The following is a 72,089-nucleotide window of genomic DNA, read 5'->3' as shown; positions in this document are numbered from 1 at the left end:
AGTTAACTGTAGCTCAATCTGATGATTCCGTCAAATTATGCGGCAACAAACTTTGACGGATAGATTTTGTACTTTTTTATTTTCTATGCACTAAACAAGCAAAATCTACGACTGAGCGCTGTTTGGAAAAAATTTATTTAAATGCTGGCGTATCCGGATCTTCAATCAATCATTGATGAAACATGTTGTAGAACACTGGCACTACACTATCGGCGAAAAAGGGACTAGAACTCAATCTGAGAATATCTTCAAATTTTGCGATAGTAAATGCTAATCCTGTTTCAACGATAGCTTCAGTAAACGTTTTCTTATCTAGGATACCTATTCACTGTGTCAGTAGATAAACAGCCAGTAACGCTGCCAGGTTAGTAATCAATAGTACAATTTGTACTGTTTTTAATGTATGTGGATGATTTTGTGCTGTCATATTTGTTATGCACGAAGCAAGCAACATTTGCGACTGGGCACCGTTTAGAAGGAATCTATAGGTTTGATGAACCTGTGTCAAAAATTACACTAAATGCTTGCGGAGGATCACTTATAATAAATAGAGTAATTTGTTAATGGTTAAGGCATTGTTTCAGTGTCATATATGAATGGTAAATGCTTTACTTCCAACGCAACGTCAATTGCCGTGGATAATTTTGTACTGTCATATTTGTTATGCATTTAACATGCAATATTTGCGACTGGGTACTGTTTACGATGAACCTGTGTTAAAAAAATTATATTAAATGCTTGCGGAGGATTAGCAACAATTGTACTTACATTTTATTTAGCATCCAGGCAATTTCTATAATGGTTTATGTTTTGTTTCATTTATTTTTTATATAACATAAGCATATCGCATTAGCAACTGTAGTCTAGGAAACCCATGGATCGTTCTCGAACAAACAAGTAGGCAGCGTAAATAATAACAAAAAACACACTCTAGAAATATCAATAACAAAAAATACTGAATTCATTCGAGAATATAATTTTTATGTGTCAATAATGAAACTAAATTTTGCATAGTTAAGAGTATTTCATTACTTTATAAAATTTAAAAATTATAAATTAAAATACATCTGTGTATTCTGTTTTTGCTTAAGACAATGTGGTTGAGATAAATCGCGATTGAGATAAAAGGAAAAGACTGGTTTTCAAGCAATTCTTGATGAAACATATTCTAGAATACAGCCACTTCATTATGGATGGGAAGTGAACTGTAGCTCAATCTGAAGATTCCGTCAAATTTGCGGCAACAAATTTCGACGGAGAGATTTTGTACTAATATATTTGTATGCACTAAACATGCAAAATCTGCGACTGAGCACTGCTCGGAAAATAAAATTAAATGCTGGCGGGTTCCGGTTCTTCAATCAATCCTTGACGAAACATGTTATGGAACACTGGCACTACTCTATCGGTGAAAAAGGAACTATAACTCAATTTGGGAATACCTTCAAATTTTGCGACAGCAAATGCTAATCCTGTTTCAACCATAGCTTCAGTAAACGTTTTCTTATCTAGGATACCTATTCACTGTGTCAGTAGATAAACAGCCAGTAACGCTGCCAGGTTAGTAATCAATAGTACAATTTGTACTGTTTTTAATGTATGTGGATGATTTTGTGTTGTGATATTTGTATGCACGAAGCAAGCAACATTTGCGACTGGGCACTGTTTGGAAGGAATCCATAGGTTTGATGGACCTGTGTCAAAAATTACACTAAATTCTTGCGGAGGATTACCAATACTTACACATACATAATACTAAGCATCTAGGTAATTTGATCATGGTTCAGGCATTGTTTCAGTGTCATATCTGAAAGGTAACTGCTCTACTTCCAACCCAACGTCTTGCAATTGCCTACCAACAATTTGAATTTCATGTAATACAATGTCGCATGAGATTTCGATTACATTATTTATGCTATTGAAGATATTATAATTTTCTAGAATAACAGTTTAGAACCTTTATAGCTTAACATAACTAGCATAGTTGAGAGGATTGCAGTGCTTGTTGAAAATGGACGATAACGATGCAAAAAGTTTTATATTTTAGAAGATAAATAGAATGTTTTTAAAGTACTGGGAAGAGACCAGTTTTTGTATAATGATGATACATTTATAATATTGTTGCAATAAATTGTTTTTATAATTAATTACCTTCCTTATATTTTTAACATAATAATACTAATGCAATTTTGATATATACTCTATACTATATATATATATATATATATATATATATATATATATCCTACTCTAATCATTTTTTTTGTTCTTAACAACTGATATATTCATTCTTCTTTTCTTCTAAATCTGATCTTTTCCTTTTCATTCCTTTTTATAATTTTTATTCAAAATATATCAAATTACCTATTTACAATTTCCACTTTTTGTAATTCTACGCAATTTTAAATGAACAATTCAAATTCTGTTCAATTTTAACTTATTTAAAATTTTATATTATTGCCGCGTATGAGTGGGACGCAATTGACTGAGCAATTCTCGCCACTTTTTAAAGCAAAAAACCATTATATATATTTTTTAATGTTAAATACAATTTTATTAAATTGTTCTTTAGTATAATTTTTGTATGAATCAAAAAAGTATTACTTGGTTAACATATGATAATACTAATTGTGTTTAAAATATTATTGTGTTCCTATTTAATGTATTTTGGAAGTAACACTTGTGCACTCGACTTTTCCTATTAGTGTTAATCGTATGGTTGAAAAAGATCATTCGAAAAATTAACACTGATAAATACTTACTTCTAAATTATTAGATAAATAGATAAATAAAGAAAGTTTTAGAATTTTGGACAGATTGTTTCTATAGCAAACGGCATTTGTTAATAGAGTTGTCACAAAGTAATACAATGTAATATATTCATATAATCATTCGATCATTACAATTGCAATCATGTGAAGGATATCGAACTGATTTGCTTGTCTTTTCTGAAAAATACGATAATTTGTAAAGATATAAAGATTTGGTCGGAAATGAATGTTGGAGACCTCAAATTGGATAAAAAATCATGTAATTTAAATTAATAAATATGTTTATTTCAGTACTTTAAATTGGTAAAAAAAATATTTTTATAACAGCAAACAGTGATATTTTATTGTATGTTATCATATTACTTTTAGTTCTGTTAGAAGGCAATCAGGCAATCTAAGAAGTATTTTCCATTCTTTTTGAGATGGGGTTAATATAAAATTTCGTTTTTGAAGGAACGGAGTATCCGGTTTGAATGATCCAAAGAACATTTAATTAGTAATGATTGGGAGAAGTGGTAGTTGGTTTTTCGCAAAGGCAGGTCCAGCCATTTGGTAGATATGGAGCTAAATGTGCAAAAAATAGCAGGTTTTGAGAGAACTAAGCATCCGATGTGAATGATTCAAAGAACTTTCTTCTTGTGTTGACATAACAATTGCTTTCAAAAAAAAAATGTTTTTGTATATCAAACATAATTCAGATTTTAATTTTATTCTGGATAAATTCTAAAGCTCACTTATATACTTTAAATAAATAATTTTAACTTTGCGATTCAGTTTATATAATTCTTATAAATGTTACAGTATTCATAATAATCTATTTGAAAACATTTAATATTCCTCGAACATTTTGTTATGGTACGGAAAGTTCCACCAATTTGCCTTAAGGCACGATGTCATACACCACTAGTTATAGTCATACTTTAACAAAGTTAGTAAAGAATTTTCAAAATTTAATTATGTTTGAAAATATTAACTTCCTGTAGGGTAAGTTATTGTAATCGTCCAAAAATCGAAATTGAAAATGTTTACATTTCTTCACGTTTTGAAGGTTTCTGAACATTTTGGCATACCTCATAAAAAATGGATGTGTGTGTGTGTATGTATATGTATGTATGGTAATTTTTCGTTAACATTTTCGGACGCACGGATCAACCGATTTGAATGGTTCAAAATACATTCGATTTTTATTGATAGGGAAATGTGCTGATTAGTTTTTGGCAAAGGCAGGTCTGGCCATTTCGGTGGTACGGAGCAAAGAGTGCAGAAAATAAAAATAGAGTTTTTGAGAGAACGGAGCATCCGATCTGAATGATCTACAAACATTCAATTTGTAATCACGGGGAGAAGTGGTGATTAGATTTTAGCAAAGGCAGGTCTAGCTGTTTCGGAGATACCGAGCTAAATGTGCAAAAAATGGCAGTTTTTGAAAGCATCTGATTTGAATGATTCAAAAAACTTTGTTTGTTTTGACAAAAAATTATTTCAATTTTTTTTCAACAATTTTTTTTCCAAATTTTTTTTTCTCAAAAAATTTTATTTTTTGTATATCGAAAATAATAGAGATTTTAATTTTAATTCTGGCTAAAGTTTTAAAGCTTACTTGTATATATCTTAAATAAATAATTTTAACTTTGTAATTCAGTTTATATAACTCTTATAAATATTAGACAATGTTACACTATTTATAATAATCTATTTGAAAACATTTAATATTTTTTTAACCTTTTGTTACTGTACCGGAAGTTCCAGCAGTTTGTCTTAAGGCACGATGCCATACACCACTAAATTTTCATGATTTTCACACGTTGATAGACATCGAGGATGGGTTGTCTAAATAATTTTCGACGTTGTGTTTGTCCCTTACATACATTAATCTAACGGGCATTAAAAGTATCTATATGCATTTTTTATTGTCTGCCGGCGGTGGCGAAGTATTTGTGTGACTAAATTTTTCGCCGCGACAGAATTTGCACGCACACCGTCTTGCAAGCCCATTCGTGTGTTGATTGACCGCGATCACGGCTGTCTGGCCTCTGACGATGACGATCTTTCAAATCGCATACATAACATCCCGATAACACACTTTTGCTACAAATTGATGAGTTTTTATGTGTAAAACTCACCTTATTTGCATGAGACAGTTTTAAAAGACAAGATATCAGGGCCGGTCCTGGGATCCTCAGCGCCCGCATTTTTTTCAAGCGCCCCCCACCTCCAATAATTTTAACTGTTTTATCAATAAACTTATATGAATATTCACGTACATTTTTTCATTAATTTTTAATCATTCTGGATTTAGTACACAACAATTAGATGTAATCTAAAAGCGTATAAAATACATTGTTTTTAACCCTATCGACTCGGATGCCGCCGCGTACAAATTCCGTAATTCGCGAGTGGAAAGGGTTAAACTTATTTAGAAAATCAAAGCAATTCACGGGTTGCTCATAATCGAATATTTTTGAATTTTCAATTATTTCTAACGTATGTGTAATGTTAATATTTCGGTTTTGAAACGGTTATTCTATTAAGCAAATCATGTCAAAAGAGCAAAAAAAAAATTTCATTTTTAAACATAACACTTGTATTTCATGTTGGATTTTTAAACTTTTAATTCAATTTATTTTTTCATTATTTACAATAATGAAAATATAACATCCAAAATTGAATCGTAAACTTCATATTATTGATACCAAGATCACAGATCAGTAAAAGATGCAAAGAAATTACATATTTCTTGAACAATATTGGAAAAAAACTAATTATATTTGTATCTGTATTATTTATGCGTAATTAATAATTAAATTTAGAGTTTGCGCACCACTAGGTATAAAAAAAAGCTCAACGATTTTTGTTCCAAAGTAAATTTTGCTTTCATTTTTCATATTTGCTCCATTTCCGTATATATAAATTCAAAGTTCATCAAATGGTTACAATTTAATTTCTCGGAATAAATAAGCCATTTTCTGAACACTGACTCTCCATTTTTTCATTTTTCTTTCTTATAATTTGTAGTTCCGTTTCAACTGAATCAACTCGCAATTTTTCGTCAATAATGCCCAATAATTAATTTAATCTTTTGCAGGTTTGCGCTTATGTGATGGAACACTAGATAATTTCTTATTTAATCTTAATTAATTTTCTGGGGGGTAAGTTATTGATATTCATTACTTTGACAAAAAAATGGACTTAATTTTTATTTAAAGACCATGTGTACGTTTGAATACACACTTAAGCCTAAATTCTTGAGATTATTTGTAAGCTGATGTGGCTAGTTCAAGAAGTTCCATTTGCATCAATTAGGGTAGAGCAGGGCTTAATGGTTTGCTGGTAGAAAGGTCCACTACCAATATCCCAAAAACAAGTGAATGTTAGTATTTTTCTAACAATATTTGAAAGTAAAGAGTAAAAAAAGTATAACCAACCATCACTTTAATTCTTACGACCGTGCTATTAGGAGATATATGGCTAATTGGCTATGCTTGAAAATCTAACACAAAAGTAATTTCTTTCGTTGTTAGTTTTGTTGGTTGTTCAGTCGTTTGTTCAGTTTACGAGAATTTAATATAATTTTTAAGTATACGTTATTTAATTGTTTTATAAAATGTGTTGTTACTCTTAAGTGAAATTAAACAAATGATTGTGTATAACCTCTATAATCGCTGACATGTAAAAAGACTAACTATAGGTCGATAGTTATTTGTTTGATACAAGTTATGTGTCGTGTGTCGTTCTTTTGGTTGAAACAGTCTAATTATTGTAAGTCAAATTAAACCTATGTGGCCCATTGTTATAACATTTTTATAATAATTGTTGAAATCATTATTACACTGTTAAGTATAATTAAGTGACATTTCTAAGTAAAATTTATCAGTTAAACAACAATTTATTTTTTTATAATTAGTCAATTACTTTTAACAATACTTTTATGTGGTAAAATTTGCCAAGCAACTGGTTCTCCACTGGTATACCCACTTCGATTATCATGGTATCAAACAGTATTGATATCAGATGTTTGCATGAAATTATAAATTTCAAATGTAATAACACCAAATGAAAATAGTTTTTTGGCGCATTGCTACAATATTGATAAAGTTTTAAGTATATTTGAAATATATAACAACTACTAAGGGCAACTATCGGGTTGCATTCTAAGTTACCAAAACAATTGCTTAATATCTTACTGTAATTACAGACAGTTTAGTTTCAATATTTTTATTGCTAATATTTTTGTTAATTTGCTTTTGATTTACAATATTTTTGCTATTGGTATTGGTTTAGTGTTTGCGAGTTTAAAAATGTGCAAACACAAAATTTAACTTCAATAATATTTAATATTGCTGAATACAGAATATTTATAATTAATGAAATAGAAAATTAAGCGTATGAATAAATTTTCGACCCCTTTCATTTTGCTGGTTTGCATATGTTTCATACGATGGTTTAAGTTTGTCCTTGCACAAATGCACGCCGCTTGCAGTCAAAAGAGCTAATCAAGTCATTCCGCCCCATAAAGTTTACATATATGTAGCTTTGTTTTACTCATTTTGTTTATTTTAAACATTTTCTTCATAAAATCGAAAACGTCAAAACAAAAGTTTAAATACTACTTGTGTAGTAAGATTCGTTATATTTGAAGTGTATTAATTAATAGCTACGTGATTCGCTACGGGTTGTGGAATGAATTCGATTTATCTTCCTAAACAGAATATGTTAACAATCTGATATGAAAAATATTCATAATCAGGTTATTTTAAAGCTGACCAATCTTACCTTACTTTAGCTCACCTTAATCTAATTTTTTTCTCTATAAAGCACTCAAAAATAATTTTAACCAAATAAAAAATAAAATAAATAAAATGCAAAAAAAATATGTACATATAGTTTTTTACAATGTTCATAACATATATTGAATAAAAAATTGTTATGTTTACCAGAAAAGAGCAAAAAAAAGCTGGTTTATTATATTTAGTATATCTCAGAAACGTGAAGGAAATTAAGATATCCATAACTGAACTTATTGCGAATTAACAGGACTTGGGTTATAATAGCTGTAAACGTACATAACCAAACTTGAACACGTGGGTGATCAAAATCAAAATCCTTAAGTCTCGAATATTAGTTATTCAATATAAAAACTAGTGGTGTATGGCATCGTGCCTTAATGCAAATTGGTGCTATCTCTCGTACCGTAAGGAAATGTTCGAGAAATATCAAATGTTTTCAAATAGATTATTATAAATACTGTAAGTTGCAGTCTGTAACATTGTCTAATATTTATAAGAATTGTATAAACTGAATCACAAATTCAAAAATATTTATTTAAAGTATATAAGTGAGCTTTAAAACTTTAGCCAGAATTAAAATTGAAATCTGAATTATTTTTTATACAAAAAATGGAATAAAAATTTTTATTTTCCAAAAGCAATTGTTTTGTCAACACAAGCAGAAAGCTTTTTGAATCATTCAATTCAGATTCTTATTTCTCTCATAAACTGCAATATTTTGTACATTTAGCTCTGTACTTTCAAAATGGCTAAGGACCTGCCTTTGCCAAAAACTAATAAGCACTTCTCCCAATCATTACTAAATGTTTTTTAGATCATTCAAATCGGATGCTCCGTTCTCTCAAAAACTCGATTTATATTTTCTGCACTCTTTGCTCTTTATCCCTGTAACGGCTGGATCTGCCTTTTTTCAAAAACTAATCAGCACATCTCCCTATCAATAGGAATCGAATGTTTGTTGAACCACTCAAATCGGTTAATCCGTGTTCCCGAAATCGTCGTCGAAAATTTGTATCCGCACATACACACACACATACATACACACACACACACATACATTTCTGCGTTCTATGGGAATGGAAAGTACAAAAGAGACTTTCCCCATTTAAAAGATGAGTATAAAATCGAGTTAAGAATTATAACATTCTAGACCCTCCCTCCACAAAATAATGCCTAACGGCGGTTTCCGTAGGGACCACAGGCAAGGGTAAAGCGGAGGTTTTAGTCGATTATATACCAGGGCGGTATTGAGTCCGACATACCCAGACAAAACACCAGTGTGGGATGCATAAAGGCCTTCGCTATACAAATAAAATATCAATTTCTTCTAAGGTATGCCAAAATGTTCTGATGGTTTTGAAATGTAAAGATATATAAAAATTTTCATTTTCGTTTTTTTTTTGCGATTACTATAACTTGCCCTATGAGAAGTTAAAAAATGCTTCAGGAAAAACACTAATTTAACTGTATTAAAATTTGTTGTTGACAAACTACCCTTGGTTTTGAATGCATTTAGTCTCGATTTCGTTCGTGGTGCGATTTTAGAGTTTCTGCGGCAGAAGTAAGGCCTTCGGTACCTGTGAGTTTGCAGTTTCTGGTAGATGAATCTTGATGGACGGATGGGTGTCCCGACCGCAAGTTATATTTATAGTACACTTGTCGTCTTAAAATAGTCCGTAATGCAATGTTGTTTCGTTTTGTACTTGTAAGCAATTGCTCAACACTTTCAATGCGACGTTCCGACTCGAAAATAAGGTTCTACATGATATTTCACATATATTTTGCAAACTATATGTTGTCATCACCTGCAGAATACAGTTTCCTAGCAGATATGCAATATTTCCTTGCAGAAAACGAATAGAAAAAAAAGAAATTAGGAGAAAGTAGCATATTTTTACCTTAAGACAAGTTGCATGAACTTCCCGAAATATGTAATAACTGGCTTAATCATCCCAAATTGAGATTTAAATATTTAGATACAATTTTCAACTGTTTATTTTGAAAATCAAGTTTTCGGTTTCAATTAAATCTAAGCATTACGATCTCCAATTGATATCTGTCAAACACATTTAAATTATATATAATTATATTAAAATTCTAGTGCACAGACTATAACTTGTAACTTATCATTCTAAATTCTACTTAATTTGTATATCTTAAACAATTTTCGTAGAACTGTTAAATGCCATGCTAAATTTTATGACAAACGTCGAGACATTTTTTTAAGAACCTTAATGAATTATTTTGTGAAATAATAAGCATTTGCTATAAGAAAATGCTGGAACGATAACATATATTATGTACGTGGTCCTTTATATTATTCAATAATTTAAATGATTGGTAATATTTTTTACACAATAGAGAAGTTTTGACTGCTCACTTACTTTGTTGCTAATACCTAATTTGTTATTGACTTGATTGACTTATCCCATCATAAAAGCAACTTTTGACACAAATTTTTCTTCAAACTTTATGGCTTTTGGGACCATGATATTTATCAACATGCAAGTTTCATAGAAAAAAAAAATTCAACAGTCAAACACTAAGAAACGGCTCGGCTATTCTTTGTCCAAAAATAATCAGCATGATTTTTAAATAATATCTTTCGTATAGTTTCTGAATTTTTAAAATTGTGGACAGAAAATTTTCACTTTTCTGCTAATTACAAAGAAACGGTTCGGCCAATCGTAGCACAAAACTGAGAAACGATAGTCCTTGTCGAGTTACAGCGAATTCAACAGTTTTTGAGAAAACGTCAATGCAAAGTGTAGTTTGAATAAACATCAAAAAATCTGGTAATTTTCACAAGCTTTGATAATGTTTACTATTGAACGACTTGTCGTAGAGCCTACATAACAAAAGCTCATAGAACATAGATCTGGTTTATGTTGTAAAGTATTAAATCATCCAGAATAGGTAAAATGCGTTTAAATAATAAAATAAAATGATTAACTCACTATGTTTATAGAAATTCATTAAATTTCAAAAGTTAACTTAATAAAAATCATTATTGAAAAATAGAGGAATTATTAAAATATTATGCGACTTATGAATGCAAATGCAAATATCCTGGATTACCGCTATTATGTAAGGTTCAAACATTTAAACTTCAAGTTAATCTCACCATCATCTAAAATTTTTCCAAAAACAATATGCATATTTTTTTGCTTTTTTTTCTCTTACTTACTGGGTCATTTAAACAGCTATGAGTGTGCTCTTTGTGTAATATCTCAAGAGAGAATTCTTATCTTATTAATTAGCAAGAAATTGATTTAAATTTCGCCGCGACCTTCGTGAACGTTGGCTCGATAACAAAAAAATGAATAAATCAAAATAAAATTGCCGTTGCTCGGCCGTAGTCTTCGTTAGAGTCAGAGCTTGGAGAATTATCAGCTGATATAATGAGCGTTTATTGAAATATTTGAATGTGTTCAATGTTTTTGTTTTTTTTTTCTTAGATTTATTTATTTTTATTATTTTAAGATATCGCGCTCGTTGATATTTTGTCGGTGCCATTGTTCATTGTTAGAACAAACAAGAGCCGTTTGTCCTGTTGCCTTAATAAATGATATCATCCACGTTTGCGATCCGTGTTCGCAAAAATATTTGGTTGCAGTGGGTTTGCATAATTTTAGATGCACCTGCAATAAAAAATATGTAATTTTTTTCAATTTCTACAATATTCATAACGTCTTTTACATTTAATTTTTGATGTATAATTTATTCATACTTAAATTCTATGAACTGTTGCGATGATACTTTTAAACTTCGTAGCTTTAGAAAGCTATTCTACGGTTTGCTTTGATATTAAATATATTTATAGAATTTCTCTAATACTGATTTTTAATTTGATGCAGCCATGCTAGAGAAGGGCTATTTTTACAAATATATTTCCATCTATATCATACCGAAGAACGGATATGTAAAATTGATGCATTCACAAAACTGCTTTATTTTTTGTCTTGTTTGTGCGTCCTTTTTATCTCAATATTGTTATTTTTAAAGCTCTTAATGAATGTTATACTTTATCATATGAAATGTATATTCATAAAAATCATTTTATCAGTTTCAGTGAATTGTATTCTAAGTCTTCTATAGTGTACTATGACAACTCGCAAAAAATTCTATTAAAAATTTAAAGCTATAAAAACTTATCGGAATACGATGAACTGTTATTTAATTTATCCAAAATTTTTCCTCTATTTTGTTATTTCAGGTTATCAATATTAGCTAATATAGTAAAATCAGTCAGTTGAATATCGCCGTTTTATTTTTTAATCAATATTTTTGTATTTTTTTTCACGAGGATATATGTTTTGAATACGACAAATATTAGTAGTAAATTTATTTCCCTCTTGATAAATTTGTACTGAGAGCTTTATTATTTTTATTTTATTTTACAATCTAATTGTAAGTTACATTCTTTTAAATACGTTTATTCGGTAAATTTATCAATATTGTGTTAAATCATGTTTGTTCCATTGAATATAATCTAATTGTAATTTAAAATTTTATTACGAAGATTTTACCATATGCACTTCTTTTTTATGTACATCTTCATTAATAAGTAGAATTATATTAGGTGTACAACTTTGCTTCCGCCGTTTTTTTCCAAAATTAAAAGCTTTATTGCAAAAAAGTGCTTACAGATGTATTATTCAAAGTATTGTCCGTCGCTAGCGACAACTTTCTCCCATCTTTCCGGCAATTTTCGGATCCCGGCTTGAAAAAAGGAGTCTTCTTTTGACGCTATCCATGAAGCAATCCATTTTTCCAATTCTTCGAAAGATTGAAGATGTTGATCTGCCAGGCCGTGTGCCATCGAACGGAATAGATGGAAGTCAGAAGGGGCGACATCTGGGGAATACAGCGGGTGGGGCAAGACTTCTCATTTCAGCGTTTACAGGTACTTTTTGACCACTTTTGCGACGTGAGGCCGAGCATTGTCGTGCTGGAGGATGACTTTGTCATGTCGCTCTTGATATTGTGGCCGCTTTTCTTTTAGCTCGCGACTAAGGCGCATCAGTTGCGTTCGGTGGCGATCTCCTGTAATGGTTTCACCCGGTTTTAAGAGCTTGTTGTTCATCTCTGAAGGTTTTTTCTCTTCCACCACCATGTTTGTCTTCGGCATCAAAATCACCATTTTTAAAATGTTGAAACCACTCCCGACACGTTCTTCCACTCAGAGCAGCATTACCGTAAGTTTCTGAGAGCATTCGATGCGCTTCAGCTGCATTTTTTTCGAATTGTAACAGAAAAGTAAAACTTCCCACAAATGGCGAGAATTGGGCACATAAACGGACATTTTCGAGCGTGAATAATACGAAAACCAGAACAACTATCACTGAAACGGAGATGACAATCCGTTAGGCACTGTCCACACTCACTTTAAAGGCATTATTATCTATGTATTTTAACCAGCCTCACCCGGTACAGCCACATATCGAAAAATGCAGCAGCAAAGTTGTACACCTAATACAATATGTATTATACATACATTTGCGTTGTTGTTGGGATCTTGTCATGCTCCACCGCAAAAAATTATTAATAAAAATCGAGTATGTTCGAACGGCGAGTAAAAATCGGCAGTCGAGTAAAAATTTGGTAAATCTTTTCTCATCTTTGTCTACATAAAAACAAACTAAAAACTAATTTATTTAGTAACAAAATATCTGACATTATTATATATTTAGAAAATAGTCTAATGAATGTCGACTTGGGGAGTATGTGGTGCAAGCGGTACACCCTCGTCCTTGTAACTACGAGTTTCGAGGTCAAATCCCGCTTTGCGTACGCAACTTCATATCAAGCAGTATTGATATTCGTTTTTAGTTGATAATATAGATTGTAAATCTGTTTCCAAGTTAAAAAAGCGTGACGTGACGGCGTGACGTGACGGAAAAAACTCAAATAACTTCTTAAATTCTCAATTGCATATAAAAGTCACAGTGGCCTTATTTAAAAATTGGCTTGTTTTAATATCGTTTCCGCGACTGTATGACGTGACGAAAGAAATCATAATCACAACCCGAGCGTCATTGTTACAGTCTTGTCGCAGTAATCAGTATATCGCACCTTCAAAATTTGATTTTGAGAGTGGTTTTCTCATGTTTTCTGGAAACTTATTTATTGTTATTTGAAATTATTTTGATTAAAATCAATGAACTTTCCAGTGCCAATCAACTCACCTACTATCCAGTGCTAGCAATTTCAATTTTATTTCAATAATCGGTGTTTGATGCAATTTTGTTTATTTATTAATTTTTGTTCAATTTTGGACAAAATTACATATTTATATATTGGACCAAATGAAGAATAGGCAAACAAACTATTGCGAATTATTTTTATTCTCATATCTTAACAGCAATCAGAACCTTACGTCCTATAAGCTGTTGGGCTAAAACTTTTCTTTACTTCGTATTTTTATATGGTACGGTAACCATATGGTTAATCCAACCATATTTGATGATTTTATTATTAGAATTTATTTAATAGGGCTGACTTTTTATTGGTGCAGCAATGCCGGGTGAGGGCTATTTTCATTTAGAAACCTCTTTGTATATATATTTCCAAGTGAAAATTGTTGTCACTGCTGCCTGACAACAGGCTGTTCGAAGTGGGTATCGAACCAATTGTGAAATTATACTACATTTTGCAAGCACTACAAGGTTGCAAATGAAATTGAAATTTGTCAAAGGTAGTTGACGTTTAACTTCTACTTTAATTACTTCTGAAAACAGACCAAACCGTGCAAATATGATACTAGCATTTATTGCAAAACTCTGTTTTCATTTCGAGTCATTCGAAGGTTAGTTACGAATACGATGTATGATTTAAGCCATTTAGGCTCATGCGGTATGTGCTGAAGACTCGAAGAGGACTGTCTTCTTAATAATTACTATCCCAGTCGTTACCTTATATCATTTTTTTCCGTTCTTAATGAAAAAAAACTGATTGTTGCAATTAGTTGCATTTTTCTTTAATAAATGTTATTATAGTTCTAACTATAGTAGTCAATGAGAATAATATGAGTAAACACAATTGAGACTGATTTTGATATCATTAAATAAATACTATTAAACATGTTATTTTGTCCGTACTTCCCCTGTCAGGTTGCATTTTAATAAATAAGCTATCAAAATAGTAAGTAAGTAAGTAAGTAGTATGAATAATCTAGACTAGAATCAATCTTTGACTAGATTGTCAAACTCTGATAAAAATAAAACTAGTGGGGTGTATAGCATCGTGCCTTAAGGCAAATTGCTGTAACTTCCCGTACCGTAACGAAATGTTCGAGGAATATTGAATGCTTTCAGATAGATTATTATAAATATTGTAACATTGTCTAATATTTATAGGAATTATATAAACTGAATTGCAAAGTTGAAATTATTTGTTTAAAGTATATTAGAACATTAGCCAGAATTAAAAATAAAATCTGAATTATTTTCGCCAAAAAAAAATTCTGAAAAAAAAATGAAAAAAAAATTGCGACAATTTTTTTTCCAAAATCAATTATTTTGTTAAAACAAGCACAAAGTTTTTTGAATCATTTAAATCGAACGCTTAGTTCCCTCAAAAACTGTTACTTTTGCACATTTAGCTCGCTATTTCCGAAACGGCTGGACCTTTGCGATAAATCAATCACCCCTTCTCCCCGACATTACGAATTGAATGTTTATTAAATCATTCAAATTGGATGCTCTGTTCTCTCAAAAACTTTCTATTTTCTGCACTCCGTATCTCTGAAACGGCTGGAACTTGCATTTGCCAAAAACTAATTAGCACATCTCCCTATCAATGGAAACCAAATGTTTTTTGAACTATTGAAATCGGTTCATTTGTGCGCCTGAAAACGTGGACGAAAATTTGAATTCATACATACATACATTAAATTTTTTTTTGTGTATGCCAAAATGTTCAGAAACCTTCAAAACGTGAAGAAATGTAAAAAATTTCAATTTGGATTTTTAGACTTTACAATAACAGGAACTACAATAACTGGACGGGAAGTTAAATATAAAATAAAGAAAGTCAATTTACACAATCTGTATTAAACTTTGATTTAAAAAATAAATTGAAGTGATCGTGTAGGCAGTTCGGTAGCGGCAATCGTCGCTGTTGATACATGTCTTGATTTACAATAAAACTTTCATTAACCGATGTATCGATGCAAACTGAACCGGCGAATGTATTTCGGGCGCGATATTTGAATGTAATTATCATTCGATTCGAACTTGGTGCCCATACGTGTCACGATTTTTTTATTTTGCTCATAGACTCTTACGTATATATCGCTGTCGGCTTCTGTGTGTCTGTCTGTCGACCTCTCGACGTATGCAACTGGCGCGGGCCATACGAAATACTGACCTATTACAATCCGTAACGTGTACACCGTTGTTGGCCGTCTGAATCGTCGAAACACGCATAACACCGTCTAATGATGTTATTATTAACGTGTCAGACACCGACGGATTTGCTTCCATTCTTTTATTTCATGAACCGACGACCCCACTTCTTGTTAGCACTTTCGGCCGCCCGGACTGACCGCATTCGTCCTTCATAGAGATCACTATCACTTACTACCAGAGATGACGCGTTGCATTGTTTTCGATCCTTATGACTGCCAATGATGTTTTGATCCCGGGTTCATTTTTTCTAGTTAGCATTCGTGTTGTTATTATTTTTTTCTGTTTTTGTTTATTGATTGTCTGCGTTTTAGACAATTCAATTCGTCTCTTCTTATCAATTGCATTTGAGAAAAATTAATAAGTCATTATTATATCTATTTCGAAGAAATACGATTTGGCTGAGGTTATAATATTCAGATAGCGCGCAGGGAATCACATGGAATTCATAACTGTTACAGAAAATTTGAATGGTATTGGTACAATCATAGTAAAACTTGCAACTTTTACAAACCTAAAGTAATTGAATTTATTATCAGATGATGCTAATGATAAGATGGGTTCATCAAATATTGGACACACAGGAATTCAAATCACTTCGTTATCACAGCGTTAATTTGAATTGTTTGTAGAACCATAGAGAGTCTTGAAACTTAAAAAGTATCCGATATCAAATAAGAAATTTATAAAGACAAGAGTAACTATAAAGTCTTGAGTAATTTATTTTCATCAAATATGAAAATTCTATCGTATTTTAATACATACTACACGCATTCATTTCATATGAATGTATAAGGAACGAAAATTTTAAACTGTTTGTAGAACTGAAGAAAGTCTTCAAAACATTTTATAAACTGACTCGATACGAAATGATAAATGATTTCAAGCATATATTTTTTTATCATATATATTTATAATTTTTTAAATTTTTATTAATTGCTTTTTTACCAAAATTGTAATAATAACATTTGTTTAAGGGGGTATTCTGGTCTAGATTGTTAAAAGACCAGAATTCCAAATGCTGGACTAGATATTCCCATAAAATATAAAATTTCCAAAGTTGTTTTTAAATATACTAGTCTAGATTTTGAAAAAATTAACAAAGTAAATGATTAATCACATAGGTAAGAGATTTACCAAGTTTATCCCACACGTTTTGGGCTGGATTTAGAACATAGATTTTTTTTTGTTAGTTTTGCTTTATAATATGAAGTTTGAGAGGTACGGTAGTTTTTATTAAGAGTTTGATATTTATTTGAATATTTAGGTAAAACTCATTTGTTTATATATACAAAAAATATTGAAATTTTATGTTTGTCAGGATATATATGGACTGTTTACTATTGTCCACTTTCCTAAGTTTTACTATTCACATCTTAATGTGAAATATTTCTCCACCGTTCGTAATACTACACAACGTCATATAATAGATTTATATTTGTATAAGATTGTAGCAATTATATTATGAAAAATAATATAACATTTATAGTATTACATATATACATCATAATATACGATTAAATACATCAGAACTTGTCTTGCAGCCATATTCACTCTGACAAGATAAAATTCAACTCTCCAAAAAGACTAAAAAGATATTCTAGTAAGGTGAAGTAATACAGGCTACTTCCGCAAATAATCACTATCAATTATAGCCCAACATTTAACTTACGCTAATAAATTTACAAAATGAATATCGGTACGGACAGATGTAAATCTTCTATGAATCTTGTCAGAGTACCTGCATGATGTAGTAACAAAAAGTAGTCAAAAAATTTTCAGCTAATCTCAATGAACATAGGCATTATAATTGAAATGTCATATAGGATTATGAACAGATTTAAAACTATTTGATTCTTGTAAAAGTTACAACTTTTTATTTTCGCTTTCGCTTTTGCTTTCGCTTCATAATTTTGTTACACAATATATTTTCAGATTATCCAATCATTTTCGATAAAAACTATATTTAGAAATTGCATCTCTAAAAAAATAAAAACTGCAATAACAAATTAGAATTCTGGATCATTTAACTCAATGGCTCGCCCGTAGGTAAGCGGTTAAGAGCGACGTGGCCTGAATCAGAGGTCCCCGGTTCGATACCCACTTCGAGCAGCCTGTTGTCAGGCAGCAGTGACAACGATTTTCACTTGGAAATATAGATAGCAATATGTTTCCAAGTGAAAATAGCCTTCACCCGGAATTGCTGCACCGATAAAAAGTCAGCCCTATTCGAATTCTAATAACAAAAATCATCAAATATGGATGGATTAACCATTGGGTTACCATCTAAATAATACGAAGTAAGGAGAAGTTTCAGCCCAACAGCTCATAGGACGTAAGGTTCTGATTGCTTTTAAAAAATATTCAAAAAAAAAAAAAATAACTCAATGGCAGAGTAATAAATATTGAAGCAAAATTAGTCAAACTGACGACATTCATAAGCACACCTTATGAACAGGATATTGTCTTTGATTGAGCTAAAGGGATAGAAATATCAAATGTTCAGAGTTTTGAGGCTTTTTTAACTTCCCGTAGGGCAAGTTATAGTAATCGCAAAAAAATCAAAAATGAAAATTTTTATATATCTTTACGTTTTAGAGGTTTCTGAACATTTTGGCATACCTTAGAAAAAATGGATGTATGTGTGTGTGTGTGTGTGTGTATGTGTGTGTGTATGTATGTACGTGTGTGTATGTATGTGCGGATACAAATTTTCGTCGACGATTTCGGGAACACGGATCAACCGATTTGAATAATTCAAAAAACATTCGATTCGTATTGATAAGGAGACGTGCTGATTAGTTTTTGGCGAAGGCAGGTCTAGCCGTTCCGAAGATACGGAGCAAAAAGTGCCGAAAACGGTAACTCAGTTTTTAAGAGAACGGAGCGTCCGATTTGAATAATTCAAAAAACATTTCACTTGTATTGACAAGATGAAGAATCGATAAAACTTTCATGAAGGTAGGTCTAGCGGTTTCGGAGATATAGAGGAAAAAGCAAAAAAATGATCCATTTGGCGGTCAAAAATGATCATTAGACATATGCACATCAAATTATCAGATATTTTATAGAGATTTTAACAATAAGTATACATTTTGTTAACATTCCTATGGGTTCCGTACCAATGCTTATGCGTTAGACAGCGACGCGGCGCTTACGCGCTTTATATTTTGTTCCTATGCAGTTAAAGCAGTACGATTGCTTTGAAAAAAAAGTTCAGATCTTCCACAATATGTCAAAATAAAGAAAAAAATTTTTTTTTCTCAAAAAAAAAAAAATCAAAAAAAAATTTTATTTTTGAAAAAAAAATTTTTTTCAAAAAAAAGTAATTTTTTGTCCAATTTATGATTTCTCAAAAATCTTATTTTTTCAAAGTAATTTTTTTTCAAAAATGTTAATCGTTTTTAAAAAAATAATAATTTTCGGTACGGGAAGTTCCAGCAATTTGCCTTAAGGCACGATGCCTCAATTGCCTTAAGACAGAATTCCACTTACAGCTAGTTTTACATTCAGCAAGCGTTATTATATGCAGACGTTGAATATCAGTTGAATTTTTCAGAAATATACATAATTTCTATAAGCTAAACTAATAACTTAAGTAACGTGTTTAAAATAATTTCCAGTAAATTTATTTTGCTAGCTGATCAGGCGTTATAAGGTTTTCTTTAACTTGTCTTGAATTGACTTTAGGTCTTCTGGCTATTTTTTTTGAGTCTTCTAGTCGAGATGTTCTGTACAATATGTTGTATACATGGAATACTATGTTGTACAATCTTTGAATGATACTTATTTCAGAATTTGGTTATGGTTTCGCATACAGTGGTTGTTTACATACCAAGGGGCATTTACAATTGATCTTAACATTTTATTTTATATTCTTTGTATGATTTTAATGATTCGTACTAAAAACCAATATTAAACTTAAAGTGAAAACAAGTGTTAAGTTACACCTTTATTTAATGTTGATTTATTAAAATTGAGTTTGAATTAAGAGACATTAAGGAAGCATTATAAAATAAATGTTCTATCTTGAATGGAGAAGGATGAAACTAATGTTTTAATGTTGAATTATTAATATTTAACCTCCATTTTCATTTCGTGAAACTCCAAAAAAAATATTTATCATAGACTCCTTGCAATTCATTTAATGTTGATCTAAATCACTTTCGGATACACAGCAGCAGTAGTATACCTGCACCTCACGTTGAACACCAATGGTCCATGGACGTTCAATTAGTGTAAGCATGAAATTGTCAGTTACTTTTTCCTGTTGAGTTTATAAGTTGTTCATTATACGTTAAGATTTCAGCGATCTTAATCTGATCTGCAGCCTATGTGATATTAGTGTTTTCTTCATGCAGTTTAATGTTGTGCTTGGAAGTAATCGGCGGTGAGCCATTTAGGATTTGCGTGCGCACGGAACGTTGCCACCGAACGCGGCGCATAAAATGCTTGTAATCGTCATTCGAGCCAATGTACCGTGCCTGATACGACGATTTACATTTATATAGGATACAAATTGACGGCTGTTAATATTTTAAGTGTCTACTAAAATTAACGCACATCGACAACATGCCAACTTGAACCCGAAGTCTCGAATTTGTCTTATATCTTGCAACTATCATTATCACATCAATTTTTAACTTCCCGTAGGGCAAGTTATAGTAATCGCAAAAAAATCGAAAATGAAAATTTTTATATATCTTTACGTTTCAAAGGTTTCTGAACATTTTGGCATACCTTAGAAAAAATGGATGTATGTGTGTGTGTGTGTGTGTGTGTATGTATGTATGTATGTGTGTGTGTGTATGTATGTGCGGATACAAATTTTCGTCGATGATTTCGGGAACACGGATCAACCGATTTGAATAATTCAAAAAACATTCGATTCGTATTGATAAGGAGACGTGCTGATTAGTTTTTGGCGAAGGCAGGTCTAGCCGTTCCGAACATACGGAGCAAAAAGTGCCAAAAACGGTAACTCAGTTTTTAAGAGAACGGAGCGTCCGATTTGAATAATTCAAAAAACATTTCACTTGTATTGACAATAAAGAATCGATAAAATTTTCATGAAGGTAGGTCTAGCGGTTTCGGAGATATGGAGGAAAAAGTAAAAAAATGAGCCATTTGGCGGTCAAAAATGATCATTAGACATATGCACATCAAATTATCAGATATTTTATAGAGATTTTAACAATAAGTATACATTTTGTTAACATTTCTATGGGTTCCGTACCAATGCTTATGCGTTAGACAGCGACGCGGCGCTTACGCGCTTTATATTTTGTCCCTATGCAGTTAAAGCAGTACGATTACTTTGAAAAAAAGTTCAGATCTTTTACAATATGTCAAAATAAAGAAAAAAAATTTTTTTTTCAAAAAAAAAAAGTTTTTTTAAAAAAATTTTTTTTTCAAAAAAAAGTTATTTTTTGTTCAATTTATAGTTTCTCAAAAATCTTATTCTTTCAAAGTAATTTTTTTTCAAAAATGTTAATTGTTTTTAAAAACGGGAAGTTCGTTAAGGCACGATGCCTTAATTGCCTTAAGACAGAATTCCACTTACAGCTAGTTACACTTTATTTTTTTTATTACAGGATAACTAGTACGGAAGTTTTTTTTCTTTTTAATTATTTTTGAACAGCAATCAGAACCCAATAGTCCTATAAACTGTTGTGCTAATTTGACTTAATACTTGTCTGTTTGACAGATGGCAACCCAATCAGTTGTCACATCTCTATATGATATATTATTATTTCAATTTCTGTAATAGGACGAGTATTTTTATTGGTGCAGCAATGCCGGGTAAGGGCTATTTTCACTTGGAAACATATTACTATCTGTATTTTCAAGTGAAAATCGTTGTCACTGCTGGATGACAACAGGCTGCTCGAAGTGGGTATCGAACCCGGTACCTCTGATTCAGGTTCCATCGCTCTTAACTGCTTACCTACGGGCGAGCCCTTAGTACGAAAGATACTATTATATAATGTATATAAATAATGATCGGGAGTGCTTTCCGCAGGAGTGTCGCTGCTATACGGGAACAGCGTGCCGCTTAGTTGCACTACTGAACGGACAGGCACAACCACGTTTTTTTAGATATTTCTATGATAATCAACAAAATGTGTTAAAAAATTAATAATTACGATTTTATTGGACTAGAAATTGCAATAAAACATTAGAATTCTCAATAATTTAACTCAAAGTGATAAATCTTGAAGCAAAAGCAAACACAACATGTCGTCCAGCGACGGCATCCGTACACACTGCACGTCATGTGGATGTCGTCCAGAGATGTAGAGAAAGGGTTAAAACTTTCTAAATAAGTAATATTTCAATAAATATAAAAAAAACAGCATTCTAACCCGCAGGCGTTTGTCTTGGCATCTATCTGGATTTTGTCTGTCATTTTACATTCTTTAAATAGTTAATATATTTTTTTTAGAAAGCTTTTTAAAACTTTTATTCCAATGTGCCGTATTTCACGGGTTTACCTGTGCATATTTGCGAAAGCGTTATTTTTACTTTTTAACAGTTTGTTAGGATTTTATTAATCTGTGTGTGATGAATTTAATTTAACAACTTCCTTGCTATGCTATAAGAATGTCCAGTTAACATGTTTTTATACTTCTGAGTACATTCTTTTTGATGATAGTTAAGCGATTTTTCTTTTTTTGGTAACTTGTATAAAGAATTAGTTGTGTCATTCTTCATTAAGCCTTCTTTCATTAAGAAAATGAAATTTTTACTTTAAAAGGAATAATTTTCTCCAATTTGATGTATTTCAAACGAACTTCAGTTGTAATTATGTAAATTAGATTAATTTATTTAACACATTTTATTTCAATTATTTCCTGTTCTAAAATGTATTTTCATACACTTTTGCGTTGGTTATTGTGCAAAACCAACAAACTCTAGTCATCGAATAGATTTAATTTTTTTTAGATCGGTTTTGCCGTTTTTGGGAAAACGTCGACAAAAGATCAAAATTTGCGTCACATACACACGCACCTTCTCGAAATTTAATTTCATTTGGTTCAAAATAACTTAAAATGTCGAGGAAAACATAAAATTAGTAACTCGGACTTTCTGGCAACTTCTTTTCCGGAAAGTTGAAAACATGTACTTTTTTACTACCAAAAATGTAAATGCTAGTTAAGTAGTTAAATTTAAAAGGTTTGGTAAAAACTGATCACTACGTATTAGAACTGTTTTGCAAATTCATCAACCAGTGCTCTTTTGCTTACACTTCTTCTATCTTTGAGGTAAATTTTTATAAAGAATGAAATACATGAAAAACAACTTCTAAATGACGACTGCCATCTATGATATGATCTAATATAATATTTGACTCAATACGATAAACGTTAAGCTTTGTTGATGTGAGTGGTGTGCAATTCCTTAAAGCTCGATACATTTGGTCCATTGATGTGCACCAAGTTTTTCATACCTTTTCTCGAGAAAAATACGTTTTTTTGAGGGCTGCAAAATAACCCGAACAGTTTCTTCTGAAACCTAACCTCCAGAAGGCTCAATTGTCATAATACTACCTTCCATTAGACTTCACGTACAACACATACACATCAAAGTAACAGAAGAAAGTTGCTCTTATAATAAAATTGTTATTGGCCCTTTGGGAGTACATTTAGTTTAAAGCGCTTGATTGCATATCAAAGTCATAGCTTTTTGAAGTTTGTGACTACCAAATCATTTCTATTTTATACGAGCCTTTAGTCTTAACTTGGTTTCAACATAAATTTTCATTATTTCATGTAACCTACTAGTCGCAATAAAATTTTACAGGAATCTTTCTTAAATATTGCTCTCTTCTATATTGTCAATTTACCTCATAGAAATCAGTATGTGTTTCTGATAGCTGAATATAAAATAAGGTTAAAAAAATATCTAGTGTAATCACAACAAACAAATCATTAAAAATAAGCAAACAGAAATGATTCTTTTACTCTTTGTGCAATAGTAGAATGTTGTGACCTTAGCACAAATATAACTTATTATTTGTACTAATGCAGTTAGATTTTTTATTGAAAATGGCATTAAATTTTCATGGTCAGTTTTCACTTGAACTAACGTCCAAGTTTTCTCGCTTTCGCTGATACGGGAGAGGTGTATCAAGGTTATCTGGTACTGTGCCAAAAGTCGTACTAAATTCTCGAACATCTGCTATCGCCCACGAACAGCCAATGACCGGCATACGAAATTGCAGTTATTGCAGTTTTAGACCGGTTTCATTTTTATCTGGCGCTAAAAATCATCCTTGAATTGATTATATGCAAACACATAATACACACATCTAACTATATTCAATAAGTAGTACCTCAATAGGTACTTCAATTAAACATTCGAGAAATGAAAATAATCAATAGCACTGCGTTTTTTCTCGAACTTCTTTTAAAATATATTCAGAATTGCACGTTGATTTCAAATATACTTTCCCTTCTGTCCCTTAGCACCGTATACTAAGTCGTCCTTAGTGCCGGACTGTAAACATATTGATATTTCTTGTGAGAATATACGTAATTTATTCCAATTGTTTAATTTTGTTCTGAGTGCTAACGGTCACTACATACCCCCATTTTTCGTATTTCCTAGTCGAAGTATGAAAAGCTTATGATGAATGCACCAGCTGAGAGCATCGGTGTGACCCAGCCAAAAGGGTGAATGAATAGTGACTTTTTTTTGCAATATTCGTCAAAGACACATATGCAGATATTCCAGAGTGTGGAGATGGCTACATATGTGATTAATGTAGGTTATTTTGAAATGTCCGGTACTAGGTGCCACTGTTTAAAATCATATTTTCTGATACCAAAGTTTGCATCATAGTATTAATTATTTTTTTGCAAAGAGGTTTTGTTAATTGAGTTTGATTTCTAACTTTGTTATCTAACATAAATCATAATTTAATGAACATGTCGTAAAATATTTTTTGATTTATTTATAAATAACCTTAGGTGTCCGCCACTAGGAGACATCCCCCTACAGAAAACCTATGTCGAACTGCGTTAAGAACATCGTATTTCAACCAATTTAAAACTGAATTGCGCCATGAAGATAAAGCATGGGTTCTTCATGCTATGTGAAAAAATGCGTTGTGTATTTACGTTATACCCCCGTCATTCAGAAAAATCACCAGAATCACCACGACGATTGTTTCTTCTGTGTGGTAACTACCAATGAAATGAGACAATAGAAGCAAATTGTCATAAACCACATCTTCAATGGTATTGAGGTCTTATGATCAGCTATACAACCATTATCCATTCTAATGATGAACAACCTAGAACATCATCTCCTGCTTACCAAGTAATGGATGCAGAAACCAACGTTAAAAGAAAAGACATGAAGAATTAAAAGCTGGTATATTTGATTTAATTGATTTGAATTCGTCACCCGCGCTCTTATTAAGAAAGGTTTTTGGAAAATTTTAGAGATATTAGCGAAGAGCAGAGCGAAAGTATTCACCAAGACATCAGAACTTTGGAGGAGCCATATCAAGGAAGGTTGCACATCCACATGATGGCTGACAATTGTTGGATATTATGACTCTATAAAAGATTTTTGAAAGCATAAAATGAAATATGTTGTATTTTTTATTGTAATTTAAGGCAAAACTAGCATATTGGCATATCTCAAAAACTAGAGCTGTTAGCAAATTTTTGTTACTATTTTTGGAATCAGCGTCCTCGAATCACTTGACTCTCACAACATTTAAGAAAAAATTTTGAGTATCGCGCAGAATTTATTATAATCAATGTTATAATCTTATATATAAAAATGTATCGCAACATGTGTTGATAGGCGCATAACTCAACAACGCCTGGACCAATTTAACCAATTCTTTTTTTAAAATGTTCGTTGAAGTCCACGGATGGTTCTTACGGCGAGAAAAAATCGAATAACTGCCGGGAAAAACATTAAAACCGCCTTCTTCTTTTTCACATACAAACGTTAGTATTTTCATATTTTTGCCATCGGATACGGAATATTTATTCAAGTCAATAGAGCATTTTGGGTCTGAATTTTACTGTGCTCCAATTTGCATGAGTCATGTTCATCTTACTCTCAAGTTCAAAATTGAAAATAATTCAGACTCCTTTGCCATTTCCCGGGGGGATGACATCCCACTCAGTGGTGTAATTTCATTTTTTTTACGTCGGATATCGATAAGAGAACTAATTATAAGGAAAAAATGTTCTATAATGTTTTTAAAAAATGCAAATACTCATCATTTTATTAAAAACAGCTGTACATTTAAGATCCATATGGGTGCATGTATATACATTTCGGTATAGACTGTAGTGTAAAAAAACATAGTAATTTTTAACTAATTGGTAAATATCAGTATAGGTTATTAAAAAAAATTGAACTTTTGAATTGTAAACATAAGTACAGGACAACGTTTGTTGGGTCATCGAGTTAATAATAATTATTTTAAATATTTTCAAATAGATTATTTTTTATAAATACATACAGTATAAATGCTTATTAAATTGGGCGGTATCTTGAGTTTTCAACAGAATTTTACATTAAACTAGCTGTAAGTGGAATTCTGTCTTAAGGCAATTAGGGCATCGTGCCTTAAGGCAAATTGCTGAAACTTCCCGTACCAAAAATTATTATTTTTTTAAAAACGATCAACATTTTTGAAAAAAATTTAAATAAAAAAAATAGATTTGAGAAACTACAAATTTGACAAAAAATTACTTTTTTTTGAAAAAAAAAAATTTATATGAAAAAAAAAATTTTTTTTTGAAAAAAAATTTTTTTTTTGGATACAAAAAATTTTTTTGAAAAAAATGTTTTCTTCATTTTGGCATATTTTGGAAATTCTGAACTTTTTTTTCAAAGCAATCGCACTGCTTGAACTGCATAGAGACGAAATGTCAAAGCGCGCATGTGCCGCGCCGCCGTCTAACGCATAAGCATTGGTACGGAACCCATAAAAATGTAAAAAAAAAAATATACTTATTGTATAAAATCTCTATAAAATATCTGATAATTTGATGTGCATATGTCTAATGATAATTTTTAACCGCCGAATGGCATTATTTTTTACTTTTATTATTAGATCTCCGAAACCGCTAGACCTGCCACCATGAAAATTTGATCAATTCTACATCTTGTCAATACAAGTAAAATGTTTTTTGAATTATTCAAATCGGACGCTCCGTTCTCTTAAAAACGGAGGTACCGTTCTTGGCACTTTTTGCCCCGTGTCTTCGGAACGGCTAGACCTGCCTTTGCCAAAAACTAATCAGCACGTCTCCTTATCAATACGAATCGAATGTTTTTTGAATTATTCAAATCGGTTGATCTGTGTTCCCGAAATCGTCGACGAAAATTTGTATCCGCACATACATACACACACATACATACATACATACATACATACATACATATATACATACATACATACACACACACACACACACACACATACATCCATTTTTTCTAAGGTATGCCAAAATGTTCAGAAGGTTTTGAAACGTCGAGAAATGCAAAAATTTTCATTTTCGATTTTTTTGCGATTACTATAACTTACCCTACGGGAAGTTAATTATGATTTGAGTTTTGACACAGTTTAGTACAGTTGTAAATTTTAGACTTTTTTTTTTATTATTCTGATTCTTCATTCATAGCTGATGTATCATTCCCGATTTCAACAGTACTCTAAATATATTATCAAATACTATTGCCTATTGTCAAATTGAGTTTGCAATTCATAATTTGAGCTGTGTCACAATTTACCATAAGTTAATTAACTGATAATATCGTGAGTCAGTGATGTTATCTTCCGATAGTAGAGTACTTTAGCTGGTACTTCTTTCCTCATATGAAATTATTTTGGAATCAGGTCAAATGTTACATTTTCTATTTTTTTATTCAATTTATTCACACTTACATAAATTAATCAAATAAACCATATGCTTAATGCACCTATAAATTATCTTAGTATTGTATAATAATTAATTAATTCAAACTATCTGAAGTATTTATAATATTCATCTTAGTCCTCTTGCATTTAGACTTGGTTGTAAATTATTTTTTATGTTTACAAATTGTAATAAAATGATAGAAGCATTTGTTGCTTGTTTCGGGTTATAATAAATCTTTGGAAATAATACAAATACTTTCGTTCGTCCAAAATTTTAGTTATAAAGTCTTTTGAAACAATACTAGTATTGGAACAGATATAAAAATATGACTTTGTTCTCTTATTTATGAAATAGGAAAATATAGGCATTTTTGTTAACTTTAAAACAAGAGAGAATTTTCTACTAATCCTGGTTCCAAAATATATGTTTTTTAAATATTTTATTTTTACAAAACTCTGAAATATTTTGGTTTCTATTTCATGGTTCCCACAATGATTTTTTTACAAACGTCAGGATTTTTTTTCTTACAATCAGAGCGCGCGTGTCTTCGCTTCGTGTTTCTATCTACAGATAGTTTGCTCATTTTGCACTTTTTTAAATAATTATGTTACACTGATGAGTCAATTTTAGATATCATTTTTTATTTGATTAAATCATCGGAGTTGTCTCATATACAAGCGACATCTCTGAACCTAAGTCCAAGGTATGAAAGATGGAAGATTTGTTGTTTTTACCTAAAGAAAATTTTAATAATTTTATAACACATTTGTCGAACAAATTTGTAAAAGCTACATATTTATTCTCATTAACTAATGTGCACTAACATCTAACATGGAATTTAATGTAATGAAATTTAAGAAGTAAGTAGTATTATTATGGTATTGGTTTATTATTATTTTTATTGAAGGTTATTATGAAAATGAACTCATAAATGAGTTATCCATGATAGTACTAAGTTGCTGCTCTACAAAGAGTACAGTACAGAGTAAATGATAATACAGCTTCATAGGATTGTAAAGTAGACGAATGTTAATGTCTACAAAAATTTATTGAATATTTCCTATATTTTAGAAGAATACTAAATTAGAAATTCTCGAATATTTATGATGTATTTTAATTTGATTTGATTGCCGGTTTTTTAGAAAACATGTTTAAATCTAATTTCAATTGAAAAATAACTGGCTCTTGATATCAGGTTGACGGAGGTTGGTATTTCACATGGAACATGGTGGTTGCAAGACAAAAGCTCAATTGAGCAATAGTAAGCACGAAAGAAAATTGATTCATGATGATATGCAAGTTATTTTAGGGAATGTGTTCTATTTCATAGCTGATTTTCTAATCACGATGTTTTATCTAACTGTAAGAGTCTGAATATTATGATCAAATTTAATTCAAAATAGTTTTTTAGATTATCGTGTTGCCCGAATACCATCATTTTTTACAGTCGTATCTACAGAACAATTTCGCACAAAAATTGGTACTGATTTTTCTGATTTTCGGGTTTTTCAAGCAGATATTTCACAGGGCAGCGCTCTGGGACCTTTATTATATATATTATATACAAGAGACATTCCGGTGTCTATTAATAATAAAATTATCCCTGAATCTGCTTCTGTAAAATATTTGGGAATGCACTTGTATAGCAAATTAAATTGGATTACTCATATTAACAGCAAAACAAAACAAACGGAAAGAAAAATGAAGTCACTGTTCTGGCTTATTAATGGCAAATCTAAAGTATCATTAGAAAACAAAATTCTACTTTATAAAGCAGCAATAAAACCGATTTGGACCTATAGCGTAGAGTTGTGGGGCTGCGCCAGTAAATCAAGAATTTCATCTATCCAAAAGAAACAATCTAAAATTTTAAGGTGTATTGCAAATGCACCTTGGTATGTCAGCAACCGAATAATACATAACGATCTAAGAATCGATACTGTCCAGGAGGTAGTGAAAAACAGAAGTGGAATTCATTACGACAAGATCATCAACCACAATAACCCCACATTAATTCCCATATTACAAGTATCATCATATCGGAAGATTGAAGAAGAAGCATCCCTTTGATCTAATGCATTAAAATGGAGTAGCCCACTGGGGTGATCTTCGTCATGTCATATATATAGAATTCCAGTACGGTTACTGGAGTTCTAATAATCAACACAATAGCTTATAGATTTTTTTTCTGATTACTATTTAATTATTGTATAAAAAAAAAGATTATCGTGATCTATCCTGCGTATTAACAAATACTGAAACATTGATATTTTATAAAAAAATCTGAAAAAAAAAATTATTAAAAACAACAAGTTTATTGTCTATTTGTTTTATATTTCTACCGCTCTTTTTAACATATTTTTTATTCAATTTGGTTAAACATACCAATATACAATATATCCAAAATTTTGCCAATACGTGAGTTAATATTATAATTTGCTTACGGCATCTATGTAAATTATTGACATAGGTGGTACATCATAAATATTTTAAATTAAATTAATAAAGTATTAACTTAACAATAAAAAAATTAATTATGGAAATTAAATAAATATTCTGTACATCGAATGAACTCTTTAATTGAAATTGATGAACAAATCCAACACGTTCACACTTATTGTGCACAAAAGTCTAAATAAAATATTGAATACATTTTACAGTAAGATATTATTACATCTGACTACTGGTCGATATGGAAGACATCGGATATATATATACATAAGGTTACATTATGACATCATGAAACAATTTACTTAAATAATTCATAAATAAACAAAAGGAATGATTTAGTATTAATATATCAGTAAACAAGAAATTAAAATTAATGTTATAAAATGTAAGACAATATTTGATTACTTAATTCTAGCGTATAACAAAACTATTTGGTCACGTCTAACTAATTCTGCAGTTACGATTTTAAGATCATTTTACTATTTCGGCGATAATTGCGAAAAACCGAAATACTTTTAAAGATATACGAAAATCTAAAATAAATATGAATGTAATTGAAATGTTTCATATTTGGTATAAGCACTTTTAAAATAAATTAAATGATTAAACTTGAACGGTTCGAAGAAAACAGGAATGAAACTTGAGTAAGATTCGCTTGTAGGCGCTGAATTTGTGACATAAAATGGAATATTTTTGGGATTGTCGGTTCACTACTTTTTGGTTTTAATAAATGTTTATTTATTTAATCTGAATCTATGTAACTATGCATTTACTATTCCCCTATAGTGATGAAATATCAGAGGGCTGTGATTGAAGAGCAGCTTGCATTTTTGAACGCAATGTCGCGACATCGTCATCTATTCTGACCAGCAATCGGATTTTCTGAAAAAGAAAAATTTTATTAGATTTTTTTGTATTTATTTTTTATTAGATATTTATTCATTGCGATCAAATTATTTATTATTGTAGGTTAATATGCATGTTTTTGTACGAGGGATATCTAAAGTAAATAACTTAAAATACTTGTTTGATTTTTAGAAAGAAATATCGATTACTTTAGCTTATTTAGCTTTTATATTTGCAAGTAGATACTTGCAGACATATAGTAAACATATTTAGTGGATAGACCGAAAATGTTCTAGATAATTATAAAAATGTTCTAGATAATCGAAAAAAGTTCTAAATTGTATAAAAATGTTTTGAAAATGTTCTGGGCTGTCTAAAAATGATTTCTTTAAAAATAATCTGGATAGTCTGAAAAGGTACTAGATAATTTTGAAAATGTTCTAGACAAGTTTGAAACGGTTCTAGATAATCTGAAAATGTACTAGATAATTTTGAAAATATAGTTTTAAAAATGTCAACCATCAAATTAAAATTTTTAACATTTAAAAAATAATTATGGACGTAAGTGTAAGTGACATTATAAATAAACTTACATATATGTGTAAATAATCTACTTAATCAATCAGGAATCTTTATCTGTGTATTTCGGAATTAGCTTTCACATAAAACAAATTCGACGATTTCCAATTTATATTTTCCAAAAAACTTGAAATATATATACGAGGTCTGTTCAAAAAGTTTTCGTAATTTTCGTTTTTTCAAAAAAATATTTATTTATTCGTCTACATTAATGTGGTTCCCTTCAAAGTAGTCCCCCCCAGATATAATACATTTATGCCAGCGTTTTTTCCAATTTTCGAAGCACCCTTGATATTCACTTTTTGATATGTCCTTGAGCACTCTCGGCGATTTTCTTCAATCGAGGAAAACCGCCGTCCTTTCATGGGTCTCTTCAACTTTGGGAATAGGAAAAAGTCACACGGAGCCATATCTGGTGAATTTTTGCACTTTGCAACACTTTATTTCATTTTTTACGCAAAATTTAATACAAATTCTTTGACTTTTTCAATTCTTCCATTGTAAAAATCGCCGAGCTCAGAAAAACACGTCAAACCTTAGCGACTACCACAGACAAAGTAAACAGTGAATATAGCTGAAAATTTCATCATACTTTAGGGGCATGTATACCAACACAATAAAAAAAAAATTTTGACAATCAGACACTCCAGACCCGCGAAATTTAATTATTAGTAATTCCGGGTACTTTTTGAACAGACCATGTATAACTATGTCCTAAGAGCGTTGCTCTTTATCCCCATTTACTAACTTTAATGGCCTTTTTTTAATTAAACCTCAAGGACTGAAATATTTTAGAATATTTGTTTAAATAATAACAAGACAAAATTCATTCAAATTGTCAAAATTGGACGATATTTCTTCTCTATGATTTTCATACCATTCAAACTTTCTATTTTTTAGTACGTTAAATAGTTCAAGAAGTTAAAATTATAGATATATGTATTTAAAAGTACTGTGCCATCTTTTTATCGAATAGGGCCAATGTTAACGTTATTATAAACGTTAAAAAATATATACAGGTGTTTCTGCAATAATTGTTCATGATTACTTTATAATGCTAAAAAATTATTTCAAATAAAATTCAAGATTGAGTTTAGAATTCATTAAAACGCACCATTTTTTAATATAGTAGTTAACAAAATGTTACACCACTTTGGTTTTGATAAAGTTCATATATGATAGTATAATGTTCTAGTCCAACTTTCGCACCAAAAGCATTTGAATTTAGTAAATATTATTTTACTGCGCCGAATAGCGAACAAAATGCGCGCATGGTATAAAAGTGTTTCAAAATTATTAGTATTTTTGAATGATAAAGTTCTTTACGTCGATATCGCCAATTCAAATTCCATAGAGATATATCAATTGACCTCGGGCAAATAATTGTCATCGAAAACAAAATACTAATAACGTCAAAAAAAATATTTGCGTCGCGGTCGAAGACTTCGGAATATGGAAATATAGAATACCACGGTGCAATAGTTTTTTAATTCTATTTTGTTCAGTAAGCGCTTGCTAGAAATTGAAATCGAGTATATTAGTTTCTTGGATTATTAAAAAATCAGATCCATATTGCGATTAGAGGACAGGGCAATTAGAACAGACCTATCTGGTTTTTGCATCATAAAACAAGCAGCTTTTTTTTTTCAAAAAAAATATTCTAATTGAGGAGAAGTTTCTGCTTTGATTTGCATATGTTTAATATACTCTTGAAAAAGTTATTTAACAATAACAAAGCTAATTATAAATGATTTCACTTTACGAGTATATCCATTATCATATGCAATATTTGATTGTTTTCCACATATTTCTGGCATATTTTTTAGTAAAATAATAGGACAATTGTCTTGATCATTTTGATGTACAATATCTGTGCCTAACGATTGATATTTTTCTTGCAATTTTATTAAATTATATAATGCTATTAAATTAACGTTCAATTATTGTTAAATAATTGATAGAAAAGTTTATCAAATAATTTGACTTGAACAAATGCAATCAAATATTAATTACAGGAACTTATATATATATATATATATATTTAATTTAACTTAACTTATATTATATATATATAAGATGCATATATGCATCAAAATATTTGCTATAATTTACAATAAATATGTATCAATAAAAACTGTTATGTAAAAAATCATAGTCCTTCACTAGGCGTAATAAGTGATATATTTAGATATATCGTATTTGAAAAAATGTGTAATTGTTTATTTGAGAATAATCCTAGGATTCTTAAAAGATCCTAAATGTGATCGAACTGTTAGTTATTCGAATTACAATCTGTAATTCTAATGTTTATTTCATTAACAAATAAAAGTAATTGTTTCGTAAGTTTTTGCAGATGGCAAATAGCATTCATTTATTCTAATTGAGGATTGACGAAATGAGATTAGAAGATGACCTAGTGATTGCCTTCTATTTGTCATTATATTTTTATGTACTTTACTTAGTATTTTTATTTTTAATTAATTGATTTTTTGCAGCCGGGAAGCCCGGAAAATTCTATAAAGTGAAAATCGATATCATAATTGTTTATAATTTATAATATTATTATTGTGACAATTTGCATATATACAAAAAAATCATCGGGCTTTAATAAAATATCGAAATATCAGATATTTTTCTAATATTTGTCTTCCAAAATTTATTTATAACAAACGATAATTTTTTTCGTTTTATCCTTCCTTTTTATATTGTATTATTACATTTATAAATTTACGATAATTACCGTGGCACGATCTCCAGGCGTCTTCCACCAGAGCCAGACCATGTATCCAGGGATGCACAACATTGATGTGAGCGCCGTGAACCATCCGAACACGTGAGACCACCATGGGTATGAGTAGTCGAGGTATTTAACCGGCGTCCATTGAACCAGATTAAAGATGAATACTCCCTAGTAATTAATGTTAATTTAATGAAAAGTCTAAAATGGTAAGCACTAAATAAATTAATTTTTCTGATTATAATATGAAGACATAAATAATTCTTGTATGAATTTACAATGATGTGCCTGTGCTTATATGCCTAATGTATAATTGCATAATATGAGGCAGAACAGAGTGAACAAAAAGATTTAAAAAAGACAATCTAAACTTTCTGAATCAAGTTACGCCCTCTCAATTAGAAATGAGGTATTCAGGCATACTCATAAGTATACAACCAGACTTACTGACCATCGTAAGAGTCTAACAAAGAAGTTGTTAAATCAAATTCACAACAGAAAAATTAAAAAAATGCTAATGATCTATTGATAAATAATAATAAATTTGCTAAAAAATGCTAATGCTATTTTAAGCCTATTAATAAGTAAAAATCCATTTAATGTTCAGAAAATTCTGATATTCCCATTTGTACTATCGTCACTGTAAAGAGAGGCATTACTGAACGTAGTTTTTAAATTTATTTTTTCTGTATCTTATAACCAATTGACTTGATGTTTTATGTAGATTGATAATCGAGCAAATAAAAAAAGTTGCGTCCTCAATTTATTGTTAAAAAAAAAAATTTTACTTACGATACAAATGCATGGTGTCGTAATGGTCCAGCAGAATTTCCACCACACCATTGGATAATATCCGATCATGTCTTTAATTCCATCGTAAAATCTATTGACACCAAAAGCCCACGAAATCGAAACACATTCGAAGAAAATCAGGAACAACAAACAGAAACCGCTCACGGCATAAGAGTCTAGAATTTGGAACACGTACATACCGCCCTGGAAAAATACAAAATTACGTATTTACTAATTTTATAATTACTAGTACTTTAATTAACCAATTGCAATTTAAAATTAATCATATCACTTTCATTCATTCCATTCAGATGTCTGTTTTATACGCTGTCGTGATGACATATGTCTAGTATTATTAGAATACTAGGTCGACCCAATGGTTGACCATCCTTTTTTTGATTATTATAATTTTTCTAATAGTGATATAGTATATCATAATATTATGATATCCTAATAGATTGAATAATTTATCTAAATTATAATAGAACCTGGAACTTGCAGTTACAAACCAATATTTTACCTCAGACACGAAGAGCTCTATTAACTAAATTAATCAGTTAACTCTGAATGACTATTATACTCGTCATGGAGAAGCGGCATAATTTTGTATATCGACAAGTGTACTCGACCATTGGCTAATTAGATCGTAAATTTTGAAAAAAAAAATGGTTCTCAAATTCAATTTTCAATATATTTCGTGTATTTTAATGCTATCTCATCGTAAAATAAATAACTGCAAGTGGCGTTATACCTCAAAATATTTACCTCGATTCTTTTTTTATATATATTTACATTTATGAATTACAATCTGTCGTTATAAACAACATTCAGTAATTTTAATGGTTTATTAAATAAGGAAAATAGTCGAATGGTCACCCAGTGGTGATTCGATTCGAGGTTGGATATGTTTAGCTTATAGATGTAGTTCTGATGTGAAAAAAATTAAATAAAGCTTACGAGTAATTGTACATATTATAGGATTACTAAAGAATATCAAAAAGGAGCAGTTTTTTTCTGAGCCGTTCTATGCCATGATTTTTTTTATTAAGTTTTTGGCCATGATGTTTGAGTGGTTCTGTATTCTATCTTTGTATCTCAGACTGAACTTTTCAATATCTTCCTGAACTGTGTTCATGTTCAAATCTGTATGAAACAACCAATTTGGAACACACTTGGGTGCGTTCATAATTGCTTTCAAAATCTCGTTTTGAAATTTTTGAATTATGGCGATGTTGGATTTGCGCGCTGTTGCCTAAAGCTGTATTCCGTACGTCCAAATTGGTTTTAACATGACTTTGTACAGAATAAGTTTCAACTGAGATTTTTGGTTTATCAACCAGTATAGTTTTCTTCTCGTGATTAACAACTGTTGACGTTTCTTTTGAATATGGTATTTCCATGTTAGTTTGGCATCGATTACCTTGATTCAGACGACAAAACTGTGAGAACAGTTCTATGATCGCACAACCGTTGGCTGGTTAGAGAATATACAAGTTTATTTGGTTTTATAAAAACGAGTGATTTGCAAAATTAAGTATTAATAATGTATGCTGTGTTATAGATCACAGTAGACGTTATTGTCGCGTGTGAATAATAACAAAAAAATTTTTTTTTCGGTTTTGATTCCTGTCACCAACAATTGTTGGTTAATGTCTAAAAATAGTTTAACACGTTCACTTAGATCAGTCACAAACAGAAAATTATTATAAAAGGTTGAAGAGAAAATTACCACATGATCTAATCAACATGGATTCTTAATGCGAATTAAATCTACATTTGAATATCAATTACAATGATATATTTCAGTTTTATATTAGAATATCATTATCATTTATGTATCGAATAGAAAATCAACTATTGAGTTGTTTTTTAAAAATTTATTCATTTTAAAATGATGTCTTTTGTACAACAGACAACTGTAAGTGACTAAATTTTCTAAATATCCTAAACTCGACAGCTTCTATCAGTACTAAGATTTTTTTAAATATCGTGTAAATGCATATTATATTTATAAAAACGCGACAAGAAGATAAATTGCTGTGTAGAATATGTAATGCCAAAGTATCAGTAATACGCCTAAGTTACGGTTTTATACAGTTCTTAAAAAACCACAATCGCTCGTCTGAAACGAAATATATAAGAGAATATTTTTAAATTGCCTATTTCAACATATTTCATTATAAAGATAATAATTAACCTAAAACAATAGTTTATCGTTGGATAAGAGTAAAAATTCTTTATAAATTACAATGCAGACATTATAATAATAATTATAATCGCCTTTTTGTCTTTCGCTAATGTTTACAAACAACTTGACCTATGGCAACAAAATAATTTTTGTTCAGACAAGAAGTAGAAATAAACAGAAGAAAATAAGTTAATTGGCATTTTTGATTATCTATATAATTGCGTAGTATGCTGAAATAGATGGACAATAAATTATATTCATTTGTTCAATCATCAAAATGTAGATTGAAATTCCTACAAAATATTTTGAATATTTTTAATTTCGATTACCGAATAATGCACTGCACTTTTGATAACCAAATGTTACATTGGTCATATAATTATATTTAATAAGCTCGGTTGTTTTTCATTCTCATAAATTTATTAATTTGAAACAATTGTAAACAATGTCATAGATAATTTTAATTCAGATAATTTTTATTGTTTAAATTTTTAATCAATTTGTTATAACAATCCGATATTGTGTATTTTTTGCTTAATAAACAATGTAAAAAAATAAAATAGATGAAAGTGATTCAGTTTTAGATAAAACCGAATAGTTTGTTGATTTACAGTAATATTTATAATTCACTAAAATTTAAACAATGTGAAAACTTTATAAACATTAGCTTATATTACAAAATTAAAAATGCTGATTTTTAATTACATGACATCTTTTGTAACATTTTTTTAATAATATTCACGCAAATTCAAATCAATATGAAAAAAAACGTTAAAAATAAGTAAGTAAAAAATATGAAAGAAGTTTGAAAAGAGCTAATTTTTTTATTATTTTGTGAACGCGCACTGAATTTTTTTCTGATAATCATGAGAACTAAGATTATGGGTTAATATCAATATATTAATGTTCAAGAACTGCATGTACTAGATAGAATGAAGACGACTATGATAGATAGACTAATCGGTAGCAAAAAGTTTGTTTTTTCACTAGGTAGATCCTCTAAATTGTTTTTGAAAGTAGTTGGGTTAGAAGTTCAAAGCTAATCATCTTTGACACGTTTCAATTTTCTTTTTCTTGGCTTTGAATGAACTACCCTATTGTGCTTGCGGAATAAGACTGTCATTTTGTTCATTGTATAAGTATCTCATTTTGTCCGGAAGTGAACAAAAGTGAATAAATGATAAAAATTTTACCAAAAACCTGATGATTGCAATAAAATTGATCGAAATCACTAGTACTTATTAGTTCATTGATTTTAATAGAAATAATTACAAATATCAGTAAATAAAGTCCCAGCAAATATGACAAAACCACCTTCAAAATAAACTTGTAAAAGACGCGTTGCACGTTTGTGTTAATTTTTCGACATGACTGTGACAATGACGCTCAACATCTGGCAGAATTATTATTATTGCATCTTTCATCATGCTATACATTTGCGAGAACATTATTAAAACTAGCCAATTTTTAAATAAGGCCACTTTTCAGCCAATTGGAAGAAACTGGCTAATGAATTGCTAGCCTTGCTCGATAAAAAATCTCTAATGAGACACTATTTTGCAAATTTCTGATAAATAAATTTTACCTCCAAACAAATATTCAAAACGGATGTGATTGGATGAGAATGCTATACATATTTTCGTAACGTATTCGAGAGTAGCTACAAATGACAAAGTTATTTTACTTTTGAAAGACCACATTTTCAGTAGCAAGTATTGAGCCATTGATTAGTGAAATAAAGCCGACTTACAACAACAGTCACTATTTCATTTTTATTTCCAAGAACAAACCTGTGTTATGCAAGTCAATCCGACCAAGTATGATATGAAACAAACAATAGCAATGAATATTTCTTTCCTGCGCCTAAGAAGATGTGGCCATTCGTCAATAACTGCCGTAATGAATCCTTCCATTGTGCAAAATTGAGAATCCAAACCGATCAGCAATAACATGAAGAAGAATAAACATGACCACAGAGGCGCGCCTGGTAATTGCAAAACCGCAGAAGGATACGCCAAGAACGCCAAACCGGGACCTAGAAAAATATAAAAATAGGAATAATAAATATACTAAAATAGTAAAATCAATAAAAATTGAATCTACAAAATAGGTATTCACGTTAGAAAGTAATGAGTCAAAAAACTTCATCTAATTGTAATAAAGAAAAAATTTACATAAAATAATTAAATGTATTTTGCCCACATTGCGCCAATTGATTGGCATTTATCTTCTAGTTTTCAACGTGATATATTTTTACTACGAATTATGCTCAAAGTTAATGTTGAAATCTTGTTGAAAACCCCCAACTATCTTTATTATTGTACTTGTTTATTTGGTTATGAACTTCAGAGATGAAACATTCTGAACTTGAGAGATGACAATCCTGTGATGTATTGTAGTTTTTTTTTAGAAGACAATGGTTTTTCTGTCCGTATCTGATATATTGTTATTAAAAGTTTTCTAATGCTAAACAGATTCTAGGAAACATATTTTAATCTATATTTTCAAGTAAAAATAGATATCACTACAGTTTGATATCAGGTGGTCCTCTTTATATTTTTATTTTAATGTTGTTGAAGATTGAAGATTTATTAGCAAGATTGATCATGAAATCGCGCATTCATTTGAATTATGAAAATGTTAATAAGTAATCTAATAAATTTCTATTTCACATCGGGGTTTCTATAGATTGAGAGTTTTTCTCTTCTCATTTTTAACACCAATCATAAACTAGTGGGGTGGGTGGCATCGTGCCTTAAGGCAAATTGCTGGAACTTCCCGTACCGTAACGAAACGTTCGAGGAATATTGAATGTTTTCAAATAGATTATTATAAATATTGTATTATTGTCTAATATTTATAATAATTATATAAACTGAATTGCAGAGTTGAAATTATTTGTTTAAAGTATATTAGAACTATAGTCAGAATTAAAAATAAAATCTGAATTATTTTCGATATACAAAAAATTAAAAAAAAAAAAAAAAAAAAAAAATGGTACAAAATTTTTTTTTCCAAAATTAATTATTTTGTTAAGACAAGCAGAAAGTTCTTTGAATCAATTGAATCGGACGCTTAGTTCTCTCAAAAACTGCCATTTTTTGTACATTTAGCTCTGTATCTCCGAAATGGCTGGGCCTGCCTTTGCGAAAAACTAATAACCCTTTCTCCCAATCATTACTAATGGAATGTTTTTTAGATCATTCAAATCGGATGCTCCGTTCTCTCAAAAACTCGATTTCTATTTTCTGCACTCTTTGCTCCTTATCTCCGTAACTGCTGGACCTGTCTTTGCCAAAAACTAATCAGCTCTTCTCCTTATTAATAGGAATCGAATGTTTTTTAAACCATTCAAATCGGTTGATCCGTACGCCCGAAAACGTGGACGAAAATTTGTATCCATACATACATACACACACACACACACACATCCATTTTTTCTGAGGTATGCCAAAACGTTCAGAAACCTTCAAAACGTCGAGAAATGTAAAAATTTTCAATTCCGATTTTCGGCCCATTACAATAACTTACCCTACGGGAAGTTAATAAGGTGACCATATTTTCCAAAGTCAAAAACGGGACGGCAATTTTTAGTTATGCTTATCCGGGACGGGAGGTATATAATAACAGTTTTTTTTATATAAATCTATTTTTTATAAGAATTGCGAACTGTTAGCAAGAACTGTATTATTCGATTATATGTCATACTTTTTCATCTATGATTTTATATCTTATATCGATTTATATGTTTTCACGCTTTTGAGACTTGTAAAATATTCTATTCAATTTTATTCATGATTATTTTGAAAAAAATAGCACTTGTTTGTTTGTTTTTATAATTTTTCTTAATTCATCTGTTAATTTTCGAAAAACCGTGATAATCCGGGACAAAAGATCTAAATCCGGTACAAATCATGCTTTCAAAATAACCCGGGATACAAGGTAGAAATCCGGGACTGTCCCGGCCAATACGGGACGTATGGTCACCTTAATCATAACTTTCTGTTTTATAAGCTGAGCGATGGTAACCCAACGGACAATCATTTGATAGATTATTAACTTCCCGAAGGAGAAGTTTATGTTTTCAGCAAAAAATCCGATTCGCTAATTTCACGTTTTCTGGGCGTTTCAAGCCATTCTGAATGGCTCGAATGAGACCAATTTTGGAAAAAGTATGTGTGTGTGTATGTATGTATGTGTGTGTATGTGTATGTGAACAGATTTTTTGCCGTAAATCGACGTTTTCTCAAATACGGCTGGACTGATTTCCAAAATTTAAAAGCCGATCGATGTACCTCGATGAGGACTAGCGTTTCTTAGCTTTGTGCGATGATCGGCCGGGCTGTTTCTTTGTAAATTGCAGAAATGTGAAAAAATTTTCGTCCACGTTTTAGCCTGCAATTCTAAATCGATTTTGAAAATTTAAAAACCATTCGATAGATATTGGTTGGGAATCGTGCTGATTAGTTTTTGGTAAAGATCGGTCAGGCCGTTTTCTTGTAATAGAGTGTTAAAAAATGTTTTTTCGACGATTTTTATTATTATTATTTTGACGGTAGATACCATAGTCTTCTAGATCATACTAAAATATTACGGCCTTACGACAATTGGTTTAACTTTAAAAAATCGTCAAAGTTTGCAAAAATTGGTATAGTTTCTTTGGCATTTGTCAAAACTAGATTTTTGATCGACGTTTCCTCAAAAAGGCCTAAAAGTCATTTGATGTATCTCGATGAAGACTATCGTTTGTCAGTTTTGCGAGACCATCTGCCGAGCCGTTTCTTTGTAATTTGGAAAAAAGTGTTAAACTTTTCGTCTACATTTAACCTCAAACTACCGAACCGATTTTAAAAAATCAAAAACTGCTCGAAAGGTATTAGTTGGAAATGATACTGATTAGTTTTAGGTAAAAATCTACCGAGCCGTTTTCTTGTAATTAACTATTGAAAAAAAATTGAATTGATTGATTTTTATGGAACTTTTTTTGGCGACATATATTATGGTCTTATAGAACTTACTAAAATATTGCAGCCTTACAACAAGTAATTTGATTTTAAAAATTCACCAAAGTTTGAGAAAATGAGTAGTTTTTTTGACGTTTGTTAAAATTAAAATTAGACGATTTACTTGGTATAACGATAGAGTACTTGGTCTTAATGAACATACTAAACCATTAAAGTCCTATGGTAACTGGTTCAATTATGAAAATAAAAATTATTGATTTTTGAAAATTTGCTTTCAGAAAATACTTCAAGTTAACGAGTTTGTTCATTATCAATTATGTGTTATAAATCTACTCGGAATACTTTTAATCACTCATATTTTTTTTTTATTAATTAGGTCGATTATTTACACATATCGGAAAGTTCATGTAACTTGCCTCAAGGCAAAATACCAATACCTACTAGTTTAAATCATACGGACTCGTAAAAAAGAATGTGATAAATTTCCATAGGATTTCCATTCAGAGGATAATATTATGTGCGCATTAATGGCATTGATTGATCTACATAAACGTTGTTCTTTGCGTAATTTATGAGATATACCATTTGCTGTAAACTGTTTGGAACATTTTGACTAAATTTCAATATTAAGTTAACCTCGGTCAACAATTTTTTATAGTAGGGTAGAGCGGGGCTAGTTGAGCATTGGGTCAAGTTGAATAATCGAAATATCTCGAAAATTATTCACCGTCCATTTAGGCAACATATGGCGGAAAGATAGAGGTTTAGGAGAAGTAAACATCTCGCGATCGACAATTGAACTTGAAGTTCCTGAAGAAGATTATGTTTTTGCCAGAAAAATGATTTGTTAATATTATGTTTTTCCTACGTTTCAACAGATTCTGAATCGTTTCACTCCAAATTTAGATGAGGTATATAGGGTAGAGCGGGACACAAAAGTCTAATTTGTATTTCTACAACTACATGACAACACATAACATATATCCAAGGAACAACTCTCGATCTATGATCAGTAAAATTACTGGGTAACTCCTAATTATAGAAATATGTTTTTCTAAACTCTTCGTAAGGTATTGTAGTTGACCTAAAATCGAAATTGAAAATTTCTGCATATCTTCACGTTTCAAAGGTTTCTGAACATTTTGACTTACCTTAGGAAAAATGGATGTAAGTGTGTGTGTATATATGTGCGGATACAATTTTTTATCGACGATTTCAACAACACGGATCAACCGATTTAAATCGGTTAGGAAAATTCTAGTACCACACAAGTTTTTACAAACTATTATTACAAGATAATAAAGTGATAAAGAATAAATTATATAGATTGTCGCTCATAAAATCATATGAGATGTCTATTGTTATATCAATCTTTTCTCAAACAGTTTTTGTTTTGACAGGTATTGGCAGTGCTGGATTTACAGTAGGGGCAGTCGGGGCTACTGCCCAGGGCGGCAAATTTTCGGGGGCGGCAAAATTTGGATAGTGAAAAAAAATTTATACAATATAATTAACTCATTTTCTTAACATTTTTCATTTCAAGAAATATAATTAACAAAACATAATACGATCGCAATGCAAAATTTGGCAATTTTGCTAATATAAAGATTCGTAAACGAGCTGAAAGCTTAAGAAAAATATGTTCTTCAGATCTCGAGCACTCTTAAGATGACGAATTTATGCACTTCCAAGCTTATAGCGCGAAAAATATTAAACTAGTGACGCATGGCATTGTGCCTTAAGGCAAGTTACCGAGACTTTATGTGCTGAAAATTACATTTTACAAAGAGCTTTAAAATTTTTTAAAATATGAAAAAAATTGAATTTAAAAAACTTTTTTTAATATTTTGAATGTATTTGAAAAATATGAACTTTTATTTATTAAATTTAGTAAAATTGAATTTTATTTGAAGGATTCCTATTGATAACGAGACGTGATGGTTAGTTATTGACCAAAGCAGGTCCAAGTTTTTCGAAAATACGGGCCGAAATGCCAAAAATGATATTTCAGTTTATGTTAAACGGAACGTCCAATATCATTAAAAAAATTTAAATGTATAGACAAAATGAAGAACTGCTTAGTGGGAGGCAATTCTAGCGGTTTCGGTGATCCAATAAAAGAATTTTGAGATTTGAAAAAATATTTGGCGGTCAAAAGTGATCATTGGACACATGTACATTAAATAATCAGATATTTTAATAATAAGTATAAATTTTGTTTACATTTCTATGGGTTCTGTAACATTGTTTATCCGTTATTCTGCGACGCGACGCTTACGCGCTTCGATATTTTGACTCTACGCAGCCAAAGCAGCGCGATCGCTTTAACAAAAAATTAAAATTTTGAAATTTCAAAATATAAAAAAGTCACATTTTTTCAAAGTTTTCAAAATATTTTAATTTTTTTGTCTAATTTTGATTTTCGGTACGGAAACATCCAGCAATTTGCCTTCAGGCGTGATGCCAAGCACCACTATTTAGAGTATGTAATGCGTAATGAATTTTAAATGAATTTAAAATGAATTTTTATATAAAAACTATTTAAGGAAAAATCCAGGGATGGGGCGGCATTTTTGGCAGTGCCCCAGGGCGCCAAATTTCTAAATCCGGCCCTGGGTATTGGTATAAATGGTAGTAACATTTGTTAATAATTTATATAAAGTAAAATTAAATTCATTAAATGCATTCTTTACCTATATCGATTATTTCTTATTCGCGAATGTTTAATTACGGTACGGGAAGTTCCAGCAATTTGCCTCAAGGCATAATGCCATGCACCACTATCAAGAATAACTTGCTTATAAAGGAAGAACCAAGATAGCAGTCTGTCGTTCAAGACTTTATTTTTTGCTTACTAATGTATTATAATATACATTAGTGGATGTTGTAAATCGTGCGCCCCTGTAAAGGGGCTTTCCAAAAATTTCTCTTATAGCAGCAAAAAGAAGACTATTTTTTCATTTAAGCTGCCCGTTCGTTTGCCTTTGGTCGCAATTATTTTTGCAACCAAATGACAAAAGGACGAGCCACCTTCTTCTTCTCCTTGTGGATAAGAGCCAAAGGATAATGAACATCGTTTCGGACAGAGCGCAATAAATTTATTACCATTCAAGCTGTACTTCGAGGCGTCCGAACGAATTCCATCGTCTTGCAAACAATGAATATAAATATTTAACGTATGGATTTTCTGATTTTAAACAATTTAGCTGACCAATTTTTATTATTTCTGTATTTATAAAGATATTAATAAACATACACAAGTACTTTTTGCATCTAAATTATCTATAATATTTAAAATATCTAATTTTTACTCCAAAGAGAAATTTCATTTATTCAATTTTTTATTCGCGATTTCGGGCGCACAGATCAACCGAATTGAATGATTCAAAAAACATTCGATTCCTAATGATAAGGAGATGTGCTGATTAGTTTTTGAAGAAGGCAGGTCCAGCCATTTCAATGATACGGATGCAAAAAATGGTTGTTTTTGAGAGAATTAAGCATCCAATTTGAATGATTTAAAAAACTTTTTGCTTGTGTTGACAAACTAATTGCTTTTGTGAAAAAAAAAAAAAAAAAAAAATCTTTTTATTTCAAATTCTTTTTGGTATATTGATACAAAATAACAAAATTTATTTAAAATTCTGATTTTAATTCTGGCTAAAGTTCTAAAGCTCACTTATATTATACAAATAAATAATTCTAACTTAGTTATTCAATTTATATAATTCTTGTTAATATTTGAAAATATTACAGTATTTATTATGATCTATTTGAAAATATTTAATATTCCTCGAATATTTCATGACGGTACTGGAAGTTCCAGAAATTTGCCTCAAGACATGATGGCATACGGTGTATGGCATACACCACTGAATACTACTTTTTTTAAATAGTAACAACAACGTTTAATGGTCGGTTTGCATGATTTTTTACTACTTGTACAATAGTAACACGATTCTTTGGAAACTAAGCTTATTTTGCTAACTATTGCTCAATATTGCAGATGGATTTTTAAGTAATATATTAAGAATAGTTGATCGGCAGTTTGAGCATAAATTAAATTTAGAGAAATTAAACATGTACAGAAAATAAACTACCTGAAGCTGCTTTGTATTAACTATTTAAAAACCAATGTAAATATATTTTGGTACCGCGGTCCTCTTTTGACGCTCATCTGAATGATAATGAGTAAATTTATGAATTTAAAAACATTTATATTCAGATATTAGTTAAATACAGCTTAATTTTTTTCAATTCATCTTGTATTTATCCTAATTTAATTATTAATAAATAAAATTTGTTCAGCTAAGAATATAACATTAGATTTCTCGTCAGCGTTGGAAGTGTTGCCGTCAGATGAGAGCATATGTTTTAAAATTAATGTAACGGGCTACGGATTTCTTATCATTTTGATTTTATTATATATAGATTATGGAATTAATTAGAAATACTAATATATCTTAATTTCAATCCCTATTAGTTTACCAAAAGATATTTATTATGATTATTGTTTATGATCCGAAAATGTGAGAAAATTTGCAAGGAACAATTAATACTTCGAAAAACTTCGTAAATCGACGTTTTCTCAAAAACGGTTAGATCGATTTCAAAAATTTAAAAGCCATTTAATGTATCTCGATGAGGACTATTGTCAGTCAGGTCTGTGCGACAATCAGCCAAGCCGTTTCTTTAAAAATTGCAGAAAAGTGAAAAATTTTTCGTCTGCGTGTTTTAGTCCGCAATTCTAAATCGATTTTGAAAATTCAAAAACCGTTCGAAAGATATTGGTTGGGAATCGTGCTGATTAGTTTTTGGTAGAGATCGGCCGGGCCCTTTTCTTGTAATAAGGTGTTACACATTTTTTTTTCGTCGATTATTATTATTATTTTTTTGCCCTACGATAACTGGTTTAGCTTTAAAAATTCGTCAAAACTTGTAAAAATTTGTATGGTCTTTTTGGCATTTGTCAAAATTAGAACTTTCATCGACGTTTGCTCAAAAACGCCTGAACCGATTTCAAAAATGTAAAAATCATCTGATGTATCTCGATTAGAATTATTGTTTCTCAGTTTTGTGCGACGATCAGCCGTTTCTTTGTAATTTGGTAAAAAGTGTTAAACTTTTCGTCCACATTTAAGCTCATACTACCGAATCGATTTTAAAAAAATCAAAAACTGTCCGAAAGAATGATACTGATTAGTTTTAGGTAAAAAGCTACCGAGCCGTTTTCTTGTAATTAACTGTTGAAAAAAAATTTAGAACTTACTGAAATATTACGACAAGTAGTTTAATTTTAAAAATTCATCAAAGTTTGAGAAAATGAGTAGTTCTTTTGCGATTTGTTAAAATTAAAATTAGACGATTTACTTGGTATAACGATAGAGTACTTGGTCTTAATGAACATACTAAACCTTTAAAGTCCTACAAAAAACTGCCTCAATTATAAAAATTATTGATTTTTGAAAATTTGCTTTTAAAAAATACTCCGACCGGGTTGACGTGTTCGATTTTCAACAATGTGTAATAAACCCACTTCGAATACTTTCAGCTACTCATAAATTAATATATCTATTATGTCGATTATTTACACAAATTGGAAAGTTCATGTAACTTGCCTCAAGGCAAAATACCAATACCAACTAGTTTTGTTATTAGAATTATACTACTAATAGTAGTATACTATTGATCATTTATTAGCGCAGCAATGCCAGAGAACGGATATTTTCACTGGGAAACACATTTTAGATCTATATCTCCAAGTGATAATAGGTTCTTTGTTCTTTGTAACGGGGATTGATCTCGGGACTTGTGTGAATACGAAGCGACGCACAAACCATTTGAGATTTTATAGTAAAATTTCAACGATTAATTTTAAATACTGTGTTAAATCAGTTAAAATTAAATAAATATTTAAATACCTGAAGCGGCGACCTCTGCCACTGGCCTTTGTTGTTCGTGAGCCATGAAACCTACCACGGAGAATATAACGAAACCGGCAAACATACTAGTACTCGAATTAACCGAACATACAATGAGCGCATCTCTGAAATAAAATTTAATTTCAATAATTGTACGATTATATACTTATATAAATGCTTTATTATCCTTCTTACTTGTATACGTTATTTGTGAATTTGTTATAACTTCCCAACGCTACAAGTGTTCCCAATCCTAAACCATACGAGAAGAAGATTTGCGTCACAGCGTCGATCCATACTTCAGATTCTTTAAGTTTAGATAAGTTTGGACTAATATAGAATTTGATTCCTTCCATAGCCCCAGGCAGTGTTATTCCTCTTATAAGTAAAATAGTTAAGAGAAAATATGGAAACAGAGCTGTGAAGTATACAACTTTTCCGGTCCATTTGACTCCTTTCCAAATGCAGAAGTAACAGAGAATCCAAACAAGTAATAAGGTTCCAGCCAACTCCCAACGAATGCTGCCGACTGATTCGATGCCATCGGAGATCATTAAAGCACGTCGCCTAAAAATAATACAGTTAATAATATATCAACGATAAAAAAGAATCTTCAAAAGATGAATTGAAGTAGATTCTAATCAAAAGTGCTGAATGATACTGAAAATGTAAGATTCGTAAGGCAAGAAAAAGCAATGTATGGAGATGTGAGAAATTATTATCGTATTGAATGCTTTATTCTATTAAATTTCAATGAATTAAAAATTAATAACTAATTTGCATTTGCATTTGCATTAGTAATTAATAATTAGTTGTGCAGTATTCGAAAAAACTGCAGCCAGAGTAAGAGGCTTTTAGGCACTTTTTTCAAATGATTTCTTCTTCTTCTTTTATATTCTGGTATAAAAGAAATACATGAATGTAGTCTTGGGACATCGTCTCAAAAACGAAATATGTTAAACTAATATACTTTTAGAACATTGAATGCAATGGAATATGAAATTTAAATAATTTACTAAAATTCTAAACATGGCGGAGCCAATAGATATAAAAACATTGAAAGAAAACATTGCCTTATGGTTCTAATTTCACAGTAAATTAGCATTTAAATTACAAGCAGAGATGTGAGATAAGTGTTGAAAATCAGTTTCTTCACTTTTGTAGCAATGTTTTAACTTTAAATATTTTGTTATTTTTTTATCACATGAAATTTGAGTTTAAAAAAATATTGAAATATTTTATTTAAATTGTAAATGATATTTTCGCTTAAAACATTCATGCTGTGCTGTAAATGTACAGTACAGATAAATATGTTTTAAATAATATATTGAAAATGATTTTATACACCCTAGCAAATAATTTTAAACACGTTACTACATTCGAGTGGAAAGTGTTAACACTTTTCAAGTGTTCTTAACGCGAGTGGAAAAGTCGTCAAAAATCCATACTTTAATATTATTGATAGATATTATAATTCGAAAAGTCTTGAAAACTCTTTAGCACTTTACAGATCTATATGCTATTTTTTTACTTACTCCCAGAATTCTTTGACAGGATCTGTCAAATCTGATACTGACACATTCATGCTGTTAACAACACATGTTTTTGATAATGTGTTATTAATATTATATTGATCCCAGCACAATAAATTTTTCCTATCGTAGGGATTGACGCAGTTCTCTGTATTCCAGAAATTGTTACACGTCCTCCATGGTACATCTATTGGAACCAAAGTTTTAATTAAACAATAAAATTTAAAAAAATTAAACGGTTGAATATAATAATTATGGAATTTAATAATTTTACCTGTTCTCATAGACATAAAGAAATAGAATATCGCCCATGCGAGGATTACGATATAGTAGACGTTCATCCAACAGGACATGACGGCTGCCGCGTATCCTATTCCTGTTTTGGAAATGATAATTCGTATTATTTTTTTTGAAAATATTCAAAAACTTAACCAAACTATTTTCTACACCACACTGAACAAATAATTTAGAAATATCGAACATTTTAAACCAAAAATTATGCAATTTTGGGTTAGAAAAGCAAGTGAGTTTAGAACAAACTGACGTAGGTTGAGTTTATTTGAAATTCACGTGCATTTCTAATCTTTCATAAAGATTTGCATCGCTGTTAAAGTAAAAGCTTATGTTACAAGTTCTTATACGAACTTACGTTTTATTTATTTAGTAGTTGTATTTATTATGACATAAGAAAATTTTAACAATCGCGTTTGAACATTGTCGCGCTAATGCTAATGTGAATTAGTATCTGTATTTAAGTTGAGCTCATCAGGATTTTCACATTTAAAATGCTTTAATACAGGGATAGAGTTTTTTGTAGCAATCAGATGTATATATGTTTTATGGGCTGCTGTGTGAAGTATTTTTTTGGTTCGAAGTATCTAGGTTTTATGAGAAGGCAATCCGGTGGTTTTACGAAATCATTAGGTACTTCGAAACCTGATCTAATATATAAGATATGTGGTATCTGATATATGATCTGATATTGCAATAAAATTTTACTTGGAAACATATTTTCATGTGTACTTTGCAGTGAAAATGTATATTGTTAATGATACATATCAGGTTGTTCAACACTATAATTTGAATCCAGAGCTTTTGTGATTACGAATCAAATCGCTTTAAGACAAAAACTTAAATTTACAAATCAATTGTTTTCATTTCGATAAAATAACAAGTAAACTATAAGAAAGTCCTTCCTATTTTTACCTTTAAATATTGGAGCAATTTTGAATACTCCTAGACCACCTATGGTCAACATCTGCCCCAATGCCAATTCCATGAAGAACATGGGTATTCCAGCCAAAATTAATGTTAAAAAGTAGGGTATCAAGAACGCTCCACCGCCGTTCTTATAACACAGGTACGGAAATCTCCAGACATTGCCCAAACCTATTGCAAGTCCCACGACCGACAGTATGAAGTCCAATTTGCTTCCCCAAGTACCTCGTTCTGGAAGTGCTTCTTTGGTTGATATGCTACCTTTGTTACCTAGAGAAAATGAATAAAAAGTATTAATAATACACTATAAAACTTAATGCCTGAAAATCAATATGACTCGATAAGTTTACTGGTTCGATTTAAATAACTTCTGTATTTTATAGTTATCTTTTGAACTTGTAATTGCCCAGAATTATCACTTTTACTCACAAACGGTACTCTTTTCTACAGATGACTTAAGTACGAACTTTTGTAATTATTATTGCTTTGATAAATATAACATTGATATCTTTAGTACATTAATTTTTTTATACGACGTGCCACCTAAATTGAAAATTATTATACTATTATAACCTCTCAAAGTATATATTAATTAGTATAATATCTACTTATTCAAAAAAGAGCTTTATTATTTATTAATGCAACAAAAATTAAAATTTAATTTAATTATGATGAAGTAGATTTAATTTTGATTTAGTAGATTTGCACTATAAAATGTGCGCTGTTCAATCCAATTCTCCGATAAAATAGAATTATTATGACAACGCTAAAAATTGTAGTAAAAGCTATCAAATTGCTATGTACTTGCTGTGCAATTAGGCGTTTTATTAAGGTGACCATATTTTCTAAAGTCAAAACTGAGACGGCAATTTTTAGTTACGCTAAACCGGGACGGGGGGAGGGGAGTTTATGCTAAATTAATTGTTGATTTTAAAATGAATACTGTTTAAGGATACAATAGAACATTTTTGTTTTTAATGAACCGATTTTTTTAATCAGAATTGCGGACTTTCAATAAGAACTTTATGTTTTGATTACATTTCATACTTTTTTTTTAGTTAGTGATGTTTGTTACTTTTCATAATTTTTGTTAATTTTCGTGAAATTGAAAATAAAAATTTGAATTTATTAGTATGCAAGGCTATTTTAAACCGCCTTTGGGATTTTGTTTTCGGCAATTTTTTCATTCATAACGTATTGTTTTATATAAGCATACTCATTGCATACATCAATTGCATCATCATAAAACATTTACAGATATCTGATGGGGAGTTGTAATTTCATTATCAAGTGATTTAATTTTAACCTATACGTTTCGAAAACCCAGTACGATCTGGGACAAAAAATCTAAATCTGGAACAAATATTGCTCCTGGCAAAACCCGGGATACAAATCCGGGGCTGTTCTGGCCAAACCGGGACATAGGGTCGCCTAAGTTTTACACATAAAACCTAAAATCACGTATGTTTTATCAAGGGTACATTAGAAAGATGCACTAACAACAAAATTGTGCGTTTTACTTTTGTGCGTTTTTTATTGTAGGTTTCATATGCAAAACGCCTGACTGACAAATACATAGCTTTTTAACAGTTTTTACTACAAACTCATATGAAGATTGGACCGTAACATAGCGTTGCCGCGATGCCAAAACAATGCTATATTACATTCCTATTTTATGGAAGAATTTGCCCCACAATCTCAAAAAGCTCAAAATTCATGATAAATATACCCTAACTGACATTGATTGGTTTTTATATAACTATCATAAAAATGCAGCGTTTTCAACATCTGTGTTCTAGAGTTTTAGTATAAAAAAATATTAAAAGCATAGATGGTATAATCAAATTTACTCTTACAAAAATTCATGAAAAGTTAGACTTCAACATCACTCGACATATTGTTTTTAAAATTGTCAAAATTCACTGTTTGTTAAAAGATAATGCAGTCTTATTAAATGAATAAAATAATAAACTTAATCATGACTAATAATATGAAAGTATATAATTTATCAAGAGATTATTTATGTAGATAAATCGATAATTTGACAATGAGGTTATCATTGCAATTGCACAGTTAATGCTATGGAGTTCCTAAATGTAAAACATTTGAATCGATTGTTAAGAAATGAGAATCAGCTCTTTTTATATATTATATATTCATATCTATTTCAATCATTTTTCAATTACCTATCGATGGCATTTCGATCTCTTCCCTCAGTCCCAGCGCTGTGTCTAGATTGTCCTTCGCGGCCGCCGATGATGCGGCGGTCTTATGATGCTCCATCTTGGGTCTTCACTTATCTCGTTCTAAGATCTATTGAATTTTCGCAAAAAACTTTGCTTCCGATATGTAGAAAAAAATCGAGAACCTGTACCCGCTCCACGAGCTCGATGCCGTCTTCCCTCGAGTCTTCTCAGCTAACCCTAGTCGAATTCGCGCGACTGGCACATCACTCCGAATTGGAAAATCCTGCTGAATTGGTACAATTTTATTCAGATAAATAATTAGGCTACCACATACTATTTATAATTAAAATCGCACTTAGATTACTACTATATATCACAGTGCAAAACCTTTAAAATAAATAATTTTTGTTCGTTTCAATTGCTATCAGAACCATTCATGTTCTATGAGCTGTTCTGATGTTAATCCTTAACCTAGTATTTTTTAACGCAACCCGACGGTTGACTATTTTCTACCTAATGCGATTTTGTATCAAATACCAACAAGGTATATAAAACAGTAATGCCCCGAAACACTTGATCTCATATTTACATCTATAACATGTGAAAAATTTTATATCACGACTGCTCGATACCAAGGTAGCTGAGGTGGATTTCCAATACAGAACCAGTGGTTTCGAATTAGTCGATAAAGTTACTAGCTCAAACGTAGTTCGCTTTTTTATGTTAAATAGCTATTAGAATATGAAACATTCTATAAGCTATTGCGATCTAGTTGATCTCAAAGTCGAATTGACCAGAAAAGGATTTTGACTTTCCAATGAGATTCCTTGTTTCTTATAGTAAGTTTATAATATTTATAATATGAAATGCTTTACGGTTTGGTAAGCTTCAAGTCTTTTTATTTATTTTTTTGTATGGACGCTGCAACATAATGTGTACTGATTTTAGCAAATTTTAACCAAGGCAGTGTAAAAGCTCATGCAGACAGGATTATTGATACAGATTTTTATTAGAGAAATTTATTTAGCATTAAATTAAATTACAATCAAGTTTATAAATTGAATGTATTAAAAACAAAGATTATGTTTATAGCAAACTAAAATTGACTATACTAAAGTAGAAATTTGGTAAGAATGAAAGAAAAGTTTTGGGTAAGAAAAAAATAAGGTAGTAAACTAAATGCCTGACAAAAATTAAAAACGTTCTAATGCATATTGTTTAACCTTTTGACGTACATATTAACAAGGGCATAGATCTACGTTACGTATTATATAATATGATCCATTTGAATTATATTTGTTGGCAATTTTTTAATTTCGAAAATTTGTTACAATTTTTTAGATTATAAAAAAGTTTTTTTATAAATGAAATTATATATAATAAATGAAAACAAAGTTAGGTAATCGACAGATGATATATTTGCGTTTTGAGACCAGATTTGACTCATCATCAATGTGACAAATATAAATTATATAAATGTAAAATACAATATTGAAAAATCTAAAAACAATATTTTCCAATTTAACAAACTCAATTTTATAGATATTTGAATAGACTGAAAATGTGACATGTTACACCAATGATGAACATTTTTGTGTGTAAATATATATATATATATATATATATATATATATATATATAATCAAAAATGAATTTCGCATGCTATCTACGATACGAGCATATGAAATAAGTACAATACGATTTAATTTCCGTTTTTGCACATTTGCCCCGAACATGATTCTTGAAGTGTTTGTCATTACCGGAGCGACTTTTAGTTCCGTTTCGCTAAAAGGATTTTTGATCATGCTATGACATTTGATTATTGAATTTTTTTATTTAAAATTATTTCGAATGCTTCCCAAACAGCTAGACCAAAATAATTTGACTATTAATTATTAAATATTCTAAAAGACTTGAACACATTTACTAGAACTTTGCTACGTAGAAGAAATTTAATTTCGGATCTATTTTATTTATATAGAAACAAATTTTGACTCCCATTCACTTATATCTATATATTTAAGGAAGTAACTGGTAATTTCTACTTATTCTCATATATTTATTATATGTGTCTATCTAGATATCATACTTTAACATACTTTAAATTGGTGTTCATTATCTATACTTTGCAGTACAAGTAGATATCATTACAGTTTAATACCACGTAGATTATATCGAAAAATTTGAACTCGGTACCTTGTTGTTTCAAGACTGAGGCTTTCATGATTGTTAATATTAATGTAGTCAGTGTCCAGTGTTGTAATATGTAAATTGCAGTTAAATGTTGATTATATATTAGATATATTATTAGAATAACTTGTTTGCATAAGTTTACAATTAGATTAATATTAACTTTATCATTTATCTATATATAATTTTTATGTTCAGAGATTCTTTGCATTATTCAAAATGCCCAATATGGACAGTTCATGGGGTCCAAATATGGAATACTCCACACATGTATTATGTCCTTTCGCGATTTTATATATATATATATATATATATATATATATATATATATATATTTTAATATATAGATTTTGAAGAGAAATATAATCGTGTATCAATTCATTCCAGATGCCTTAAAAATATAATTTATACTAATTGTAAGACATTTAATTATATTTTTTAAATTTAACTTCACACATTTAATTGACAAGAATAAGCTTATTCAAGAAAGGCTGTTTTTACCCATGGCGAATATATAATGAAATTGATTTTTATAAATTTGTTGTATTGATTTATTTTGTGCGGCACTTTCAGATAATCACATTTTGTTCTTAAATGAAAATTTAAATTGAGTAATTATTTTTAGTAAGTTCTAACTCTAGTGGACAGTTCGGTCTATATTGATTATCCAAACTGTTAGAGATTTCTAAATATGCAACATGCTGGGGTTTTGCTTAATCTCACTATTCTCGTAAGTTTATACATTTTTTTAATATTTTATATTTGTTATAAGTGTATGTGTAAATATATTTGTCTGGTGCATCTACTAAACGCATAATATCTAAATAGAGGTGATTTATCATCATCTGACCCACACATCGTTAGTAAATGTCATATAATATAAATTGCACAATTGGGTGACACACTCTTTTTAAAATCTTAACTTAGACTAATTCACGCTTTTTGATTACTTAATTATTTAATCTCTTGGCGGAGGAGTCTTTGCAATGTCAGGGCTTCATAATGATAATTATGTTAAAAATATACATACTTCAATTGAGAATTGTATTAATTAACCGATTCGAAATATAAATATTTCCATATGGCTGCAACTAGATCTGAATTATTTTTATATTTCTGGTAATAATTACAACAATTAATAAATAATAATTTGAAAATTCTGTTTCAATGTATATTTTTTTAGTCTTCTACTTGTCTGTCGATTACTATTCTTGGGAAAGGATACATTTGTATGCTGAATTTGTAGCCGAAAAGTGTTCTTAGTAGTTTATATATATATGAATAATTTATTCGCATTTTTCATACCCAATAATTGAACTTTAAACAAAAATTTCATACATTTACATGATAATCTACTAGGTATTACAGTGAATAGGAAAAAATGATATATCGAAGCTTTTAATTAAATCTATTATTTGAATAAATCATATATACGGTTAATAATATTATAATTATTAACAGTGCCAAATTCACTCTAAATTTAAACAAACTTCACTTCATGAAAATATTTTTATGCAGAAATCTACTTATATTTTTCTTTGAATAATAATACTTCTTTTATTTAGTTTTTGTATAGAATAATTTTTCTTATTTCAATTAGTCACATTCATAAGGATCAATTGAAAAAAAAAACATCTTCCGTAAAATTCATGACGTTTAAAAATGCCAAAAGTTTTTTTATGTTATATGTATATGACAAAAAACAAATTGATGCATATAACTTTTTCGATTTAAAAATATTTTTCGTTCGGACAGAATGTTGCCTAGTTCTGATTTAATTTATTCCAGTGCAACTCAACAGACAACGAATGCGTATGATATGCTAATAAATATTATTATTTACTACAATGAGATAATGGCCATGCAAAAATATATCTATATTAACAATGAATAATTGCACTATTTTAAACTGAAGTAGTTTCTAAATGTACTTGGTTTCAATTATGTATTCTATTGGACAGTTGTCAGTGACAGAAGTACAATGCCGTCGGTGCAAATTAGTATTTTTGAAGTACTGTGAATTCATTTAGTATGATAAATTATTTTGATTATGGTAATTTTATAGGGATGCATGATAATTTACATGTTAGTAATATTCAAAATTCTTTAACTTAAAATTTGTACTCAACTAGGCGCCAGTAATAAAATTCTAATACAAATGTCAATTCAAAATTTTATATTACTCTCCAATGATTCCAATACATTACGTACAATGTCCGAGTTCTACATGTCTTCGATTATTAATATTTTGAACGATGGTAAATGAATGAACGCCAATTTAAAATAAGCCTAATATTAACCATATTTGGAACGATTCTGATATATGATAACTTTTATCGGATATTTGACTGTGCTTATTTTCTAATATTAATTCTACAATTTTACTTCATCTCAAAATCCTAGGTAAATTTTATTTGTAGTTCTTAATTAAATTTTGAAACTTTCTGATTGGTTACACTGAATTATTTTTGAAAGAAAAAAATATCTCAACAAGAACCATTTTTACTCAAACTTAGTAATATCAAATATTAGTATATCTGAATCAAATTGATTTATCTAAATATCTTCACTTTATAATCTATAACTCGATAGTTTCAACAGCAAGTTTGACATCCAAACGCAAGGATGTACTTTTTGTTCAATTATTACTGATTTTTGCATTTCAAGTTATTCATTAATAACACATGTTCATCTTTCAGAATCATATCATAGTTCATGGTATTTATCTTAAATTTTAGTTATTTAAACGATACATGAACGTAGACAAATATTTTTTTTTTATTCATACGGAAATACGAACCGATTATAATTAATGTTAAATATTATAAATTATTGAACAAGATCGAATTTTAATGATAGGATGGAAGAATTAATATTTGTGAATGCCTTAAACTTACGAGGAAAACCTCTGATTTACTCGGGTGGGATTTTGACGAAACTTTGCAAGGTGACAGTCAAATCGAACCTCTTAAATTATTACAAGTGTATGAGTAGTTCAGTTATGAGAAATAATTATTGTTTAGAAAACAGGTTTGTCCGATATCCATAACGTACTCCTATGATTTTTTATATCTAATGTACCGCACTCCTATCTTTTATGGTCAATTTCGTGAGTTTTAAATCAGATACAAATTGATTAAACAATTAATTTTTAATTTATTTACATACTGCGCACACCGGCTGCTGTTTGTAATTCAATTTTTTTAATACATTTATTATTAGTAGTTATAAAATTTTAAAACATTCTTGTTAAAATTTCACAACATCTTAAATCTTACTTAAACCAATGTGCGAAATGGATTAAAAAACTTAAACGAACAAACGCAATATAAAATTACTCACAAACGCTTAAGGGAGGTATTCTGTCTAAAATTGAAAAAAAAAAGTTTTTGTATTTTTCGCATTATCGCAGTTTAAATGTTCAAGAATATGTGTACAAGAGCATTTTTTTAAATTCAGATTATTTTCGGATACAGAGCTGTTTCACCGCGATAATGTTTTTCTGCTTCCTCCGCGAAACTTTAAACGCGTTTTACTGGAAACTGTCTTTTTACGATACCCACGATTTCTCAACTTCTACTGGACCGATTTACTTTAAATATTAGAGACTTCTTTATAATAGACTTTTCTTCAGTATGAACTACGCTTATACTCAAATTCCGATTTTTATTAATTAAAAAATCGAGAGTATCAAAAAAAGTTGTAAAATAATGTTTCCTACAAAACTGGTGCTATTTTGTGAACAAACAAATGTTTTTAACCCTTTCCGCTCGCTAGTTCCGAAATTTATGTGTATTTTGCCGCCGGAGCGGCGTCGTCCGAGTTGAAAGGGTTAATATGTCTGCATTTGATACGATTGCGACATTATTCTATAATAATATATCGTACTTTTTACTTCAGATTATTTGGAAGGCTAAAATATAATCATGGGTATGGTAGGTTTTTTTTAGACCCACCACTTTATCACCTTCTACGATTAAAACTTTGACTATTTTTATTTTTTTGTCTTTTTTCTCAATATATATTCTTAAATAACATTCTCAATAAATATTCTCAAAACAATGTTTATTAGCTTGTAAAAAAATACAATAACTAGAGGGGAGTATGGCATCGTGCCTTAAGGCAAATTGCTGGAACTTCCCGTACCGTAACGAAATGTTCGCAGAATATAGAATGTTTTCAGATAGATTATTATAAATATTGTAACATTGTCTAATATTTATAAGAATTATATAAAATGATTTGCAAAGTTGAAATTATTTGTTTAAAGTATATTAGAGCTTTAGTCAAAACTAAAAATAAAATCAGAATTATTTTCGACAAAAAAAAAATTTTTCTGAAAAGAAAAAAATTGAAACCAAATTTTTTTTCCAATACCAATTATTTTGTTAAAACAAGCAGAAAGTTCTTCGAATCATTTAAATCGGACGCTTAGTTCCCTCTAAAACTGCCACTTTTTGCACATTTAGATCTATTAATCACATCTCCCAATCATTACTAATTGAATGCTTTTTAGATCATTCAAATCGAATGCTCAGTTCTCTCAAAAACTCGATTTTGAACCATTCAAATCGGTTGATCCGTGCGCCCGAAAACGTGACCGAAAAATTGTATCCATACATACATACACTCACACATCTATTTTTTCTGAGGTATGCCAAAATGTTTAGAAACCTTCAAAACGTCGAGAAATGCAAAAATTATCAATTTCGAGTTTTGGACGATTACAATAACTTACCTTTAAGAAGTTAAAAAGATCGTTTGTCTTTTTACGGTTTTTTAAAAATAACATAACATTCAGGCCAGACCCCTTTTCATTCTTTTTCGTTAGGTTTCAAGACCTTATACTCCTTTTTGCTGGTATTTTATGATAAAGCTGTTCTAGTACTCTCGTGGCGAATTTGACTAATTTTTAGATGTGTAGAAGTTACCGATTGTACGAAATAACTTAATAAGCTGTAACCGTATACCACATACAATTTAATAATTGCTTCTCACAAAATAGACGTCCGTGAGAATGGTACATCATAAAATTTGATTTAGGGCCAGCGCAGACCCTTCGATGATACAATTGACAGTCGGTGAAATAAATATACATACACTCGTCCATATTCATCAGTTGGCAGAATCACAATCATACATTCAGAACCGGAAGACGAATTTACGGCAGCATGTGACATCCCTATACATTCGTGTAGAGGAGCATTCACCAATACCAGGCAAAGGTCCCCTCCGACCTACCGGACATTATCAGTTAAGGCGCGTGGTAGTGTTATATCCACACATTCGAACTATTTCGCATACATGTGCCCTGGGTGGTAATTGACTGCCGTGTGCTATGTGTACAACTGATTCGAATTTAACTGATCCGCTTTTTAAACTGATAGAAAAAAATCGCCGAGAACGATGGCACGTGCGTTATTTTTTTGTCTGTCGGATCCTTTAAATCGAATTGCTCAAAGAGCTTTCATAGACTACTGTGTTGATAATTAAATTCAATTTTTTTTCACTTGTGAGTCCCTATAGTATAAGGTGCACTATTTTATTTTTAATTACTACATCCGAAGGCAACTGAAATTGAAAAATTGTAGAAAAGGTGTGAAAGGAACAACTCGATTTTTTTTATAGATAGATAGATATAGAAAGAAAATAAAGTATCCAAATATATAATTAAAATCTTATTCATTTTTACCTATATCCGAAGGCAACTGTTAAAAAATGAAAAGGCCAATGCAAAATGAAAGTTTTTCAAAGGTTTCTAAACATTTTGGCATACCTCGAAAAAAATGTATGTGTATGTGTACGTGTGAGTGTGAGGGCAGTATGTGTTTTGTATGGATACAATTTTCGTCTACGGTTTAACCGATTAGAATGATTCATAAAGCATTCGATTGCTATTGATAAGAACGTGTGGTGATAAGTTCTTTGCAAAGACAGGTTCAGCCGTTGAGGAGATACAGAGCAAACATGCTAAAATTACAGTTTTTCAGAAAACGAAGCATCCGATTCAAAAAACATTTTTCTTGCGTTGACATTGTGAAGAAACGATTAGTTTTTAAATTTTTTTCAATTCAAAAAAAAGTTTAAATATCAAAAATGATTCGGATATTAATTTTAATGTGATCGTCGGCCAATTTATAGGCTATTATATTTAAGCTAAAAAATACGAATGATAAAAATTACAACATTTACAATAATCTATTTGAAATCATTCAAAATTTTTCGATTTTCTTATATCGGTACGGGAAGTTACAGCAATTTGTCTTAAGACATGATGTAATTGTAAGATTAAAATAATTGTAAAAAAAATATGAAATACCCAAGTGTGGAATAATATCTTAATTGAAGGAAACTCGATTTTTATCAGATTTTTTTTAGAGAAAATATAATGTATCCAAGTAAGGAATAATATTAAATTTTCTAATACATCTAATATTTACATTCAAAAATAACTAGCCTTTTTAAATACTGTGGATGTTCAGAAATGTCTCTCAGGCTACTTCATAATGGTAAGACTACTTTGTGGTGGTAAGACTATTTTGTAACTTTTTGATTGATTTAAAAATCTATGCATCCATTTAATTGATTCCCATTTTTGCCATCATTTTATATAAGACCATAAATGTAATTGAACTAGTTTGATAACCATCACAAAAAATCGCTAAGCCATTAAATGAATAATTTAATTAAAATTGTTCAAAGACATTTGTTCTAGCTATGTTTCTATCATATGCTTTATCTTTATATATTGAAAACATTTTTTTTTCTTTTTAAAAAAATTCAAAATATTGAACGTACTATGTCAAATTAGATACTAATCCAAATACCATATTATAAAAGAATTTATTCTATTTCTGAAGTAATATTAATTATGTCTACGTTTTTTTAGGATTTGTAATTATCAATTCTTCGTTCTGAAATACGAGTTAGTAAGAAGTATTGCTTCATTTGTAGTAATTTATAATTTTTAATTTAAAACTAATTTTAAAATCAAATAATATATTTTAATAGTAATATCGTCAATTTTTCATGCAAGTCGTTGCAATCTATTTGTGAAATATTCCATTATTCATAAATAATTGCAAGAACTAAAATATAAATACAAATTGGAGTAAAAAAAATTGTGGCTAATTGGTTATTGAAAAATTGTGCCAATTACAAAAATTGTAGATTAGGTAATATTTGCGTTTAAAACTCAAAATCCTGGTTTATTTTGATTTCCACTTCAAATTTTTTCAATTTTTTCCACTTTTAACTGCTTTTTATATTAGTTAAAATATTTTATTTATTTTTAAATAATATCAATACATCGTGCCCAATATCGATTCCGCCACAAATTTTAGAATTTAAATAAAAAATATATAGTTATGGAAAACCAGTACGATAATAATTTAAAATACCTGGCAATTAATTCTCATAATTAATAGTGACTTCAAAATATTACGTCCGGGTCCTTGAATGTGTCATTAATAAAAGAATCAATTTGTTTTCTACTTTGCTTAACAATTACTTGTCGTAGCGTATTATCATACCGATTATAAATTGAATAAAAATTTTAAACAATTTTACAAGACTTCTTGTAAAAGTATGTTATATATATTATACGGTTCTTGATTCGTCCAATAACATTTTTTGTGTGTTACACTATAACGTTTTTTAAAACGCTTATTATTGTCTGAATTAAGATTGTATATACAGTTTGGCATTTAAAAATATTTTTCAATTATTCATATTCAGGTAAGCATTAAATAAATCGTTTTACTGATTGTTACAAATGACCGTTTTTACATCTTACTCGTAAACATGTTTGCTCAATACTTAGTTCATTATCTTAAAATTATTTTAAGACTCGTTATTTTTATATTATAAAATAGTCTTATGTAATTAAAACAATAATTGAACTAAACCGATTTTCCATTGCACATATTTATACAACAGTATTTAAATAATGATAAGTGCACAATAAAAATATTTGATAAGGCCCGGCCAGGTTGAAGTAATAATCAGTTTCCGCATAAGTCGGCGAAAAGAAATATAATTAGTTTATGATGGAAGAAAATCAAATTTAAAATATAATAATAATTTAATCGACAGATTTTTTTTTTTGATTTTGGTTAAATCATTGGTTAAGAACTGAATGGGGTCTTTGTAACCACGGTTTGGAATTAAAATGCAGTTGTATTTTTTTTATATGTGTGAGAGTAAACGTGAAAATCCAAATCGATTTGAGTTTAATTAAACTTTTAAAGCTTAGCTTTGAGTAATTTTTAGTGATAATATATATTTAATAATATGTAGAGTTCTTGAATACAGGCAATAAACAAAATATAAAGGGGCGAACAAAAATTGTGTTAGTGTGTTTTTCTAGTTGTATCTAGTTGTCTATAATGGTCATAAGTACAACAAAAAGTTTATTAAGCGATTTGCATAGTAAATAAAGAAGGCTATGTACTACGTCCGGAGGAATATAGCACATTAATTGATACTTAATCCCTCAAGTTAAGGTGGTGACTAATTAGTGTTAGTGAAACTACTGGTGGTTTCTCTTTATATGTCAAAAATTACATGTGCTTTGATAAAACAAGCGTTGAATTGTTGATTCAATTAAAATTCAAACAAAATTCAATATAAAAGGTGTTTGAACCATTTTTAATAATTCTTAAAGCTATGTGATTGAATTAATACCACCACCACTTGTGTTATTTTTTATATACTTTTTCAAATCTATATAAAATTAACTATACTCCCACGTTCATCTGAATATGAGATCAAATCAATAATATTCATCAATAAAAATACATACTTGTATTAGTCTGTACGCCGGATACAGATCTCTACCGATGCACCACAATCGTTCCTGGTCGGAAGTGACCTAATCCTCAAATATTCGAACAATTTTTCACTGGTAGAAATCCCAACTTTTCAGATGCTGTCTCCGTTCATTCGTTCATGCAATATGATAAAATCACACTGTACAAAACGTAAAAACGTGGTTTTTCATAAATCCCTTGTCACTGCACTGCGAACATTTGATAAAACCATCAACAGTCGCCACCCGGCAGAATTGTTTTGATATCTGATATTATTTTATTTGTATTTTTTGAACCAGGAATGACGCGTCGATCGCGGCTGGCGTTTTTCGTACCCGGTTCGCTCAGAGTCTGAGCGGTAACTGATTTTTTAGGATGCGTGCCGCCTGTCGCGATATCACGATTTTCTAATGATTACCGATGCCCGTCCAGGGCGTCCAATAGCGTTCGTCCTGGTGTCTGTGTCGGAAAGTATCTGGTGGGGAGAACCATAAATTGATCTATTTCATGATGACACATATTATTTTCATCTGGATTTTGTACTACGGTAATGATCCGACGTAGTACGGTGATCCACAAAGGAAGGATTGTCATTGCAATAGAGAGAGAAAATATGTCGATGGGACGACGGTTTAGGTTACGAGTCCAAGTTAATAAACGCTATGCAGGTTTAATTGTGGGCTAGTTTTGTTATAAGATTTTTTTGAAGCCGAAGTGAAATTATGTGCTGATTAAGCAAATAATTCTTGCTATTTATTAATTCTTGATTTTATTAATCAAATTAATCAAAAAGCTCAGATGGGCTGTGGAAACTACAGAATCTAATTACGCTCAAGGATGATTAAATTCAATTTCTTTTCATGTGTATCACTTGTATTTTATTTTTAATTATTAAATCTGAAGGCAAATTAATTTGCCTCCTTTACTGAATGAAATAAAAAATATGAAGAATCTAAATATGAGATCCCAATTTTCTAGTATAAATAATATTTAAAATCAAAATAACTTTTGTACATATTTTTAAATACCGCTCAAGCCACTTTTATGTAGACACCTTTATTTTATAATTTTCTGTTTTGGCACTACTATATTATATTAGTTTAATAATTCATTTGAGCTAGTTTGATGAAATATCCAAAAAAAATATCAAATACTATGTCATTGAATAGAGAATATTAAATGAAATTGTTCTAAAGTTTTTATTCTAGCTATGTACTCTATATTATTCTTTTTTATTTCATATAATATAAAATTAACAAGGTAGTTTCTATAGTTTCCGAGTCAAATTTACTTGTTCTGCAATATAAACACATTCTTGCTATTAATAACTACTACGATTTCAATTTAAAATATTTAATAGAACTTTACTGGGAAAGTTGCTTCATCATAATAGGACTCCGCAGAGCTTATTTGCATTTAAAAAAAAATATAGTTTTGTGTATTATAGAAGATAGATATTATATTATAGATTTAAAGATTTTTTTAATCAAAATTTTATTAATATAAACTATATTCAGTACTTTATTGATGCTAAACGTATTAGTTTCCCAACTTGATATTTGATAGAATATGAGCACCTACAGTCTATCTGTATTAGTACAGGAAGACTAACAATGTTATGAAATCGATTAAAACTAGCTGTAAGTGGAATTCTGTCTTAAGGCAATTAAAGCATCGTGCCTTAAGGCAAATTGCTGGAACTTCCCGTAAAAAATTGATAATTTTTTAAAAACGATTAACATTTTTGAAAAAAATGTACTTTGAAAAAATAAGATTTTTGAGAAACTATATATATGGACAAAAAATTACTTTTTTTTGAAAAAAAAAATTGAAAAAAAAAAAATAATAATTTTTTTTTTTGAAAAAATTTTTTTTTCTTTATTTTGACATATTATGGAAGATCTCAACTTTTTTTTTCAAAGCAATCGTACTGATTTAACTGCATAGGGACAAAATATAAAGCGCGTAAGCGCCGCGTCGCTGTCTAACGCATAAGCATTGGTACGGAACGCATAGAAATGTTAACAAAATGTATACTTATTGTTAAAATCTCTATAAAATATCTGATAATTTGATGTGCATATGTCTAATGATCATTTTTGACCGCCAAATGGCTAATTTTCTTACTTTTTCCTCCATATCTCCGAAACCGCTAGACCTACCTTTATGAAAATTTTATCGATTCTTCATCTTGTCAATACAAGTGAAATGTTTTTTGAATTATTTAAATCGGACGCTCCGTTCTCTTAAAAACTGAGTTACCGTTTTCGGCACTTTTTGCCCCGTATCTTTGGAACAGCTAGACCTGACTCCGCCAAAAACTAATCAGCACGTCTCCTTATCAATACGAATCGAATGTTTTTTGAATTATTCAAATCGGTTGATCGGTGTTCCCGAAATCGTCGACGAAAATTTGTATCCGCACATACATACACACACGCACACACACACACACACACACACACATACATCCATTTTTTCTAAGGTATGCCAAAATATTCAGAAACCTTTGAAACGTCGAGAAATGCAAAAATTTTCATTTTCGATTTTTTTGCGATTACTATAACTTGCCCTACGGGAAGTTAAAAAATGGTTATATTTTTAAAAAATCATTAATTTTTAACTTCCCGTAGGGCAAGTTATAGTAATCGCAAAAAAATCGAAAATGAAAATTTTTATATATCTTTACGTTTCAGAGGTTTCTGAACATTTTGGCATACCTTAGAAAAAATGGATGTATGTGTGTGTGTGTGTGTGTGTGTGTGTGTATGTGTGTGAGTATGTATGTATGTATGTATGTGTGTGTATGTATGTGCGGATACAAATTTTCGTCGACGATTTCGGGAACAAGAATCAACCGATTTGAATAATTCAAAAAACATTCGATCCGTATTGATAAGGAGACGTGCTGATTAGTTTTTGGCAAAGGCAGGTCAAGCCGTTCCGAAGATACGGGGCAAAAAGTTCCGAAAACGGTAACTCAGTTTTTAAGAGAACGGAGCGTCCGATTTCAATAATTCAAAAAACATTTTATTTGTATTGACAAGATGAAGAATCGATACAACTTTCATGAAGGTAGGTCCAGCGGTTTCGGAGATATAGAGGAAAAAGTAAAAAAATGAGCCATTTGGCGGTCAAAAATGATCATTAGACATATGCACATCAAATTATCAGACATTTTATAGAGATTTTAACAATAAGTATACATTTTGTTAACATTCCTATCGGTTCCGTACCAATGCTTATGCGTTAGACAGCGACGCGGCGCTTACGCGCTTTATATTTTGTCCCTATGTAGTTAAAGCAGTACGATTGCTTTGAAAAAAAGTTCAGATCTTCCACAATATGTCAAAATAAAGAAAAAAATTTTTTATTCCAAAAAAAAAAAAAATTTAAAAAAAAATTTTTTAAAAAAAAAATTTTTTTAAAAAATTTTTTTTTTTTCAAAAAAAACTAATTTTTTGTCCAATTTATAGTTTCTCAAAAATCTTATTTTTTCAAAGTAATTTTTTTTCAAAAATGTTAATCGTTTTAAAAAAAAAAAATAATTTTTGGTACGGGAAGTTCCAGCAATTTGCCTTAAGGCACGATGCCCTAATTGCCTTAAGACAGAATTCCACTTACAGCTAGTAATTATATTTTAAAGGGCTTCAATATTTATTAATTAAAATTATCTCTTGTGTTTATTATTACGGTAGAACGAGACTTAAAAGTCCGAGGGTAAAAAGGTCTACCATCATTATCTAAAAAACGTATAGAATTTTTCTTTTGAAATTTTTATTTTGTAGTCAAAGATGATCAACCAGTCATAGACTTAATTCTTACGACGTCGCTATCAGGAGTCAGGAGGAAATGTATCATGCCACAAGTATTTTTTTTCGTTGGGATTTTCCTTGGTTTTGAACCCTTGTATTCAGTTTAAAATACCTGAATGAAATGTTTAGATATTTGCTATTTATTAGTATCGTTTTGTATAATATATTGTTATTTTCAAGTTAGATTCAACAGTTATTTTTAGATAACCTCTATAAAAGCTCATAAGTGGATGGGTTAAGGACCAATTAATGAACTTTTACATTGGTAAAGGTTTAAATAACAAAAAAACAGTAAATGAAATAGTAATTAGAATTAAAACCAGCAAATTAGTGGTTATTCGACCTCGATGATTTTTTTTTCGAAATACGAGATCTGTATTATATACAATGAAAAGTTTGTACAAAAAAATATTCCCATAAAATTATTTCGTAAAATCCCTTTATAACTTGAAATAGGATATTGGATCTGCTTTTTCCCCTGGCTGTCCCTCCTTACCCCGCCCATGGGGTAAAAGAAACAGATTACAAATTTTAGAAAAATCGCAAAAAACATATTTCTATAATTCCGAGTTAACTTGGAATTAACTGGGAATTTTACTGAACTTAGTTCGGTAGATCTGTGATACAGGTATTATGTGCTGTCATGTAGTTTATTTTGCTTTAGACATTTATGCCAAAATAACTAATAGACTTTCTAGATGCTTAAAAAAATTAGATATTTGATCATTTGATAAACATTGTAAATCAATATTTTATCAATTCAAATTCAATTCAAAGACTATATATTTCAGTATATAAAAGTATGTACATTGCACTTTATAACATGGGTTTTTTACCCGAAGGTATTGTATAATATTTTATCACAATATTTATTTGTATTTTAATTTTAAAATCACAATTTGCAGTTCGTGCGGGAATTTTCGGTTTAATTTCACAAGACACGGACGGCTGATGATTTACAATAAGCTTCCCAAGTTGAAATGTATGTAACTAGTAACCTTATAATTTTAACGTATTATTTGTGGTTACGTATCTTCTACCATAACATTTAAAATAATTAATTTTGTTGAAAATATAAAAAAAACTCGCTAAAAATTTATTAAATTTACGAAAAAAAAGTTTTATAAGGTTTTTAATATACTACTTTACTGAGGTTTATAATATATGAAATGTATTCTATTACAAATTTTTATTATTTTAGAAAAAAATTATTTATTGTGAGTGTATTTTTATTTTTAATCTTTCGAAGTTCTTGAAGAGAAGGATATGCCATATCACCGAAACATCGAAATAATTATTCAATTTATAATAACACAAATAATAATAAATTCAATAATAATAAATACTTCATAAATTTTGTATATCCTACCACAAATAATAATAAAGTTTACACTTAGTTTTCTGATGCTATTTCATAATACAAGCTATCTATGTGATTATATGTGCAGATTTTTTTTAATTTTTATTGACATATTCCTCCACATATTTTTATTTTATTTGCATTAATTAATAAATGTAAGAAATAATTTTATTTCGAAGTAACGAGACTACATCAAAGAATATATTACATAAAAATTCAATTTTTTTTTTGTTACACAAACGAAAATCGTATCGAGTATAAATATTCGGCAGAACTTTGACGCGTAGCTGTCAAGCACATCACCCTACAGTCTACGTTGAGCTACACAGGATATGATACAATTGTTGCAATAACGGATCGCGTCATAATTGTTTTAACGGCACAGTGTAATAATATTTTTCGTATTTTTCATAATTATTAAATCAACTAATGGTGTATGGTTTCGCGCCTTCAGGAATTACTGAAACATTCTGCGGTATAAAACTAAAAGATATAAACAAACTATGTAATGTATAGTTGCAGAAGAAAAACGAATAAGAAATAAAGAAATCATCCAACTTATTTTGAAATTATCAACGTATTTTCAAATTCAAACTTTGAAATAAATCTGAACTTTATTTTATATATTTTCTTAATTAGAATATACTTAATATTTGATTACTGCCAATGTATAAAATCGTTGGTACAAAAATGTTCAAAGTATATTATATAAATAATATATAATAATATATATATATATATATATATATATATATATATATATATATATATATATTGGACAAAATTTTAAGTTAATGTAATTCATACTAACACATGCAATCACTTTTGTTAAGGTATAGTATTATTCTGAACCAAAAGATATAAAAACGTCTCGTTGTCTATTTTATTCCAATTTCGATCATTTTTATTACTCATTTTTTATTAAGGGGGTTGTTCTTTTTTTATATTTTTTTGTTTCGGTTTTGAGATTTTTTGATACTATGAAAGCTAAAAACCTTAGAATTATTTAAAAAAAAAAATCATCTCAATATCTATTTTTTTGAGGAAGTTATAGATATATATATCTCTCTACGTATGATCCTCTTAAAGCGTTTTTTTATCGTTCCGCGAGCTATTGTATGTCAGCTGCCTTTTTTTCATTATAATACCTCATGCACATGACCTTTTTAATGTGTCAGCATCTTTGAAAACCATGGTGTATTTCGTACATTAAATTAAATGGTGTATTTAGTACATTATATTAAAAACTTTAAATACGTTTTTCTCAAATTGACTTTTTTCAATGCGGTGCCACAAATTAAAAAAAAAACTACAAGTCGGATCGACTTGCATTTTTTTTTTAATTTGTTCACCACTGCAATACCTAGTCCCCCTACCTCAAACAACTTGATAACATTACGCAAAAAAATTTTGCGAACCTTCTCGTCCCAAAACAAAGGCTTTTTGGACACTTTTTTTTTAAATGGCTGCCATTTTTTTTCCTTCTTGCTTTTTTGCTTTCATTCTGGTCGGGGGACTGGATTCAAACTTCTTCTTCAACGTAGTTTTGTTTTTTTTTTTGTTTCAGGCGATGCGCAACGGATTTATCTGTGGCACCGCAAAAGAGATCGATTTTGCAATGCCCACTTTGGCGCCCCCTGGTTAAAAATGACGGCGAAACAAAAAAAATAAAAAATGTCTTAATATTCTATGATTTTGTAATTTTTTTGTTTAAAAAAACCGCATGTCTTTATGATGAATACATTTCGAGAAAACAAAAACAAATACCTTGCATGTTTTGTAACAAAAAAAAGAACAACCCCCTTAAAGCTGTAAGGTAGGACGGGGCACTAAGGTCCAATTTGACTTTGAGCATATTGTGAAAACCAAGCCCTTTATAACGCAACAAATACCACATATCAAGCCCAAAACTATCCGTTTTGGGCTTGGGAATTTATTTATTTCAAATTCAAACTTTGAAATAAATCTGAATTTTATTCTATATATTTTAAACCTCAATTAGTTAATATTTAATATTTATAACCGTCAATGTATAAGATCGTTGGTATGAAAAATTTCAAGTTATATTATATAAATAATATATATATATATATATATATATATATATATAGATATACATTGGTCAAAATTTTAAGTATCATATAATTATACAAACATATGCGATCACTTTTGTTAAGGTATAGTATTATTTTAAACCAAACTATATAAAAACGTCTTGTTTTCTATTTTATTCGAATTGTGATCATTTTTATTATTCATTTTTTATTAGAGCAGTAGGGTAAGATGGGGCACAAAGGTTCAATTTGACTTTGAGCAATTATATTGTGAAAACCAAGCTCTGTACATCGCAACATATCCCACATATCAAACACAAAACGATCTGACTATGTTCAGTAAAAATCCCAAATCATTGTTTAAATGTGTTTTGTTTGCTATTTTTAAAAAAATTCTCACCTGGTCCTTTTTACCCCATAAACGGGATAAAATGGGTCAGATAGAGGGCAGTCAGATCCAATGTCTTATTTTTAATTTTTAAGAGATTTTACAAAATAATAGTAATACTACATTATTCAACCAATTCAAAATATGAATTTCATGGGTATATTTTTACAGGTCTAAAATTGGAAAGTTGGAACA

General features: G+C 29.9%; 1 protein-coding gene and 1 pseudogene across 1 annotated transcript; both read right to left on the bottom strand.

Moving 5' to 3' along the window:
• Positions 1–1,049: 1,049 nt before the first annotated feature.
• Positions 1,050–1,770, bottom strand: LOC113376000 (annotated as a pseudogene).
• Positions 1,771–30,982: 29,212 nt separating this feature from the next.
• Positions 30,983–53,539, bottom strand: LOC113376671 (sodium- and chloride-dependent GABA transporter 1). Its single transcript, XM_026616678.1, has 10 exons — positions 53,278–53,539; positions 51,080–51,361; positions 50,148–50,249; positions 49,877–50,060; positions 48,537–48,908; positions 48,342–48,466; positions 39,247–39,491; positions 35,269–35,472; positions 34,480–34,647; positions 30,983–31,196 (listed from the first exon to the last, which is right to left on the bottom strand). Exons 1-10 carry the CDS (start codon positions 53,372–53,374, stop codon positions 31,095–31,097), a joined length of 1,881 nt encoding a protein of 626 aa, XP_026472463.1. The 5' UTR covers positions 53,375–53,539; the 3' UTR covers positions 30,983–31,094.
• Positions 53,540–72,089: the final 18,550 nt, after the last annotated feature.

Source organism: Ctenocephalides felis, unplaced genomic scaffold (genome assembly GCF_003426905.1).
Source record: "Ctenocephalides felis isolate EL2017-DRISC unplaced genomic scaffold, ASM342690v1 CF-g0.4_SCAFFOLD_01886, whole genome shotgun sequence".
NCBI classification, from domain to species: Eukaryota; Metazoa; Arthropoda; class Insecta; order Siphonaptera; family Pulicidae; genus Ctenocephalides; species Ctenocephalides felis.
The sequence above is the reverse complement of the archived record's forward strand: the minus strand, read 5'-3'. Positions and strand labels throughout refer to the sequence as shown.

What these genes read in the sequence shown, in the direction of transcription:
- LOC113376671 (XM_026616678.1), bottom strand. Translation starts at nt 53,374, where the DNA reads ATGGAGCATCATAAGACCGCCGCATCATCGGCGGCCGCGAAGGACAAT. An exon ending in AATTGCTCCAATATTTAAAG is followed by an intron (nt 50,250 to 51,079) that starts GTAAAAATAGGA and finishes TTTCCAAAACAG; the next exon opens with GAATAGGATACGCGGCAGCC. An exon ending in CGCCTGGAGATCGTGCCACG is followed by an intron (nt 31,197 to 34,479) that starts GTAATTATCGTA and finishes TTTCTTTTTCAG; the next exon opens with AAAATCCGATTGCTGGTCAG.